Source organism: Camellia sinensis, chromosome 6 (assembly GCF_055761805.1).
Source record: "Camellia sinensis isolate YWXY chromosome 6, ASM5576180v1, whole genome shotgun sequence".
In the NCBI taxonomy this organism is placed as follows: domain Eukaryota; kingdom Viridiplantae; phylum Streptophyta; class Magnoliopsida; order Ericales; family Theaceae; genus Camellia; species Camellia sinensis.
Window position 1 is genome coordinate 179,886,715 of NC_138966.1, and position 72,089 is coordinate 179,958,803.

At 35.8% G+C, this 72,089-nt stretch overlaps 5 protein-coding genes and 1 long non-coding RNA gene across 6 annotated transcripts; all 6 read left to right on the plus strand.

Annotated features, from left to right (window-relative positions):
- The first annotated feature begins 2,150 nt into the window (after positions 1–2,150).
- Positions 2,151–2,771, plus strand: LOC114310292 (probably inactive leucine-rich repeat receptor-like protein kinase At5g48380). Its single transcript, XM_028256237.2, has 2 exons — positions 2,151–2,381; positions 2,532–2,771. Exons 1-2 carry the CDS (start codon positions 2,151–2,153, stop codon positions 2,769–2,771), a joined length of 471 nt encoding a protein of 156 aa, XP_028112038.2.
- Positions 2,772–10,058: 7,287 nt separating this feature from the next.
- LOC145792478 (uncharacterized) lies at positions 10,059–16,711 on the plus strand. The gene is made up of 2 exons (XM_082873160.1): positions 10,059–10,728; positions 15,512–16,711. Exon 2 carries the CDS (start codon positions 15,522–15,524, stop codon positions 16,563–16,565), a length of 1,044 nt encoding a protein of 347 aa, XP_082729286.1. The 5' UTR covers positions 10,059–10,728; positions 15,512–15,521; the 3' UTR covers positions 16,566–16,711.
- On the plus strand, positions 11,769–14,174 carry LOC145793868 (protein FAR1-RELATED SEQUENCE 5-like). The gene is made up of 2 exons (XM_082876755.1): positions 11,769–13,930; positions 14,018–14,174. Exons 1-2 carry the CDS (start codon positions 11,769–11,771, stop codon positions 14,172–14,174), a joined length of 2,319 nt encoding a protein of 772 aa, XP_082732881.1.
- Positions 16,712–34,420: 17,709 nt separating the features above from the next.
- On the plus strand, positions 34,421–36,866 carry LOC114310345 (probably inactive leucine-rich repeat receptor-like protein kinase At5g48380). Its single transcript, XM_028256311.2, is given in 3 exon segments — positions 34,421–35,370; positions 35,792–35,987; positions 35,990–36,866. Coding segments are annotated over 3 exon segments (1,662 nt in total). The 5' UTR covers positions 34,421–34,545; the 3' UTR covers positions 36,631–36,866.
- Positions 36,867–43,447: 6,581 nt separating this feature from the next.
- On the plus strand, positions 43,448–49,952 carry LOC145793083 (uncharacterized). The gene is made up of 3 exons (XR_014333585.1): positions 43,448–43,661; positions 49,224–49,770; positions 49,905–49,952. It is a non-coding gene; the product is annotated as an uncharacterized LOC145793083 (long non-coding RNA).
- An 8,652-nt stretch (positions 49,953–58,604) lies between these two features.
- LOC114310293 (AT-hook motif nuclear-localized protein 20) lies at positions 58,605–60,655 on the plus strand. The gene has a single exon (XM_028256238.2). It carries the CDS (start codon positions 59,585–59,587, stop codon positions 60,380–60,382), a length of 798 nt encoding a protein of 265 aa, XP_028112039.2. The 5' UTR covers positions 58,605–59,584; the 3' UTR covers positions 60,383–60,655.
- The last annotated feature ends 11,434 nt before the right edge of the window (positions 60,656–72,089 follow it).

Here is a 72,089-nt window from a genome sequence, read left to right on the forward strand (position 1 = left end):
TTCATTATATATATCAAAGCCTCTAATGTAAACAAGTTACAAAAAATCAGAAAATATTCTTTGATCTATAATCACTCACATCTATTCTCTGAAAAATTCTCTGAGAAGTGTTCTTCAATTTTTGTTACATCCTCTTTCAGAAATTATACACTGAGCCTTATAGCATTAAGCTCATTTTTCCTGTGTGAGATTTATAGAAAAATCAAAGCTTCATTTTATATATCTATCTTTGATAGATAATTCTTGTAGCTTTCTGTGAAAGCAAAAACACCTTCTTTTCAATCTTGTAAAAGTGTAGTACACTCAGTCTTATTGACTTAAAAAGTCTGTGTAAAATTCATGGAGGATTACTCCATTTGTAAAGAGGTTGCTAGCACCCCCGTGAAGCTAGAGCATAGTGGAAAATCTCAAGTGAAGCTTGAAGAGTGGACATAGGCCGAGTTGAAACCGAACCAGTATAAATTTGTTTGCCTCTCTCTCACTTATCTCTTTATTTTATTTAAATTGCTGTAGCTATATTTCACATTTTCACTGTGCTAAAATCATTAACTGACATAGTTGTTAGAACACTTGTTTTAATTATTTTTATTTCATTAACTATATTTATTTATTGTGCTAATCATAATTTTTATTAGGGTATTATTAATTTTTAATTGTAAAAACATAATTCACCCCCCTCTTAGGTTGTCTTTTGGGTAATAGTGTCTTTATCCTCTACCATTAATTTATCATTTGTTTTACGTGTTCCAAATTTTGCATATAATCTCTTATCTATTAGTCGTCTTGCCAAATAATTTAATTGTGTTGTCATCTTCTTACCCTCCTCTTGCCTTTTATAGGACCTAAGTAGAGGATTTTTCGCAAGGGCTATGAGCGTGATGGGCTGTACTACTTTGGGAATCCACCGAATGAGCCTTTATCTTCTTCCTTAGATAGTTTTCAGGTCTCTATTTTGCCTGCTTCCATGTCTTGTGTTTTTAATATTCAAACTTTAGAATTATGGCACACTTGTATGGGTCATGTTAATTTTCAGTATTTATGTCAACTTTTTCCTTCATTTAATAAAGCTTATAAAGATTCTAAATTTCATTGTGTGGTTTGTGAGTTGTCTAAGTTTCATTTAATCGGCTCACTGGACAAATCCCACATGAGCTTGGCCTGCTGGATCGTATCAAGTCTTTTAGTGTCGCTAACAATCTCTTGTTGGGGCCAGTGCCAGATTTTGGTAGCACCTCTGTTACAGCTGAGAGCTATGCAAATAATAAAGGACTTTGTGGGGGTCCTTTGAAGCACTACAAGGCTCCTGATGCTTACGATCATGTTTTTTACTTAAATGGCTTCGCGGTTGGTTGTTCGGTTTCTATTGTTGTAGTTTTTGCTCTGACTATATTTTATTTGCCCATTGATCCACTATTAAAGAAGATTATGAGTAGCAAGAAGAAGAAAAGAAACCAAGAGGTGGTTCAACGAAGACAATGGCGCCCAACTGCAATGAATAGAGTTGAGGATACCAAGGTTGAACATCTCTCTCTCTCTCTCTCTCCCCATACATTTTGCATCTTTTCCTCCCTCCATGTTCAGTTGTTTCTTGTTTGTTGTCAGTCATCCCTCCTATTAGAATTTTTGCTATTTCTCAATTTTCAAGTGGTGTAAGAAAAGCTAATGTAATTACAACATACCAAAGTTGCTATATCTTATGTTCTTAATTATAATTTGAATAGGTATAATATATAACCTCTTATTATGGTAACAAACAGCGTTCGTCTATAACATAACACATTGATAACATCTTCTTCTAGACTCAATTTCAAACACTTGGATTAACATGTTGTTATTGTTTTCATATCCAAATTAGAGTCTCTGTTCTTTCTTTCTAGACTCATTTTCAGACTATTCAGCCAATTACTTTTTGTTTTCCCTTGTAGTTGATACTATAATTTGGTTCACAGATTTCTAAATTAGAGAAGCTGGTTACTAGAATAAGCTTCACAAAACTTGTGAATGCTACCGACAATTTTAGAGAAGACAATATCGTTGGGTTAGGAAAGACAAGGACAATGTACAAGGCAGGTTTCCCAAATGGTTCGTTCCTTGCCATCAAGCGGTTCTGCAGCTCACAACGCTCTAAATGACTCTTTATGTCTGAGGTAATGACTCTGGGTAGATTGAGACACACTAATTTAGTGCCTATGATTGGTTTTCGTTATGAAACAATGGAAAAACTATTGGTTTACAAATATATGCCAAATGGTAACCTCTATTATTGGCTACATCCTCCGGCAAGCAAGCTCAAGATCATGAAATGGCCTGTCGGGGTTAAAATTGCTGTTGGGTTAGCAAGAGGGTTGGCATGGCTTCACCACTACAACAAAAAACTCCAGGTATTCCATCAGAACATAAGCTCAAAATGTGTACTACTAGATAAGAATTTTGAGCCCAAGATTTCTAATTTTGGGAAGGCAAAGTTCATGAACCCAAACGATACTGGTCTGGGTGGGATTTCTATCATGATAGATCAATTGTTGGAGTAGGATTCTAAAAAGAAGGATGTATATAGCTTTGGAGTTGTGCTTCTTGATTTGGTTACAGGGAAGGAAACCATTAACGCTTCTGCAAATTCTAATAGTACATCTTTTAATTTGCATGATGCAATTGACAATGCTCTGATCGAGCTAGGATTTGATGATGAGATCTTTGAGTTCCTTAATATTGCGTATAAATGCGTTCAGTCAATGCTAGAGCAGAGGCCAACAATACTGGAAGTGTACTAGACAATGAGGGTCACTGGGGTGAAACATGGGCTTGTGGACGATTCTGAGATGTGGAATGAAACAAAAATTGCTATTGCTAGTGAGGGAGATAATAGGGTACACAAAATAGGCCGAACAAGCCTAATTCGATGTTAAACCTTGTGTTGATTTACTTAATTTTTAATGCAACATTATCATTATTAGGAGCACAACTCATAATAATTTGCTGGAGTTCTATATAAATTTGATTACGTGTGAAGGAATCATTGGTTGGCCATAAAACTTCACATCAGCTCTATTATTCTTCTCCGAAATATATGTTTTGTTGCCCTTCAGTTTTGATTTTTTTTTTTTTCTTTTGTTAATTTGGTTTCCAAATTACAGAATATGAATTTAAATGGTCCTAGTAACACTCGTACTATCCAAGGTCGTGTTTGGGAATTGACTTTTTAGAGGTTTTTAATTTTTAATTTTTTTATGAGGTAAAAAATTAATGTGCTTGACTTTTTTAGTTGTATAAAAAATCGTGAATTACTAAGATGTTTAACTTTTTTTTAATAATTTTTTGACTTTTTAATTCTTTTCTATTTGTTTATGCTTTTTAACTATTTTTAGTTAAAAAAATCAAGTTGCCAAATGGGCCCTAAATTGATTATGGGAGCTTAGGTATTTTTTAGAACTTCACAAAAAAAATAAATAAATAGGGGAGCTGTTAAGATGTGCACCTCAATAAGATGTGCACATCATATACACATCTATTTTAAACCATTAGATTTTTATAAATTAATCTCAGCCACTGAATTATTTAATTAGGAATATTCACAACCTCTTCAACCGGTGACCTTTTTTTCAAATTTCTTCAGTTTTTTTTTCCCCCAAAGCCCCTGTTACGCAGACGTTCTTCTTCCCTCGAAGACCATCCCTCGAAGACCATCCCTGCGAACAAGACCTAACCCTCGACTTCGCCTGAAGGTATGTCTCTCTCTCTCTCTCTCTCTCTCTGCAACTTTTTTCTCTCCCCCTTTCTCCATATCCATTCTATGAAACCCTAGACCACAATCCCTTTCTTTGAACTGCCCCTTTCACGTTTGTGAACTGGGTTGGTTTATAAAAATAGGACAATACCTAGACCGCAATCCCTGGGTTGGTCTATGAAAACCTAGACCGCAATCCCTTTCTCACATTTTAAATTTTCATGATTCATTATCAGTGTTCTGTTGCTCTTTCTCGTATTTCTATTTCTTAGAATACTATATTGCAGCTTCCATCTTTTTTCATTTTCTCATGGGTAATGTGGAAGATTTTAACATTATATGAACCTTTATCTAACTATATTAATATAGACAGACAGTTTATCATACTTGAAGAGAAAACATACAGAGAATTTTTCTGTTGTGGTGTGGGAATTGGGCACATGAGTTTAAAAAACTAATTTTGTAATGATTTCATTACTTGGTTCTTATGGGTACTTAAGGTAGCCTCACTACTGTCACTTTTTCCCCCCCATTACCACTAGTAAGTATTAAGCAAGTTCAAAAACACATTACTAACACCTCACACAAGAAGTAATATATTACTAAATAAATAAAACATTACAAAAATGAAATGAAAGCATGCATATGCATCAATTTGGTGAGGCCAGATAGCTTCAACCCTATGCAACAAACATAAACATTTAGTTGGCAAAAGACCAATGAATAATAACAAAACTCCCAATACAGACTAAACTCTTACACTTAAAACTCATACCGTATTTAGATTCTCCAAAAATGCTTTCACTTTGAGAGCCTTGGTCTTTCATTTTCCTCCATCTCTTCAAACTTTCAGTTTTTGTAGAAAAATTATGTGTAATTAATATTGTTTAAAAGATTTAGAGAATTAAGAATATTAAAAAAGAAGAAAAAGAAATTTTAGAATGGAGATAACAATATGCATATCTCGTTAATGCCTTTTTGAAAAATTCAAGGAAATGCCTATTTGAATATAAGTAAAAAATGATGAGAAAATTTTAGATTATGAAGAGCATTATTCAAATAGTCAACCTCTAAGATAGACTAAGCCTCGTTTGGCAAGTGGCTTTTTTAGGCACCGTTTGGGAAGATGGTTTGGGAGCTTTTTTGGCTATTTTATTCACAAAAGACAAAATAGGCTATTTTAGCCACAACAAACAAAACATCTCATCCAACTCATAAACATTACACTCTTTTCTCATAAAAAAAGCCAAAAAAGTCAAAAAGTCCTTCCCAAACCAAGCTTTTTAACCCAGGCTAAAAAAACCAAAAAAACCAAAAAGCCAACCCACTTTCCAAACGAAAATCAAAAAATTAAAAAGTTATTAAAAAAGTCAAAAAGCCAACAACCTATACCAAAAAGTCAAAAGTTCCCTTTTCTCTCTACTTTTTACACATCTTCTCGTAGAAAATTAAAAAATCATTCCAAACATACTAGTTTTTTTTACATCATAAAAAGACAAAAAGTTGCTAAAAAAACATGTTCCCAAATGAGGCTTAAGTTTCGTATTAAATACTCTTACATTGGCTTAAAGAACAACATGGCATTTCAACAAATTAACTCTTAACCCTAACCCAACAAATGAGCTAATATAAAGAGACCATGAATTATTCCTCCTTAATTTATGTATATCAAGCAATCCTCAAAATTTTCTTTCCTATTTTTAGTTTTTATAATAAATTGCCTTACTCTACCTGAAAATTTAAAGATAATTTTTGAAGCCCATGATAAAAAGTACCTGACTAGGAATGGTGGTGAGTTGGGTTTGGTATAGGGTGTCGCTTCCCTATCGCTACTTATTAGAAATAAACCCCCCTCAGAACTTGCTACAAACCAGAGCAATTGCAAGGCAACGTCAATAATTAACCATAGCAAACCGATTCAATATGCCTAGTTCAATTCAGTAAAAGTCAAAACTTTAAGCTAGTCATCCAATTGGGACAACTTTGTTGTTACAATTGCCAACCATTCATAATTTAAAATTTAAACCATATTTGGCTTGCACTTTGTTGAAGCCAACCAACATAGCAAGTGCTTGGCCATAATGGTTGTCCTAACAGAGCCTTGACACCTCACTCCTTTAATAAAGTTTTAGCTTTAACAATGTTTTAACGTGAGACTCACATAGACCCATTGGCATCAGATATATGAGAGAAATTGTGTTGTCTAAAAGTAAGATGTAGCTATTTGGCATTTTTCCTATCTAATACTAGTGAAACTTATTGTTCTTGCTCTTCTTATAAACAAAATATCTTCCACCTTGGTCTACGCTTAGTTCTATAAACACCCTAAATTTGTTGGGTTTGCCTAATCCTATCCCATCTACAGCTAGCTCCATGTTATCCTTTCAAATCCCATTCCTAGGGTTCGATTTGAGCCATAATAAGGAAGACCTATTTGGGACGGGTAAGGGTCGATCTTAAGGGTTTCCCGCACCCTTGTCCAATTTGCTTTTCTTATATTTATATATTTATACCTCTAATACTTCCAATACTTATCAATATTACAAAAATCCTATTTTATACAAAACTAGGTTATATATCTGTAAGCAGTTAGCCTCTTCCTCCTCTTCTTCACCTTTCACCACAATCCAATCTAGGTTTTCCACCCTAGTTGAACAAGTAGACTCTCACTCTCTTTATATAGATTTCTCCCTCCTCTCTCTTTATATATAACTTGACTATTCCAAGCTCGGTGGGGGTTTAGATCATGAGAATGTTCTGGGGTTTTAGATGAGCCACAAAGACGGGAAGAAGTAGTGAAAGGGTTATGGTGGTGCCAAAAGGATGTGGTGGTGGTGGTGGTGTGGTGGTGAAGGGTTGTGGTGGTGTGGTGGAGTTGGCCCATATAGAGGAAGAGTAGAAGGGTTGTTGTGGTGTCAAAGGATTGTGGTGGTGTGGTGGCGAAGCTAGAGGAGTGTGGTGAAAGGGGGGTGATGGTGTCAAATTGTAACAGATTTGAGATTTGGGGCTATAGGGGTTTGGTGGTGTGGTGTCACTTGCTCGCACTCTCTCTATATTCCTCTCTAAATATGTAGTCATAGATTTAGGGAGAGGGGGAGGAGGGAGAGTTATGGTGGTGTGGTGGGGTTTTGAGAAGTCGTCAAGGGGCTATGGTGAACTAGTAGTGAGCGAGTGAAGCCATGACGATGAAAGGAGTGAAGCGTGTGTGGTGGCGGGTGGATGTCGAAGGCCGTGGGATGAAAACTGTAGGAGTTAGGAAAGTCATCCCCTATAAGGGCAGGGATGGGGTACAAAATCAAATCCAGGATGGAGCAAGGTCGAGGACGCCTACCTTGTTATGAGGTTGGGAACAAGGTGTGCAAAATCCTCTCCCAATCTTCCTTGTTGCCATCCCTATCCCTACACATGACCTTGAGCATACATTTGAGATGATCCAAAAATTTCTCCTTAGTGGGATGAAGTAAATTTAGTGGGAACACTACTTAAAAATAAAATTCATTCCTTTGCACTCATTATTTCCAAAAAAACAACTATAATTATAATGAAAGTAACAACATATGTTTCTATCCTTAAGAAATCACGGAACTCCTAGACTTGTATGTTGAACATAATCTTGGTGTAATATATTCGATCGTAGCACTCGTAGACGTGTGGAACATAATCTCAGTGTGAAGCATTCTAGTGTTGAACATAAGCAAGGAAAGATTTGTGAAAACCAAGAAACCAAAGGTGACGGGAGATGTAGAAAATATGACTACATCTAAGAACAAATATAACCAAATAACTCACACCTATGATATACAAATGTCTATAGCAAAACATATACATGTATTCATATGTTTGACGTACTTACATGCTAGACTGCACTTCAAAAAATCCAAATTTCTCCGTGTTCAATAAGTCTAAAGAACAAAATTAAACTTTCAAGTTGTATCTAAGCATGGACAGTAACAATAAACCTGCTAGCACCGTTACTTAGAAACCCACAAAGCACTAACACCCCAAACTTATAGAGGTACACTAATTCAATTACTGATATCCTATTCAGAGAGTAACCAAAATTAAGACCATGTACAGTTGGGCATGATAGACACGTTTGCTCCAAGTTGAATGTTAAGAAAATATCTCAGCCTTATTTATATTTGTTGTAGCCTAGCCTTGTGAAGTATAATTTTTGGGCAATACCTTTATTTACTTATCCTGCTCAAATAAACTACATAGTATCATATGTTATAGAGTGTGGGTGAATAAGTGGGTGTAAGAGAGAGGCAGAGACAGAGACAGAGAGAGAATGCATACATACACTAGTTATTAGAGTAGAGAAGAGAAGTGATAAAATTTGTTCATTCTGTGCTTACATTTTCTTTAATAGTCCAAGCTTCTCCTTGTTCCTTTTCTTCACTTTACATCCAATCCCATGATTAAATGTTGAAATGCTTGAGTGATGTTTCTTAGGTTAGGAATGCTAGAATTCAATCTTTAAGGGATGATAAATCCATCTTTCCAAGATTTTCCCATAATTCATGACAGTTTCCAGAGTTTTATTACTCCAAATTTTTTTTGATCAAAATTTTCCATATCTACAAGTGCACAGATTATAAAGGCACTCTGGAATAAATGTCATTCCAGAAAATGGTTATAACCTACTTTTGTTGATAATTAGAATACAATATTGGGATAGATGTCATCGCCAATAGGTCATAAGCACAAATTGGATAAAATTACCTACAACAAACCTTTTATTATTTTGTTTATAAAGAGACAAAAATGAAAATAGAAAAAATAAAATTAAAAAAAATGCAAAAACTATACTGAACAGGTGTGGAATAAAAAGAAAACTTATTTTGCCTGGATAGTTAAGAAATGCTCCTCCATGAATGCAGCCTAGCTAACTATATCTCAATGTTCATTCTAGCCATTAAACCTTGTTGTTATCACTGGTGATTTTAATTTTATTTTGAATTTGATTTTGATTTTGATGTTGATTTATTTGTTATTTTTTTGTGAAGGGTGATTTTCTTGAATGCTCTTTCTTACTTAGCTTTGTTTGGTTCATTTCCTCTTTGATTTGCTTTTTGGGGTGTAAATTTTGTTAAAGCCATGTTTGCCTAGATAGAAATAAGAACATGGTGGACCCATAATAACCATGTCTTTATAGAATTTAATGATGGTTTTCCTTAAGGATTAATGTTAACATTAACATGTTCTCTTAGTTAATAAAGCTATCAGGACAGTTTGTGCTTTTTCTTTTTATTTTTGGTAAATTAATTTTCATTGAACAAAAACAACACAACAATAGTCAGAAACAAAAGGGAGGGCTAATATTAGTAGGGACAACATGATTGGATTAGGAAAGACAAAAAATATCAAACAAATTTCATTTACGATATTTTATTGGTCGGATGGTATCACCGTTGTAATTAATTTTTGTTCCAAGTAGGGTTGTATTGAATCTATCATGTACAATAAACTTCTAACTACTCGTAGTCATCCATAAATTATGTCTATCAATTAAGACCAGACACAACACTAAAAAAAGTTAAAGACATTTGAACTCAAATGCATGTGGGTTTCACTCTTAGCTGTGATAAATATTGCGTTTTTCATATGGCTCTCCAGCTATGCCAATATCTTTGTTGGTATTGAGTGCAAAACCACCAAAGGGTTTGTGCACTTGGTAGCTCTTTTTGGTGAAACCATACGTGTATCCTATATGCATCCCAAAATCATTTCTTGTTCATGAAATATCCTCCCTCATCAACCACATTGGATCCCATCAATGTTATATTCAGAAAGGGGAAAAAAAAATTTAAAATATACGGATTAAATTTATTGAGTATGATTCAAATTATATAAAGTTTAAATCTGTATAACAAGTGAGAAAATAAAAAAAAAATATATAGTTCTGTGTTATATCCCATGCAGCTTATTTAACCATTTTTAAGGTATTTGATGGTCCATTTTTTCAGCAGTAAGATTTAGACAACGCAATTGAAAGGCAGGGCCACATTTGACCCACCCTTATGGAGTGAACTTTTGATACCTGCAATCATTGGTAAACCACAGGTATGGGTTAAGCCCGAAAGACACTAATGAGAGTCAAACTAAGATGTCTAGGTTTACAATTCATCACAGGGTCTAACCCTATACCGCTAAACTACTGGTGTCGGCTTTTATAGTTCATCTTGGGTAGAAAAGCAAGCTTGTAATTGTGGGGGTGAAGATTGTATATTAAAATTCAAATTCGAATTCAATTTTTGTTATATTCGTTCACCTTGTTCTTTGACAAAGACTTCCAACTTATCTTCTATCATGCAAAATCTCCAAGATGTACAAAGCTTATCCTTTCTTTGTTTGTGAATATTAGATGGTGAAAGTTGTGAGAATAAATATTCACGCCAAACAGTGAATATGAACTTCAACACCATTAAGGTTCTATCAAGATTAGAAAATCCAATAACAATAATCCAAATCCAGTAGTCCATTAGTTCTATAGGCCGGATACGAAGTTTTCAGAAAAACAATCCAATAGTCCATTGATTTAGAAGCTACTCAGCTTCACCTGTGACATAGGAAATACTAGGAAATTAACCAAAAAATGATCTACCAAATAATCCAATAGTTCATCCAATCAAATAATCCTTTTTTGTGGATATTTTTATTTAATTTTTGTTTGAAGTGGTCAAACGGTTGGTTGTGGTACATTTGTGTAAATGTTTATTTGTGTAATGGTTATTCATACTTTGAACAAAGGTAGTAGACTTTTATCTCTGTTATTGCTTATGCAGGTTGTTAAGGTAAAAAGATGTGCAAAATAATATTTTTCGTAGATAGATTCTATCTTTTCTCGCCATAATCATTACTTTCCTTAAGTATTGTCTTCTTTACTAACTCTATTTCGATGTTCTGTTTTTGTTTGTCATAGATCCTCCATTTCTCCATCTTAACGTAGAAGTAAACCTATACCTCCTCCATCCCTTCCTCCGTAGCGGTTGCATTAGCAGGTCTGGTTTTTAATTTATTTGCTTTTAATTAATAGCAGGGCACTGGCGGGTGTGCTATTTTATTTATTTGTTTCATTTTAATTGATATTAGGGTACTTGCTTCTGTGTTTTTGAAATTTTTTGCTTTGAATTGGTAGCAGAGCACTGGCTGGTGTGCTTATTTATTTGTTTGTTTTAATGAATAGCAGGGCACTGGCAGGTGTGCTATTATATTTATTTGTTTCATTTTAATTGATTGTAGGGTACTTGCTTCTGTGTTTTTGAATTTATAGCAGGGCACTGGCTGGTGTGCTTATTTACTTCTTTTATTTTAATGAATAGCAGGGCACTGGCGGGTGTGCTATTTTATTTATTTGTTTCATTTTAATTGACATTAGGGTACTTGCTTCTGTGTTTTTGAAATTTTTTGCTTTGAATTGGTAGCAGAGCACTGGCTGGTGTGCTTATTTATTTGTTTGTTTTAATGAATAGCAGGGCACTGGCAGGTGTGCTATTATATTTATTTGTTTCATTTTAATTGATTGTAGGGTACTTGCTTCTGTGTTTTTGAATTTATAGCAGGGCACTGGCTGGTGTGCTTATTTACTTCTTTTATTTTAATGAATAGCAGGGCACTGGCGGGTGTGCTATTTTATTTATTTGTTTCATTTATAACAGAACACTGGCAGGTGTGTTTTTAATTAATTAATTTTATTTTAATTAATAGTAGGGTACTTACAGGTGCTTCTTTATTATTGGCGTATAATTGATAGCATAGCACGGGCTGGTGTGCTTATTTGTTCATTTTCTATAAAGAAGTAATAATTTAGTTGCACAATATTGGCGGGTGTGCTTTTTTTGATTTTTTGTTTGGTTTTAGTTGATAGTAGGGTGCTTGTAGACATGTTCGAATTTTTTTTTTAATTGATTGCAAGGCACTGGCAGGTGTGCTAATTTATTTGTTCTGAAGATGTAAATTATAGTAGCGCAATGCCATGTGTGTTTTTTAGTTGATTTGTTTCGTTTTAATTGCTAATAGGGTACTTACAAGTGTATATACGATGGATGAACCTGAAAGTAGTAGGCCTGAAGAGGTCAATACTGAAATTGATGATCAATTTGCTCCAGATGGCAAGGATGATGTTGTTGATGTGAAAGGAGGGTTAGCTTCCCAAACCTATGATAGTTTACGAATGCTTCCTAAGGAAGATGTTTTGCAAATGAAATTCAATTCAGAGGATGATGCTTATACTTTCTACAATGCATACGCTAAGGTCATCGGTTTTAGCGTACGAAGAAGTAGAAAAAGAATTACTGGAGACAACAAATTTGTAGAGAGTAGGAAATGGGTTTGTTCAAGGGAAGGTGTAAGAGAAAAGAAATACTTGCAACGTGTGGAACGGGTAAGAACTCCTAGGGCAGAAACTAGACTTTTTTGTAATGCCACATTTCGTGTGCGTTATGACAAGACAACTAGGAAATATGTTGTGACCCACTTTGTAGGGGAACACAACCATCCGTTGGCAGCACCACACTGCGTCCCTTTTCTTTGGTCGCATAGGTTTGTAACAAGTGCAGACCAAGCTCAAGCAAAGGCCATGCGCAATGTGGGTATGAAAACGAGTCAGATCATGGATTTTATGGTCCATCAGTCAGGGGGTTATGAGAAGGTGGGCTTCATTCACAGAGATTTGCACAATCAATTCCAAGCTGAGCGCAAAGTACAAATCGCAGAAGGGGATGCAGAGGGTGCGTTAGGATACTTGTCAGCTAAATTAGATGCAGATCCATTATTTTTTTTCAAATACAACATCGATAAGGACAACCGGTTGGACAAGATTTTTTGGGCAGATTGTAGGTCTCGAATGGATTATGCTGCATTTGGTGATGTATTGGTATTTGATACTACTTATCGTACAAATGCATATAAGAAGCCATTTGTAATTCTAGCTGGCGTGAGTAACCATTTCATGACAACTATATTTGGATGTGCTTTGTTACCTGATGAGACAATGGAGACATACACGTGGGTGCTGGAAATGTTAATGGAGGCCATGGATGGTAAAAGACCCATCTCCGTTGTAACAGATGGTGATAGGGCAATGCGTCAGGCAATCAAAAGAGTTATTCCAAACTGCAGACATCGTTTATGTTCTTGGCATCTGGAGAAAAATGCCTCAACAAATGTCCACATACCAGAATTTACAACTGATTTTGCGCAGTTGATGTTAAAAAAATGTAAAATTGATGAGTTTGACAATGCCTGGGCTGCTATGGTGAAACAGTACAAGTTGGAGAACAATAACTGGGTGTTGGATATTCATCTGAAGCGTGATAATTGGGCTGAGGCATATCTCCGTGGTCACATGTTTGCTGGAATGAGGAGCACTCAACGTGTCGAGGGTATGAATGCATATTTCAATATATTCCTAAACCAAAAGGTTAGGCTGTATGAATTTGTAGCGCAATATGATAGGGCTCTTGCTAGAATGTGTGTTAATGAGGCAGAAACAGAATCTAAAATAGAGAATAGTTTTCCGGTTTTGACTACGCCATTGAGGAGTTTGGAGAAACATGCAGCTGAACTCTTTACTCGGAAGATTTTCTCATTGTTTCAACATGAAATCAGGAAAGAGGGTAAATTGTTTGTGATGGAAAGAGTTCAGCTTGAGGATCATCGCACCTACCATTTTGGTGAGTACAAGGCACCAACATGCACGTGGACGGTTGAGTATTTTCCAGCTAATATCACAATGAAATATTGTTGCTTGAAGTTTGAGTCGTTTGGCATCCCTTGTTACCACATGATTGCTGTTATGAAATCTGAACAATTAATGTGTATTCCACCGAGTTGTGTCTTGCAAAGATGGACAAGACGTGGTAGGTCAAAGTGTCAACAACCAAGTCTTACCCAAATTTGTAGCACCCTAACACAGACAGCTCGGTTTGGTATACTCAGCTCCTGTTTTAGTGAAATGTCATATTATGCCTCACACGCGGACAAAGATTTTGAAGAGGCAAGGGAAATAGCTTTCCATCTGACATCGCAGATGAAAAAACGTTGGGCAATGAGAAAAGAAGGTAACGCTGAGGCTGGGGACAAAAAAATTGCACCCAAACTATATGCCGTTGGTGATCCGAATGTAGTGAAGACCAAAGGGAACCCCGGAGGGACATCTTCTATGGGTAAACCTCCAAAACCAAGGCGGTGTGGGTATTGTAGGTATGGTACTTTCATTGTATGACCTTTTTATATCCTGTTGCATGCATATGATTATTAAAATCGTTTATGCATTATTTGTTACTGTAGGAGCATCGGACACACGAAGCGGACGTGTAAAAAATTGGCTTCAAGTAGCCAGAGAGAGGGTAGCAACTCAGACAGTGAACCATTCATGAACACAGAGTTGGATCCCCACACAGATGATATTGATGAATTGCCAATTTATCCAAATGATCCAGTGTAGTTGACTTTCATGATGAGGCTTACAGTGATCGAAACATTGTTTTTAGAATGAGACATTAGTGGCTAGTAGTTATGTTTTGTTAATGTCTTAGTTGTTTTAATCTTAGGCATTCTTAATAAATTTCGTAGTTTGGAGAATAATTTTAAAAATAAAGGTAAAAAAATTCCAAATTTGTTTGATTGCTGATAAAATAGGGACTTGCTCATGCCATTACTTGACAAACAATCACTGTTAATAATACCGCACTGTCTCTATTTTTGTTTTGTAGATTTTTTTAATTGTCTGTTTGCTTGGTAAGAAATGGTGGACATTGCTGTTAGGTGACACATAACTATGCTTATAGTGGAATGGTATGGTATCGATGTATAGGTATAATAAGAGATGATGGAGATGTGCATTGCCAAAATATAAACAACTTCATCACCCAACAAAAAAATTGGTAACATGAACCCAAGTTGTCATTCAAACAATAGTGTAGCATTAAACCAACTTTGCAAATGTACTTCCTTAAAACTAAAAGCATCTAAGAAAATTTTGGACTTGAGCCTGTTGATGCAGTCAAATTAGGACTTGAGCTTATTTGGCTATTTGCTCACACAAGAGATCTGAATCATGGAATAATCTTCATTTTGAAGCAGTCGAGAGTAAAAATTACAACTGCTTATAACAAGTGAGAGTACAGTAACTTGATTGTAATGATCCAAATCCATATGCAAGGCTACTTTCCTTCACCCAGGTCATAGAAGATGCAGAATCCTCATTATGGGTAAAATTCAAAGGTGTTGAGCGGACTAATGAATCATGACAAATGTTGGATATTCTCATGTCTACACGTGTTAGACACATTTGAAAAGAACACAATTAACTTTTAGGTGTTTCTTAAAAAGTGAATTGTGTTTGGAAGAATTTTCCTAAAACATTTTTTGAATTTAATTATAAATTCAAAAATTGCCTATGTTTTATTATTTTGACTAGAGTGTTTCCTCCATTGAAATATTTGACTTAATATTTTTTAATATTTTTGACTTAATAAATTTCGTAGTTTGGAGATTAATTTGAAAAATAAAGGTGAATAAACTCTAAATTTGTTTGATTGCTGATAAAATAAAGACTTGCTCATGCCATTACTTTACAAACAATCACGGTTAATAATACCGAACTGTCTCTATTTTTCTTTTGTAGATTTTTTTAATTGTCTGTTTGCTTGGTAAGAAATGGTGGACATTGATGACTGAAATCAATAAGGTTTTAATATATTTGCATTTGTCATTGTATGTTTAAAATTTGAATCTCTCCAATGACGTACATATGTTTTAATATGTTTGGATATTACGTAGGTAATTGAAGATGCCACGGAAAAAGACAACAAAAAAACCGAGTAAAGGAAAAGCGGAAGCTCCTCACGTTGACCTTGGTATTTTTGCTAAACGGGCTATTACAGTAGAGCGGGCTGTCAAGTTGAAGGAGTTAACTCATACTGATATTCCAGCAATTGTGGGCCACCTGCATATCCAAAACCTAATCGAACGGGAAGGGAAGGCTAATGTCAACCTGGTACGGGAGTTCTTTGGTAGCATACAAAAGCCAACTGATACAGAGAACTTGATTCTGAAAACAAAACTGAGGGGAAAAGATGTGGTGTTTTCCGCGGATTGCATATCAAAATTCTTAGACATTCAGCGACCAACACATGATGACAAAACACAATATCCATACCTTCCTGGTGTTGACCTTCCTAATGAAGCCCAAATTGTTGATGATTTGTACATCGAAGGAGTCATACCACAAGACAAGTATCATGTAAAGTTCCTGAAGCCTGACCTTGCCGTTCTTCATCTTATCTTGTGGTACAATCTTGACCCAAGGGGGGTGAAATCCACTTTTGACCATGAACGAGCACTCATGTTGTATGCTGTCCATAATTTCAGCCCTCTAGATGTTCCGAAGATAATTTGGCAAGTTGTGGATTCTGTCGCAAAAGCAAACAATCCACATGCAGCATTACCATTCGGCCTCCTCGTGACTGATATGCTACTTGAGCTTCGTGTACCGACTCGACCAGATGATGAATGGAAGGGGCAGATGAGCCACATAGGTCGTGGAACGTATGGGAAAACACAAGGGCAAAGTCGAAAGCACCGTGAAAGACAAGATCCTACTTCATTGGAGAGCATATCAACTCGTTTGTACGAGGCTGTGTCCATATTGAACCGGATGGAGTTGCAGCATAAGAAAGACATGAGGAAGGTCAAGTTAGAGCTAAAAAAAATGCGGAAAGCCTTTTGTGGTGAAGATGTTGAGAATTCAACTAGTTCTAATGATAGTGAGCAGGAATCTAATGGGTCCAACCATGATGACAGCCAACAAATGGACACAGACAATGATGGTTGAACAAAGTTTGCAAGGCCAATGATTTAGCTGACACTGTTACTTTTTTTTGCATACAGTGTTACTTTTTTGTGCAGAAAGTGTCAACTTTTGTTTACAAACAATGTTACTTTTTTGTGCAACCAGCGGTGGTACTTTGATCATCCCATACTTTTGCGAACAATGTTACTTTTTGTCCCATTTATTATGAAAAAGAAAATTGAAACAATGTTAGGATTCATGGATGGCTTATGTGATGGAAAACATTTGAATGGTTTATGTCAACAATATTATTTAGTATGATAGGCATGTCCAATTAAATTTTTTTTTTTTTTGTTCAATGCCAACGATGTATGTATAGCTTGCTGAAATTTATGGATACCAATTGACTACACAGTTGATACGTCGATTCCAAAACTTAGTATGATATTTATGCATGGAATGTGATTAACAACTAAAATTCCTTAGATTTCTTAGACGTTCTTTCTTTCCAAGTCGTTGAAGGATACATTAGGTGTTGCTTACTAGCAAGGAAATGCAGGTCCTCTGTTGCTTTTTTGTAGCAAATACTGTCATTGTTCTTGGTATTTTTAAAATTTGCAAAGAACTACCTTTGCGCGCCTTCTAAGTGGGGAGATGACATGAATTATCACTTTCTCTGTATTAACAATATATTTTTTATTTAATTTTTTTTTCTATTGTTCATTTTGTGTGTTTTCTTAAATGTAAAATTTAGAAAATTTATTAGTTATTTTGTTAATCTGCCAAGGACTAGTCCTGTTACACTCTTGTCATTTGAAATGTGTACATGATAGTATACACTAATAGCACAATTTTAGTTGGACATGAACTGATTATGCAACAAAAATTATTTTACACTATATATGTAGCAATGCATGGACTCGTACTCCAGTTTTTAAAGCAGTTTCTCCACTAACATTTGGTACATGTGTGTAATTTTTGATGGATTGTAAATGTAACAACCAAGATTAATGTGGTACAGTTAAATATCATAAATAGTTTCATCACCCCAATCTTGAGCAACAATATAAATTCCATACAAATTGAAACCCAAAAAATAATATGCTTTTTCAATCGTCCACAAAATACTACCAAACTGGGTTACTTTAGTCATCCATGTTTCTTCAACCATCTAATATGTTCATAATTGTGAATAAGCATAGTGGCAAAAGTACGGTAAGGCGAATCAATCTTTTTCAGACAGCCATGTTTACAATCAAACTTTTTTTTTCCTTGTAGCCTTCCGGAGCCTAGAGTACCTGTTACAAAAGAAATTGCATTCAGTAAGTAATCAGCTGAATTTATGAAGGGCATAAGTTGTTCATGGTTTGGGGACGCACCTCTCTTTGTATTGTTCGAGCCTGTTCATAACCTCAATGTAAATACGGTTGGACGAATCGTTCACTAGGTCAACTAGTAGCCTAAACCTTTCCAGTTTATCAAACTAAGGAAACAAAACAAAAAATATTCCATCAACAATACCATCATATGACATTGTAATTGCAATAGTGTAATTATGTGGTTAACATTGAACAGTCACCTTGTGTACGCCGGTCGGCATAACAACACCTTGCATATACTTCATGACAAACATACCACAGTCGTAGCTTCATGACAACATACATATGAATGTCAAACTTGTGTGTAATGTTAATAAGAAAGCCAAAATTGAATAGCGAATGAAGAAATTTTAGAATACCTATCGGTTTTATGTTGGAGACAAGCGTCTTTCAACCTCTCTAATTCGAACTCCTTCACATTTGCAACATAAAGGTCTCCAAAATATTGTTGCAATAACAAATGCATTGTTTGAACCTATGCATGAATGTTGTAAGATAGATTGTGCTGATTGTTTTTTTGTTTTAAAAAATAAAATAAAATAAACGACTTACCAATTTCCTTGCCATTAATTCACGACGTTTGTCATTTGTGAGGCTGGGACTCGAGTCAAATATATGAGCCATGCGATGTGCCATATCTATGTTCACACAAAACCAATGTTCTTCATGGTCGTTAACCGGAATATATATCTGAGTGACCATAATAAAAAAAGGGTCATGCAACGTTGCCCAACCAGTTTAGAAAATTTATAAAAAAAAAAATAGTGACGACGTTGATACCCTAAAAAACTTAATAAATAATAAAAATATTTGTAAAATGGAGGGGATATTTAAAATAATCCTGTAAAATGGAAGAATGCTTGACACATTACTTCTTGACAGGCATGAAGCTTCCCAGTGTATCGAGACTCCCCAAAATATTCGTCACATAGCTTTGCATGGTCCGCTCCATTGATAATATGTTGCTACAATTGATAATGCACAAGTATACATCAATAAGTATACATGAATAACCAAACATAAATATGACACACTAGACTACTCACTGATACATATGTGGGAAAGTACCACGTCCTATGACACTTATCGGGAAAGAGCCTCCTTTGTGCATTTGTCAATTGTGCTACAACTAAATTAATAATCTGAAATACATGCATCAAATAATAATTTGAAACCTATATCCTTAAAAATGACTTCACATAACAATATTGATGCATGAAATGAACACTTACGGAACCACAAATCCATGTTTTTGGTTGTAATGAGCACAAATCGAATCGGGTGGCAAATTCAACCGGCGTGTAAAATAACTCCATGACCACAATATCCTCACTGCATCATGTACAAATTGAAGAGTTGCACTTATTGGTGATAGAGAGGAACATACAAACGCAATAAAATTACCTGCTTTCCAAATCCTTATCGAAACAATAAGCCTTCAAAATTTGTTCCTCAGCAGATAAAGGACATGGCCTCACAATTTGTGTCGTCGATGACTTGTGAATTTAACCGAACACATAAACAATAAATTGTCATACTTCTTGCAGTGCATTAAAATAAGGGGATTGGAGATCAAGAACAATAATGAAATTAGTAATAACCTCAATGGCAGTAGCAGATGCTTCAAAATTGAGGCCAAGTAGTTTTCCAAGTAAGTTCAAACTCTAAAACAAATTACAACGAACAATAAATAATGAAAAATCCTAAAATATATTTATAGGAATAGCAACATTGTATAACACATATATTATGTACATGACTTACTTGATCAAACTTAGCCTCCTTTGTATCGAGAGATGAATCTGATTCATCTAAATGAAGCTTTGTCTTGGTTGGTACTTTCTGAGTGGCTTTCCTTTTCTTACCAGCAATGGCTGTAAAAGGTGATTGTATGTCCACCAGCGCATCCGAATGTTGAGTGCAAGGACCGCCATATGGACCAATGGATGAACTAGATTCATCAAAAAGTTTGAGTTTTGGGATTTTCTTTCTTCGATTGTTGTTCAATCTTACCTTGATTTTGTTCTTCGCTTGTTTGGTTTGCTCATGAAGATGGGCATCCAATTGCAAGATGGATGGTGTGAGCGGAATTCTATTTTCCTCCATGTTCTCTAATGCTACCACAACATTAGGTTTTGGCAGGAGTGTATTGTTCTCATGGTCAACTGTAGGTACAATCGTAGATTCAACCACAACATTAGGTTTTGGCACGAGTATAGGGCTGACATGTTCAACTATAGGTACAACTGTAGATTCTACCACAACTCCAGGTGCAACTATGCCAGGTTCACATTTACAATGGCCGTGCCCCGCTTCCTGTTGTTTTGACATTTGCAGTGGCTCACATTTTTCCATGACCTTCGGAATGGAAGAATTAGTTATTCCATTTTTAACAATAACAACTAGTTCTTCCAAAACACTTTTCATGTCACAAACAGTCGTCTCAATTTTTGAAATCCGAATATCATTCATATTTTTCATTTCCTCACTTTGTACAAATGGTTGCATTGGCTCGTCAACAACAAAATTAACATCAACCTATTTATAGACACATCGCAAACAATTTAGTTTTCCATTTCAACATGAAAAATAACAAACAAAAACCAAACATAAAAGAAGGGATACGCTAAGGATGACCTCCTCATCCTGGTAACCTCCTGATTTTTGGAATAGTTTCAGTGTCGCCTTTATTTCTGCATCACCCCAATAAGCCAAGGAGGGGATTGAATGAGCACGACCAGCATCACAACCACTAGGAGCAACACGATCAAAGTAAAACAACTGCATCACAAAAATGTATTAATTTAACATGTACTATGTAATGAAAAAGGCATTGAAGTCAAGTTTTTCTAACAAAACAATTTGTAATTGGTTAGAAGCATACCATTATAAGAAATAAGCATCCATTTGGTTGTGAGTGACTTTTCGAATTGTACTTGCATAAACCACGAACAAAGAATTGAAGAGTGAACTTTGACCAATTATAATCCTTCATGCCATCCACATTCTGAATGAGGTGAATGAATGATTGTTTAACAACATCCTTTGTGGTTGGGCATAAGAAGGCACCTAACATGTATAGGGCAAATATCCTCATAAATTCCTCTCCAGCTCCCTCTGTTTTGGTCAAATACTCTCTCAAAGCATTCAGTTTGATAGGTCCTTGGACAACTCCAAGTTCTTCAAATAGCTTGGGAAATGCTTGTGAAGATTTTTTTAGTTCTATTGTTTTGCCTTCGGCAGGAATGCCCAATAACTTGTGAACGTCTAGTTCAGTAAGGAGGAGTCGGCGCCCATGAACATTCAACGAACAAGTTTTGGGATCAAATTTCTGAACCAACCATTCGCAGAGGTCATGATCAAGCTTTGTACATCTGAGATTCAAGAGCCCCCCTAGCCCACTACTAGTAACTGCATCACGTTGTTCCATGCTCAATCTTCTTATTATTTTAACAATTGATCTCAAGGCAATTCGTGTTTGGAAATGCCACTGAGAAAGAATATAGTGGGTATTAGAATAATTTAAGAAAGACACTTTAAATAACTTCAGAATAGTGTGTGAACCAATTTCTGTGAGAAATATGAAAATACAAACATGTTATTACAATGTGTGAAATATGTCATAATAAAACAATAAATTGTTGTTCTCTTTGTATTTCACCTTTCTTGGTTTTGTGGGAAGAGAACCTTCCAACTTGGCTTGCTTATCAACAGTCCACATGTCCATCTCTTTGTACTCCTTGTCTTGCTTCTGCCGGGTTCTCCATTCATGTCCTATGTCCTTCTTCATCTACATTGCCTCAAAAGTAAATATAAGTTATGCAAGTAGAACATAAAAGACAAAGATAATATAAAATATGTAAACAGTATGTGGTAGGTAGGCAATGTGCAAACCGTGTCGGTAACTGTTTCTTGCATGCTTTTGTTTTCATCTTTGCTACAGGTTCAACCAAATGTATAATAAGGGCTAATATTTAAACTGAACATAAAACATGTATTTAAAATCATACATTGAATAGTGTGAAGAAATAATACTTGTAGAAGAAGAAAGCTGGTGTAAATCGTTTGTGTATGCAAGGTTTGTTGCTTCCTTCGCTCATTGTGTATTGTTATATATTATCTACATAAGCAAAGGTGAAATAATCATATGAGACAAAATGAAGTTAGTAAATGCAAGAAAAGTACACACACCAAAAGACAAATAATAATAAACACAACCCCATCCTTATTTGAGAGATATATACTATGAATACAATAAAAGCAATGTACTGATTAGTTGTATTTAGTTGACGCAATAATACAAGCACACACTAGTTGTAGCTGATGACTTGATGGGGACTGTTACTACCGTCTCATGTTTTCTCTAATTTCATGTATTGAAGAACATCTAGTCCTTAAAATGTAGCAGACTGATGACTTAATAACAGAAAATCCAAGCACAAGCACACTGAGAGTTAAAATGTTGCACGTCATGTTCTGTGGCACCAAATGCCAAAATTCTATTTTCTATTTCATCTCAAAAAGGGAAAGAGAAGGATGAGGAGGAAATAGAGAGAAAATAATAGGATTTAAAATTCCATTCTCCAAGTACAACCTTTTGGAATGCATCTTCAAAGTGATCTTTTCCATCCCTCTCCATTTTGTAAGGGAAAATTAGTGAAAATCCCATGGCATTAACTTGTTCCCATGACTTCTTTGTTAATCTGTAAAGTCCCATTTTACAAATTGTTTGGAAGCTTAAATAGGTCCCATTTTATAAATTTCTGGAAGTTGGAATCACTGTCTTTGTTTGTTAGGTATAACAAATTCATCATGGTACAATTGGACACCCAGAAAAAATAACAAAAAAAGAAAAAGTTGTTAAAGATTGGACTGTTTACATCATCACATGACGACCAACGAGAGACGCAGTGGATACCCTTTTTGCCTTGCTGACTTCGGTGAGTTGATTATGGTCAGAGTGGCATTTTCGATCAATGCTCATTTGAAGGGGTGTTCTTATTCAGTCCAGGATCTGCAACTTGAAGCAAATCAGGTCAAATAATGTTTAATGTACAGGTGGTGTTGCTGCTGGTTCAAGTTGCTGTGGCTAGATGCTGCTGTTGTTCTTCTCTATTTTGGGCCATTTTGCTGATGCTAGTTGATACCAATTATATGTAGCTTAGGGGATTATTGTGGGTAGCTTAGGGGACTACTACGGCTGAGTTGTTTTGAGTCTCGGATGGGTATATGTAGCTTATTGAAGTCCTCTGTTGCGCTCATTTTTTAACTCCAAATCATTCTCTTCCAATTCAAGGATTGTACAAATTAATGTCTATCATAAATGAAATTTTCAAAATAACTATTCCAGTGACAATGAGGTCTCAATTTCTGGTTTTGTTGTGCTATAAACTAGTCTCTCCCTTTGTAATTTTTTTTTGGTTTTTGTGGTTTCACTATTTCTTGAGTTGAGAGTTTGTAGTTATACTGTGATAGATTTGACAATATGGGGTAAGACTATAATCAATGACTATCCTAGCAGAAATTAGGCTTAGTTTGTTCCCTCTGTTTTCCCCTGTTTTTTTACTGCACAATCTGAAATTCCTTTCACTTGTCAATGACAGAGAAATTTAAAACTCTAACCTACCTATTATGGAGAAAAGTAAGAAAGGGATAGTAGAAGGTTTTGAAGTTCAGAATTTTCTTATTCGAATGGGTATTGTATATGCAATATGAACAAAAACATGAGTATTTCATCATATATAACTCATCAAAAACAACTAAGTCTCCAAAAAAAACAGCAAACCCTAGACTCAAACAATATCAACAATAAAAAAAAAAGAACATACCGTAGGTCTCCACAGCATGAAGGTGTTGGCTAATAGCTGTGGTGGCAGCAGCAACAGCTCTATTGTGGGATCAAACAGTGGCTGATACAGACACAATATCAGACTGGCGGGGCGAGGAATTTGAGACCAGCAACGTGAGAGAGAAGAATGACATGCCAAAACCCCAAAACATATGTTTCTGTGGGAGTTTTTGGGTGGCCAAATTAAGCATGTTTTGATTTTCTAGGAAGTTTGAATTTGTTTTTTTTGGAAATACGCACAGATTGTGTGGAGTTTTAAGAAGTCTTATATTATTTTTTTGGAAACAAAATATAACTATTTTAATGGAGGGGGAGTGTCTACAGTCCACAATCTGGACTGGACCGTATTGTTTGGACTTTTTGAGGCCCAATTGATCCCGTTTTCATAATCAGAAATAAAAAATTTAGGTTTTTTTTTATTTAAAAAAAAAATTAGGTCCCTAAAATGATCATAATCTTTTCAAATTATCGCATTTGTCATTACAAAAAGTGATGATTTAATTTTAAAAACACCAATTTTGTACATTTTTTGGTGACCACCACGGATTGCTCTATCTTTTTGTGATAATGAAATACACAACATTAATGGTTTGGATTCAAATTTAGAACCCGTGATGGGCCTCACAGGCCCAAACAGTACCCTCAGATCCAAATTATGAGGGGTTGAGGTAATCCACCTTTTAAAATTTGGTGAGGTCAAAAAATTATGCAAATTTATTAATATTTTTTTTATTTTCTATTTTCCACGGACTATTTTTTTTTAAAATTTTTTTTTTATTGAAATTTCACTTTTACAAAATATCATTTTTCTATCAAACTATAACTCAAATAAAATATTACTCCACCATCAATTACAGTCTATAATAAAATAAAAGTTGCTCATGTGGCACCCAAAATATCAATTAGTTCTCTGAATAAAATGAAGTTTGGAGGTCTAATTGATATGTTATAGATAGTTTGGACGGTAAAATGAAATTTCAAATGTTATTTCCATGTCAGTAACTTTCATTGGATTACAAACATAACCTAACAGCGGGGGTACAATTAATCCAAAATTAAATAAACTGTACAATTAATTTCACTAAAATAATACAGGTTAACTTAATTTTGAGTGATAGTATGAGAGGCAAAATGATATTCTTTTTTTACCTTTATTGAAATTAGTAAATATTCATATTAAATTATGTTAGCATATTTTGTAGTAATAAATATTAATTATTATGATATTAATTACATCAACAATTTCTTCACAAATTAAGGCATAGTTTACAATTTGTAAAATGGTAAATTACACCGTCACCTTGCTTACCTATGAATACTTTCTCACTTTGGACTTCAAACTATTATATTCTTATCACTCTGGTCCAAATTGTAAGAGATATTATACTTTTGTGACAGAAAATGCGGCATGGGTAAAGTTGACCTACATTTGTTTTTCAAATGACCAAACTATTATATTCTTTTCACTTTGGTCCAAATTGTAACACATGTTATACTTTGGTGACGGAAAATGCGGGATGGGTCAAGTTGACCTTCATTTGTACGAAGACCTCCGCTGTAGACCACCTGAACATGCAATCCTCCATCGTACAACACTTCCATTTACTGTTTGCCATGACCTATCTATTTTGAAGTGGGAAAACAAAGTTTTCTAAGTTCTAAGAATGCTTAAGAACATTACCGCGGTCATATCAATAATTAAGGTTACTCTATCATAGTCCAAGAGTAATGACTACTTAGAATTCATTCATACCATGAGAATAAGAACCAATGACTTTCTTCTACTTAAATTGAAAATTTGATGATTGGTTAATAAAGTTTATGAATGTTCCGAGTTTGAATTGTTCTTGTGACAATTGACCCGGGATCCTTGACGGGAATGCGAATATTGTATGTGTGTTTTGTCAAAGTGAGGTCGAAACAGTGGAACATATTCTTCTTTTTGGCCCTTTTGTTTGGAGGCTTTGGTCTAACATTGTAAAATGGTGGGCTCTTCAGTGGGTTATTCCTGGTTCCGTCAATGGAGTGCTACGGTGGTGGTCTGGGTGTAGAATGAAAACGTTGGAAAAGAAAATTTGGACAGTTATTCCTCTACCCATTCTCTGGTCCATCTGGACACACAGAAATGAGAGTGTGTTCCAGGGCATCCAACCGAATTCGGACGAGTTGTGTGATATTGTGAAGGTGAGAGTAGCAATGTGGATAAAGTCTTCTGAAATGGCTGTGGTGTTATCTGTTACTGATCTTGTGTATAATATGCAACAAATGCAGTACTGCATCAGGAATGGAGGCTAAATCTGCTACTTTCTATGCTCTGCTGTTGGACTGCAATGTTGTGCTACTGCTGGTCTGGTTTAGCTACTGCTGGTCTGGTTGTGCTACTGCAATGGTGATCTGTGTCAACTACTGGCTGCAAGTGGGCTGTCTAAGGTAGAATCTGGCTGCAACCACTGGGCTGGGCTGGTGGTTTGCTAAGGTGAGCTTGCTGGTAGGCTGCAAGTCAAGTCCTGTGTCTCATCTGATCCAATCTGCTGTGGTTCTGCCTGTGGGGTGTTTTGTGTGTTTGAATCTGTTGGTCTGATGGTGGATGGCTGGTGATCTGCTGGGTAGATGATCTGTTACAATGCCAAGCTAGAATCTGGCTGCAAGTTCTGGGCTGGACTGCTGGTATGCTAAGGTGAGGTTGTTGTTAGGCTGCAAGTCCAGTCCTGTGTGTGATCTGATCCAATCTGCTGGGGTTCTGCTGGTATGGTTGTGTTAAGACTGTGGGTGCAATTGGTGCTTTGATGTCTGTTATGCTGCTTGCAGTCATGCTTAGGCTAATCTGCTAGTCTCATGGTGGATGACTGCAAGTTATGGGATTGGGATGCTAGTATGCTAAAGTGAGCTTGCTACTAGGCTGTTACTCAAGTCCTGTGTGTGATTGAACCTGTTGGTCTGATGGTGAAGGGCTGGTGGACTGCTGGGTAGAATCTGGCTGCAAGTTTATGGGTTGGGCTGCCAGTTTTGCTAAGGTGAGGTTGCTGCTAGGCTGCCAGTATGGGTAGAATCTGTTAGTACTGCTTCTGGCTGAGACCCAGATGAAGCTGGTATGGCCGTGTATTGCTGATCTGCTCTGTCTTGCTGATCAAGGCCACAACTGATCTGTTCTGTCTTGCTGACCTGCTACCAAGGCCACAACTGATCTGTTCTGCTCTGTCCCTGAGTGGAATGATCTGTGTTGTTTGTTTTGTTTGTTTTGTTTCTTTTTTGTTTTTTGTTTTGCTCTGCATGTTGGTTACTCACCAACTTCGAGCTCAGTTAGTATTTATTTTTATTTTCAATAAGTATTCCGAGCTCAGATTGTTATTAGCACTTGTGTGGGTTCTCTCATCCACTAAAGTCGTAAAGTTATAGTTTAGTTGAATCTGTAAATATTTCTTTTAAACCAAAAATGGAAAATTTCTTCATGCACAATCACTTGATATAGATGGGACTACATCTGGTATTAAAGAAAATTGAATCAAGAAGGAAACTTATACCACTCTTGCATATACTGTACAAGAGGTGGCTAGGAGAATATTGAATTTCCATTGCAGCAGAATTGGACTTTGGTGGTACTTTATTATGAACTTCTGGAATCTACTTTCTTTTCTCACTAGTGGTTACTACTCACTCCCCTTTCCATCCCATTTAATATACCAACCCATAGACATGCAAACCTCATTAAATTAGATATTATTTCCTAATTTTACTAAATATTTTTTTTCTTTGCATCTAAGACCACTATAAAGAAGGAAGTGAAATGACCAAGGAAATGTGCAGTTGTAGCTGATTTCTATCATTGATGGATTAAGTGCATGTTGTATTGTCTACAATCTGCCCTGCTTAAATGTGCAAATACTTGTAGAAGCTTTTCTTTTTCCTTTTTTTTTAAATACAAAATAATAGCTAATTAATTTCACTATGTTATATGGCATATAGCATGCATAACTGTCCCCTTGTAATCGTTGATTCTATTTTTTCCAGGTGTATTCTTTGACACTTAAGGGGAGTATTATGAACATTTGAGAGAGTTCCACCAACATCTTCCTTCATTGTTGAAACCTGGTGGGATGTACTCATTTTTTAATGGCCTTCGTGGAGGTAATGCCTTTTTTCATGTTGTTTACTGTCAGTTGTTTTTTCTAGTTTTCCTTGATCTTCAACGTGTTTAATCAGTGGACAAGCCAATACGTTTTACTAATCATATTTCAAGTTTAGATGGTTAGGAAAGTTATGGGAAATTATCTTTGAGAGATCTTGTGCTCTCTTATGGCTGTTTTCTAGTGTATGACCTTGTGAGTGTATGCTCTGAAGGTAACTGAAACTTGGTTTCATTATATTCACTTTATTAGATCAAGACCAAAGAATGAGTTTAGCATGTAGTGTTTGTTTGTGTATCAATTCTTGTGCATTCTATATACATGCTCTGAAGTTTTCTAGCTTCTGAGCAGTGGAATCAAATTTAACAAAGTGTGTGCTTTGGTTTATTTGGATGCAATTCCATGGAAGAATAATGAGTTATAAATTTGACGTATTTCGTTTATTCATTTATTCTTAAACAGAGGATTTATTTACAACTTGACGTACTTTACCACTCATGATTCTGAGCTGTACCACTAAAATGTTATCCACTGTTTTTATACAAGATATTGGTGCATGTTTTGGTAAATTTGTCTGATAGATGCTAGATTGTTCGCATAAGCTTCTGGATCGCATTGTAGGCTATATAATATATGATGGTTTGAACTTGCAAGATTAAATTTTTCTGGGTTGTTGGTTGAGGCTAATTTTATTTCTTGAGAATGTAAGGGATGAAATTCTGATTAAATGACAATGGAATGGGCATTTGGGAAATTGCTTGATGCCATATAACTTGTGATGACATAAAGAAATGATGATATAAAGAAATTGGCATGGCATGGCATGAGAATCATGGAATCTGTAACATAATATTGATTAAAAAAAAAAACCATTTTTTGAAAGAGAATTGAACTGACGGAATGTAATTCGGACTTGTAGGCTTCGAGTTTGAGCCGAAAACGCCTTAAACTCGGTTTAAAAAAGGCGTTCCGGGGGCAAAAATTCAAACCAATCCCCAAACCACCTTGTGGCTCTCACAGACAGCTTCCCCATGACAAATAGGACTTCTGACAACTGACGGAATGTGTTTGGACCCATAGGTTGGGAGTTAGAGCCGAATACGCCCTAACCTTACTCGGAAAAGGGCATTTTGGAGGCGAAAAATCAAAACAGCCCCCGAACCACCATGTGACTCTCACGGGTAGCTTCCCCATGACAAATAGGACTTGTGACAACTGACGGAATATAATCCGGACCCATACGTTGAGAGTTAGAGCCGAATACGCCCAAAACTTAATCGAAAAAGGGCGGTTTGGAGGCGAACATTCAAAACAGACCCCGAACCACCGTGTGAATCCCACCGGCAGCTTCCCCATGACAAATACGACTTGTGTCAACTGACAGAATGTTATTCGGACTCGTAAGTTGGGATTTAGACCCGAATATGCCCAAAACTTACTCAAAAAAGGTCGTTTCGGGGCTGAAAATTCAAAATAGCCCCCGAACCGCCGTGTGGCTCTCACGGCAGCTTCCCCATGGAAAATAGGACTTCTGACAACTGACGGAATGTAATTCCGACCCGTAGGTTGGGATTTAGAGCCGAATACGCCCAAAACTTATTCGAAAAAAACGTTTCGGGGGCGAAAATTGAAAACAGCCCCCGAACCACCGTGTGACTCTCACGAGCAGCTTCCCCATGACAAGTAAGAATTGTCAAAGCTGAAGGAATGTAATTCGAACCCATAGATTGGGATTTACAGCTGAACACGCCCAAAACTTAGTCTAAGAAAGGCGTTTCAGGGCCGAAAATTCAAAATAGCCCCCGAACCGCCATGTGGCTCTCACGGGCAGCTTTCCCATGACAAATACGACTTGTGATAATTTACATAATGTAATTCGGATCCGTAGGTTGGGAGTTAGAGCCAAATACGCCCAAACCTTACTCGAAAAAGGGCGTTTCGGAGGCGAAAAATCAAAACAGCCCCCTAACTACCATGTGACTCTCACGGGCAGCTTTCCCATGACAAATAGGACTTGTCACAACTGACTAAATGTAATTCGGACCCGTAGGTTGGGAATTAGAACCGAATACGCCCAAAACTTACTCGAAAAAGGGCGTTTCGGAGGCGAAAAATCAAAACACCCCCCGAACTACCATGTGACTCTCACGGGCAGCTTTCCCATGACAAATAGGACTTGTGACAACTGACAAAATGTAATTCGGACCCGTAGGTTGGGATTTAGAGCCGAATACGCCCAAAAGTTACTCGAAAAAAGCATTTCGGGGCGAAAATTGAAAACAGCCCCCGAACCACCGTGTGACTCTCACGACCAGCTTCCCCATGACAAATAAGACTTGTCAAACCTGAAGGAATGTAATTCGAACCCATAGATTGGGATTTACAGCCGAACACGCCCAAAACTTAGTCTAAAAAGGGTGTTTCAGGGCCGAAAATTCAAAATAGCCCCCGAACCGTCATGTGGCTCTCACGGGCAGCTTCCCCATGACAAATAGGACTTGTGATAATTGACGGAATGTAATTCGGATCCGTAGGTTGGGAGTTAGAGCGGAATACGCCCAAAACTTACTCGAAAAAGGGCGTTTTGGAGGCGAAAAATCAAAACAGCCCCCGAACTACCATGTGACTCTCACGGGCAGCTTTCCCATGACAAATAGGACTTGTGACAACTGACAGAATATAATCCGGACCCGTAGGTTGGGAGTTAGAGCCGAATACGCCCAAAACTTACTCAAAAAATGGCAGTTTGGGGGCGAAAATTGAAAACAGCCCCCGAACCACCGTGTGACTCTCATGGGCAGCTTCCCCATGACAAATAGGACTTGTGACAACTAACGGAATGTAATTCGGATCCGTTGGTTGGGAGTTAGAGCCGAATATGCCCAAAACTGATAATTGATTCATCATGGAAGGTTGCTTTTGTGATTGAACATACATTTCTACATATTTCCTTTTGTGATTGAACTTTATTTTGGTTATTATTTTTCTCACATGTTCTAATATCTTCAATGAAATGGCACTGACAGACATTAATAAGTAGGGATAGTTTTATATCCAATCTAATGATTCAAGTGTTTTTTGCAAACAATTAATGAGGAAGTTGGTAAAAAGAATAGTTTCTATTCACATCGGGCTTTGATATTGGTTTAGCCATAGAATTTGGATACATGTTGCATACAAATAAAAGATTGTTACATTAGCTTTATGTTAGTAATGACAGATTTAGTAATGATTGTTCTGCATTTAACAATGTTCCTTATAACAAAAGACTTTAGAAAGACTGATAATTGATTCATCATGGAAGGTTGCTTCTTTGATATGTTATTTGTAACTTGTTCCCAAATTCATTCATGAAGTTGGGCATTTTTGGGTCCAATTCTAACGTTTTTTTGTTTTTTTTGTTTTTTGTAGATGACTTTGTTGCGTGGACTTTCAGAGTAATATTTTGGTGTATGGAGAAGAAATCTCACTTTTGTATAGAACTAATGTAATACTTTTGTTATCCCCGGCGTTTGTGCAGTTCACTATTACTGATACAAAAAACTTTTGGCAGCCAACAGATAATTACAGGCATGGTACATGGATCACCTTTTGTCGTCGTACATATATATGATTTTTTGTCGTGGTACATAGATGTACTTTTGTCTTGGTACATACATCACCTTTTGTCGTGGTACAGATTACGTGGTAATTTGTACCATGCCAAATAGTCATTTCACATGGTAGTAAATTTATTTTTTGTATATGGAAAGCTTTACTTTTTGTATGATTCTATATTTTGTATGAAATTATTATTTTAATTTGAACAATAGTTGGTTTGTGTGTACTTTGACAGTTAAAGTTATTTATTTTTTGTACACAAAAATTGACTTTTAGCGACTAAAAATTTAGTCGCCAAAAGTGAAAATTCTTGTAGTGTGTGTCAAAGTCATTTATACCCGACGTCATCATTTGGACATAATGACAACATGACACTAGTAGTGGCAACAATGCTATTACAATGGGCTACGTCGATGATGATGGTTGTGTTTCAGTGGATCAAAGGGCATGATTAATTGAAGTTGGTAACAATAACATTACTGTTTAATTCACTAATAATGACAACGAAAGAAAGAGTGAGAGTGAGAGAGAGAGAATTAAAAACGAGAAACGTAGTTGGAGTGTCATGCGTTTTTGTTAGTGATAATGTTTGAGGTAATGAAAACACAAGAACAAAATTACATATAAATGGCAACCGATAAACCGATCAATTACTATTCGAATATTGACTACATTGATATTAATGATTAGGCTTTTACTAATTCTTTGGGAACTATGAATAAGTTGGGAATTAATTGGTTTAGTGTGGCTTATGAAAACTGATTGATTACTGAATCAATTAGGTTTATTATATCAAGGATCCCTACAATCAATTGTAGAATCAATTGTCATATTTCAATCTCCCTTATATTCTAATGGATTGTACAATCGATTGTGAAAGTTCAAAACACTAGCCACTAATCGATTGTATAATCAATTGTGGTATTTCAACCCAATCGATTTTGCAATCAATTACGATTTTCCATTCACTCCAATATGCTATACCAATTGATTACACAATCAATTGGTTTATGAAAACTAATTGATTACGGAATCAATTAGGTTTATTATATCAAGGATCCCTACAATCAATTGTACAATCAATTGTCCAATCAATTGTCATATTTCAATCTCCCTTATATTCTAATGGATTGTACAATCAATTGTGAAAGTTCAAAACACTAGCCACTAATCGATGGTATAATCAATTGTGGTCTTTCAATCCAATCGATTTTGCAATCAATTACGTTTTTCCATTCACTCCAATATGCTATACCAATTGATTACACAATCAATTGTGTTTGAAAATTTAAAAGTTTTTGTTAATGTTGTTATGATTTTTGGGACAAAATTATAATCAACATGCCATGTTATGATTCATTGATAAAAGTTATGATAGTTTGTTAATGTGGTTATGATTGTGGGAAAAAAAGTTATACTCAATGTGTTATGGTTATGAATCGTCACTAAAAGTTATGATTTGTACCACCAAAAGTTACGATTCAAATGTTACGATTCAAATGTTATGATAATTAATTACAAATAACTATATTTGTTATGAGTTCTTATCATATTGTTATGATTTATAGTGTCTTTGTTATGACACTTTGGTGAATATTATGAAATTGTTATGATTCATTGTAATATTGTTATGATATTACAATGAATGTTATGATTCTTTCTGTAACCTGTTACATGACCGGTTTAGCAGGTCATTGTTTATTATGTGGCACGATATGGGCCATAGAATAAGTGCATATCATATGCCCTTTTATAAGGTGCACATTGTAGACTTTTCCAATAAATAATGGAACAAATTTAAAAGATTAGAGATTAAAATGTAACAAAGGCATATTTTGATGGTCAAAATACAACAAAGTGCATATTTTGAAAATCAATGTGTATTTGATCATTTGGATCTTGTAGGGATCACTGTTACACGTCATTTAAAAATTGACACGTCTCATTATCTTCTAGGATTTAAAAAATAAACAATAATAATTACAACAACACAGTGAACCATTGTTTTAGGAGAAATTATTCAATGCTCCTTAGCTTAAAAAAGTGAATTTGGGGAGTCCAAGACCAAGCCCATTCTTTGGGCTTAGCATCATTCGCCAGCTCGACCCAAGTAGAACTCGTAAACGTTAATAAATTCTCCCGTGCTTGACCCGCCCAAGTCTTCTTGGTCTCCCTTGTTGTCTCTTTCCCCTCAAAGACCCTGGTTTCCATGCATTGAAAGCTGAAAGAACTACCATTGATTGTCAATTCAATAGTACTACAAATGTTAATTATTATACCAATTAATGTATAAATACATGTTATAGCAATATAATTTTAAAATTATGATCCCATCTATTATACAGATTACAAATATTCAAAATTAATAAAATTATACCACATCATCCGTTAATATATCAATCGGTAAATATATGAATATCGAGTCTTGCCAAAAAGAAACAAAAGTGATGATATACGATACATAAATTTCATGAGCAAAGATACTATCCTTTTTTTTTTCTCTATTTTTTTTTTTTTTAAATACCCATTATTGTAAACTGCAATTTCACAAGTGTGCCGGTCACATTGGATGAATTTTTTTAAGAGAAATTACCAATAGGTCCTACTTTTGAGATTTATTATCTATTAAGTCCTATTGATAAATTTGTCAAGTGATAAATTTATCAATCTGTTACTTTTATGAATAAATTTATAGTGATAAATTTATTAGTCTTTTTGTTTTTATGAATAAATTTATCAGTCTCTTATTTTTATAGTGATAAATTTATCAATTAAGACTTGTAGATAAATAAGTCTAGTTAATAGGACGGATTGGTAAGTATCTCATTTTTTTATTGGTTTCAAACAATTTTGCACGGCACAGCAGACAACACGTTTTCTGTACATGTGTCCCACACAAGGTTTGTTGTTATAAGTCTCTGTCTCTGAAGCTTATCTTCCAAATCGTTAATTTTTCCAATGTATTTGGTGCTATGAGTTCCAATCCAGAGACCGTATCTTACAGTTCCACTTAACTCCTTCAAATATTCCATTTTTTTCCCCTACCTACCAATAAATACCAAGAGGCTTTCATGCAAATGGGTTTCAATGCAAGAGTCCTTAGTACTGTCCTCAAAACGGTTGTCTGGTTGTCACTTATGAGCAACTTTTTCACAGTATCCAATGGATTTGGGAATGATATTTCATGCTTGAAATCAATAAAGAAGTCCTTGGAAGACCCTTACAATTACTTGGGCACTTCATGGAATTTCCACAACAAGAGTGAAGGCTTCATCTGCAACTTTACTGGAATAGAATGCTGGAGGAATGAAGAGAACAGGGTCTTAAATATCCGACTCTCAGGCATGGGACTCAAGGGTGAGTTTCCTCGGGGTATCATAAACTGCTCCTCCTTAACGGGTTTAAATCTTTCAAACAACAATCTTTTTGGAACCATACCTTCAAATATGTCCAGGCTGATCGGTTTTGTTACATCGTTGGATCTTTCGGGCAACAGTTTCAGTGGTGAAATTCCAAAGGATATTGCAAATCTTAGTTATCTCAATTTGCTTAAACTCGATAACAATCGGCTCACTGGAAAAATTCCACATGAGCTTGGCCTGCTGCATCGCATCAAGTTTTTTAGTGTTGCTAACAATCTCTTGTCGGGGCCGGTGCCATTTTTTTTCGATGTTACAACTCAGAGATATGCAAATAATAAAGGACTTTGTGGGGGTCCGTTGGAAAGCTGCAAGGCTCGTAAGAATGATGGTGTTGCTATTTTCTTGGGTGGCTTCGTGGAAGGTTGGTCGGTTTCAACTGTTCTGGTTTTTGCTCTTTCTTTGTTTTGTTTGCCCATTAATAATCCACTATTAAAGGAGATTGTGAGCAGCGGGAAGAATAAAAGAACCCAAGAGGTAAGAGTAATTATTTATTTATTTGTTATTGTACGAATAGTTGATTATTGTAGTATGGTTGGTACTTCAAGTTGTTAATTATATTAGAAAATGACAAACCGATTAAGGGAATTTCTGACCCAAATATTCAATTAGTTCGAACTTGTTTAGTATTGAATTGAGACCATGAATTGTACTATAACAGACATGTGTAGTATGTTATTATAATCTGTCTAGGAAAAAAATCTTAAAAAGTAATAGAGCATTATATTTTACATGAGGTCAAAGAATAATAGTGAAAAATCATTCTTCTTCCTACATATGAATATCCAAAACTGAGTCATATGGTATCTCTTTCGGAACTCATTTTCATGCGTGTCGGTCAATTAATTTTTGTTTTCACTTGTAGTTGATACAAAGTTCTGACTAATTTGATTCACAGATTTCTAAATTGGAGAAGTTGGTTACTAGAATAAGTTTCACAGAACTCATGAATGTTACTGACAATTTTGGAGAAGACAGCATTATCGGGTTTGGAAAGACAGGGACAATGTATAAGGCAGTTCTCCCAAATGGTTGGTTCCTGGCCGTCAAGAGGTTCTACGATTCACACTACTCCGAGGGACAGTTTGTAGCCGAGGTGGTAGATTGAGGCACACTAATTTAGTACCTCTGATTGGATTCTGCTATGAAAGAGAGGATAGAGTTGACAGATTATTGATTTACAAATATATATCAAATGGTAACCTCTATGATTGGCTACACCATCCAGAATATGACCTCAACATCATGAAATGGCCTGTGAGGGTTAAAATTTCTGTTGGGTTAGCAAGAGGATTGGCATGGCTTCACCACCACAACAAAAGATTCCGGGTATTCCATCATAACATAAGCTCAAAATGTATACTACTAGATCGGAATTTTGAGCCGAAAATCTCTAATTTTGGGGATGCAATGTTTATGAACCTGATGAATGGTGAATTGTTGGAGCTGGGTTTTGATAAGAAGGATGTGTATAGCTTCGGAGTTGTGCTTATTGAGCTGGTTACAGGGAAGGAAACCATCAATGCTTCTGCAAATTCTGATAGAACCCCTTTTAGTCTGCGTGATGCAGTTGACAAGTCTCTGATCGGGCTAGGATTCGATGGTGAGATCTTTGAGTTCCTTAGTATTGCGTGTAAATGTGTTCAGTCATTGCCAGAGCAGAGGCCAACAATGCTTCAAGTGTACCAAACAATGAGGGCCACTGGGAAGAAACATGGCATTGTGGATGATCATTAGATGTCGAAGCAAACATAAATTGCTACTGCTAGTGTGTTGAACCAACTGGGCTAACTTAGGTGGTCAACTACTGTACACTATTTATTTTTTATAATCACTGTTTATAATCACTTTTCTGAAATAGAGACCTGCAATGTACTGCTTGCTTTCTTAGTGTTCTGGGTTCTCTAATTTTATTTTATCATCCATTTCAATGCATATATACAGAAGTATGGAACTTTCTGTTTAGTTTTTCATTTCCCCTTTTTGGTTTCAATGGAAAATTCCCAATTTTTGTTGTTTCTTTGTCTACTTCTCTGAAGTCGTTGTGCGGCCCTTCTGAATGCAGGGATTACCGTCCCTCTAAAGCAGCACTCTTTGATAGCATTGAAGAGGGTGGCATTCGAGTATCTTCCTCTTACTCTCAAGAGATTGATGAGTGTAGCAATGACAGTGCCATAAACAGCCTGCAAGATAGAGTCTTCTTTTTAAAGAGAGTGAGTTCCACAATATCTTCAATCGTCATTTTACCAGTCAAATTCTTATGTGCTGCTTGTCCTCAAGCAAGCAGGCACTGCTTAATCATTCAAAGTAGTTTTTCTTTTGGTTAGCTCTCACTCATGCTGAAATTTTGGTGAATCAATGTCATTATAGCTAGTGTTTGTAGTGTTTACTCTTTCTACGTCACCATGGGTACCACAGAAGCATGTATTTAACTGCTGTGAAGAAATGATAACCACAAAAATTAACAAGGTCGATGTTTTTGCATGGAATCATTTATAACCTAGCTATTGGTGCAAGGAACAGTCAAGAAGGGTGCTAACATACCTCAATGCTGGGACCAAAATACCACTCATGGGCAAGATTGCATTTTTATGTGCATATTTTAGCCAGATTGCATAAATTATGTTGTAAATGTTGTAGTGCCCAATTGAATAAGTGAAGTGTTTTTATTTTTTATTTTTATGCTCGGACTGAAACTTGTGACTATTTGAATCTAAGATATCTTGACAAAGAAACTGAAACAAATAAGAGAATGATATTGACAGAATAAGAAAACTCTTGTATTGATTGTTACTAACAATGCAAGAAGAGACTCCATTTATAGGAGCTGGTGTATACAACATTATGATGAAAGAAACACATAAAATATTAAAAGTAGCCGAAAGCAGCCGAAAGGAAGGCATGCTCTGGCATCCTATACCCTATTAATATATTAGTATGATTGTGTTGATATGTTTAATATATACGTTGTTATAATTAATATAATACAGTAGATATAATATACATTAACAGCCCCCCTCAAACTCAAGGAGGACAAACATCAACCAACTGGAGTTTGGAGACAAGTTCAACGAAGCGGCCAGGAGAATGAGCTTTGGTGAAGATATCAGCAGGTTGATCAACAGAAGAGATTGGATGGAGATGGACAGTACCACGAGCGACGTGTTGACGAATAAAATGGCAGTCAATCTCAATGTGCTTGGTGCGATCATGAAAAACATCATTGTGAGCAATTTGAAGAGCACTGTGATTGTCACAAAAGAGGTCAGTAGCACCAGAGGGGGTAACACTCATGTCAGCAAGGAGCCAACGAAGCCAGAGAAGTTCTTGAGTAGCATCAGCAAGAGCACGGTATTCGGCCTCGGTACTGGAACGAGCAGTAAGAGATTGTTTCTTGCTGCGCCAAGAAATAAGAGAATCACCCAGAAAAAAGCAGAACCCAGTAGTAGAGCGCCGGTCAGTAGGATCGCCAGCCCAATCAGCATCGGAGAAGGCACGAAGCTGAAGAGAGGAGCGGGCAGAATAATGAAGACCATGAAACAGGGTGCCTTTGAGATACCGAAGGATACGAAGCAAGGCAGCATAATGAGGGGTACGAGGAGCGGACATAAACTGGCTGACAATATGAACGGCATAGGCAATATCAGGACGAGTAACGGTGAGATAGACAAGACTGCCAACCAGCTGACGATATAGTGTAGCATCAGGGAGAAGAGTGCCATCAAGAGGTGTAAGACGACTCTGAGGGTCCAGGGGAGTAGGGGCAGTCTTGCAATCCGTAAGACCAGCACGTGTGAGAAGATCAGAGGTATACTTAGCCTGAGAGAGAAAAGAACCCGTAGAATCATGGAAGATTTCAAGACCCAAGAAATAGCTGAGAGGACCAAGATCTTTCATCTCGAAATGATGGCTAAGAAACTGTTTAAGGCGAAGAATACCATCGATATCATCACCGGTGATAATCATGTCATCGACATAAAGTAAAAGCAGGGTGGTTCCGTGAGCTGTTTTTCGGATAAAAAGAGCAGTATCATAAGAGCTGGAGGCAAAACCACATTTCTGAATAGTGGAGCTGAACTTGGCAAACCAAGCACGGGGAGCTTGTTTGAGACCATATAATGCACGCCGAAGTTTGCAGACTTGATGCGGGAGATAAGCAGACCCAGGGGGAGGGTGCATGTAGACCTCCTCGAGAAGAACACCATTAAGAAAAGCATTTTTCACGTCCATTTGATAAAGATCCCATTGTCGAGCGGTAGCAACAGCAATCAAGCTGCGAACAGAGGTGAGACGAGCAACAGGAGCAAAGGTCTCCTCATAATCAATACCATATTCTTGATTGAAGCCTTTGGCAACAAGGCGGGCTTTGTAGCGCTCAATAGATCCATCAGAACAAGTCTTGATTTTGTATACCCATTTGCAGCCAATGGCAGTCTTGCCAGGAGGAAGATCAACAATGTCCCAAGTATGAGTTTTGTCTAAAGCCTGCAATTCATCAGTCATAGCTTGCTGCCAAAGAGGATTAGAGCGAGCCTCACGATAGGAGGTCGGTTCATAAGTAGAAAAAGCAGTAGAACCAACAATAAAGTCACGAAGACGAGTAGGAGGTTGGGTTACCCGGTGTGGTCGTGCAGAGGGAGGAGGAGCCAGAGGAAGAGACTCAGCAGGAGGGGAGGATCCCGAAGGAGCAGGAGCAGGACCATCAGAGGGAGCAGGTGCATGGGACAAACCGGTAGGCAAGGCGATCTCGAGAGAGGTTGGCAGGGGTGGTGGAACAGACGGAGCAGAAAACTCGAGAGAGGCGGGCAAGGGTGGTGGAGGAAGGTCATCAGAAAATAGATCTGTGGAAGGGTCAGTAAAAAAAAGAGAGGGTGAGGGAACGGATAAACGGAAGGGAGAGAGAGAGGAAAACATTTTGTGTTCCCAAAAGACCACATGACGAGAGATACGAAGTCGTTGGGAGAGAGGATCCCAACAACGATACCCCTTATGTTCAATACCATACCCCAAGAAGCAACAAAGGCGGGAACGAGGTTCAAGTTTGGTACGTTCATGAGGTTGGAGAAGAACAAAACAGGCAGAGCCAAAGACTTTAAGGTTGGCGTAGGGGGGACGGGTGCCATACAGACGCTCATAAGGAGTGTGATTATGAATGACAGGTGTAGGGATACAATTGATAGTGTAAGCAGCAGTGAGAGCCGCTTCCCCCCAAAAATGTTCCGGACAAGAGGAAGACAAAAGAAGAGCGCGAGTAGTGTCGAGAAGATGCCGATGTTTCCGTTCAGCACGTCCATTTTGTTGAGACGTGCCGGGGCAGGATCGATGAGGTTGAGTACCATGACTCTGAAGGAAGGAAAGAAAGTCAAAATCTTTATATTCCATGGCATTGTCAGAACGAAAAAGTTTAATAGTTTTAGAAAATTGTGTTTTAACCATGGCAGCAAAATTGTAATAAAGTTGTTTGAGTTCAGATCGAGTTTTCATAAGAAATAACCATGTAAAACGAGAAAAATCATCTACAAAAATAACAAAATAGCGGGCTCCGCCCATAGTGGGAGTAGGAGAGGGGCCCCAAATATCAGAATGGATGAGATCAAATGGTGCAAGAGAAACAGAGTCACTTTTATTAAACGACAAGGCAGGTTGTTTAGCAAGTTGACAGGACACACAATCTAAAGCATCAGCACTTACAGGACCTAAATGACCACGAGAAATTAAAGATTTTAAACGACTAACAGAAAGATGGCCTAAACGACAGTGCCAAAGCTGAAAAGAAGATAAAGGGGGAGCAGGGGTAGCAGTGGTAGGAGCGGTGATCTGAGAGGAATCCGGAACATGAAGATGGATAAGTTCGTAGAGACGTCCATGCTTACGGCCGATCCCAAGAGTTTGCCCCGTCCGAGGGTCCTGCACCAAACAACCAGTAGGGGAAAAGGTAACAGTTAGACCATGCTCACATAATTGACTAATGGATATAAGATTTAAAGTGAGAGCGGGCATAAGATAGACATGAGATAAAGATAAGTGAGAGGTGGAAACAGAACCAACATGACTTACAGATAGAAGAGACCCATCAGCAGTATGGATAGAAGGAACAGGAGAAGTAGAAGAGAGAGGAGAAAAAATAGTAGGGTCAAAGGTCATGTGATTACAACAGGCGGAGTCAAAGTACCAGGAAGTGTTACCTGCGGTGACAGACAAAGCAGTAGATGGAGGAGTACTGGAGTTCTGCCAAAAATGGTGAAACATGGCTTCCACATCGGTGTGAGAGAAGACCGGAGTGGAAGGATCTATAGGGACAGAGGCAGGTAAATCCTCTGAGGCAGCAGCAGCAGTGCGTGGAGTAGGCAGTGGTTTAGACGGAGGCCCAGAACGATGAGAGTTGTTGCGGGAAAAATGTCCGGGGGAGGGACCAGTGCGAGAGGCACGGGCAGGGTTGCGGAAGCAATCATGCTGGAGATGACCAGGACCAGTCTTGTTGCAAAACCGACAAAGACGAACTGGACAATTGACCAGAAGATGAGTCGACGGAAGAGTGCGGTTGTGACAGTAGTTGCAGACAGGTGGTTTCTGTGGGGAAGGTGGTGAAGGAGAACTTCGAAGCTGGGGAGTAGCAAGAACAGAGTCCACAGGGTGGGGATGGAGAGTACCAAACCTGGTTTCCTCTGACAGGAGTTCAGAAATTGCTTGCTCAAGAGTAGGTAAAGGAGTGCGATGAAGGAGAGAGGCGCGGACTGGCTCAAAACGGGGAGTGAGAGCCATGAGAAAGTGAACCAAGCGTTGTTGGTCACGGTAAGTAGTGAACAAGGCAGCATCCTTAGTACAATCCCATGGAGGTTCAGAGAGAGCGAGTTGATCCCAAACAGAATACATTTGTGAGAGAAAATCATTAATGGTTTGAGTGTTTTCTTGGCGCATACGGTGAAGATGACTCAGAAGCTGATATTGGTGAGCAAGGCCAGTAGTCTGGTAGCGTTCTCGTAAAAAATCCCAGATGGCTTTGGCTGGAGAGGAAGCAGAGTCTAGTTGGAATCGACCAAACTGAAGGCTGATAGAAGTAATAGAAGTATTACGGAGCCAAGTGATGATCTGATAGTTTTTACTATCCCAATCCTCCAGACGGTCAACATATTTATCAGCGGAGTCGGTGGTGGCAGCGGATTCGGTGGTGGCTGGGATGGGTTTGCACACATCCCCAGTGATGATGCGCCAAAGTTTCTTTCCTTTGAGGAACCCAGACATAGCTTGTGCCCATAAGACATAGTTTGTTCCGTCAAGAACAACAGAAATAGGGTGGTTAGAGGAGTCCAGGCGATCCATGAGAAAAAAGCAGTATTATCGAAGCCGAATTTGAGAAATCTGAGGTTACCAGTGAATTCAGAGGGCCGAAATCAGTGGGAAATGAGTGAACGGACCAAAAAAAAAGATGACCAGAAGGCAGTAAATGGGCTGGTCAAAGTTGGTCAACAAAACTGGTCAAAGATGACGTCACCAGCTGGTCAAAGATGACGTCACTGCTGTGTCACAGGGCGGCGCACGGTAGCACAGAGAGGCGCGGCGTACGTTAGCAGAGGAGCCAGGCAGCGCACGGAAGCACCAGGGCTGACGTCAGCTGACGTCAGAAACACGCGGCTCACGTTAGCAGGTGAGGCCGCGGCGCACGATAGCACGGGGCAAGTGTGAGGCGCGTAGAGCGCGTCGGAGCAGCGAGGCAGCGCGTGGACTAACTTTCTGGCGGCGCGTGACGGCGCGTGGGGCGTCGGATGAGGATGAATGTGGTGGCGTTGGATTCGTCGTGAGGAGACGAAGGTTCTGGTGTGGTCCAATCTGTAATTTAGATAAGGACGAGATATGCAACCAATCTGCTCAAAATAAAAAAAATTTGATGCAGAAGAGACTAGGCAGTATACCTGTGCTCTGATACCATGAAACAAATAAGAGAATGATATTGACAGAATAAGAAAACTCTTGTATTGATTGTTACTAACAATGCAAGAAGAGACTCCATTTATAGGAGCTGGTGTATACAACATTATGATGAAAGAAACACATAAAATATTAAAAGTAGCCGAAAGCAGCCGAAAGGAAGGCATGCTCTGGCATCCTATACCCTATTAATATATTAGTATGATTGTGTTGATATGTTTAATATATACGTTGTTATAATTAATATAATACAGTAGATATAATATACATTAACAGAAACCATATAATCCCTTGACAATTAACAGGTGATATGCAGTGGAGAGCCATAACCGTATGCTGGACCGGATGGTAAGTTGGTTGAAATTGTGAAAACAGGATTAATTCTTTTAGAGAAGAAATTTTTCATTTTGGTTTTTGAATGGATTGTTCTTGTAAATCAGGGCAATGAGATGGATGCATCAAGGGGAATCATGTCTGGAACTATAGATCGGTTCAAGATAGTAAATAAACCTCATCTGCTGAGCTCTCTTATTTTCGTTTTTGTTTGTCTCTTGCATCTTTTGGCTAAAGGGTCAGTGTTATTAAATTTGATGTCCTTGTTAGTGTATTAGGTATTCGAGAAGAAATCAAGTCAGAGAATGTTTAAACTTGCATGTTTTGTAGTTTCTTTCTTTATCATATATTATTTGATTAGGTAAATGTACTATCTTCACTTTCTTTTATATGACGTGCTACTCGGATTTTTATTTTATTTTTGAATGCGTGCACCTGTGTTGCAACCAGGAATTAAAATTTTCCCCTTAGGGTGGCATGGAACCACTCAAGCTAACTGCTGGTGCTTGGTGTTGTTGGGAGAAAACAAAACAAAAAACCAATTCAAAATATCCGAATCCGGCACAAAAATAGCGGAAGTAGTTTATTCTCCCTCTTTGTGTGAACCTATTAGGAAGTAATTTAATAGAGCACAATATATTCTAAAAATAATCTGAAAGTGATGATCCAACAATCACACAACAAGACGACAGCAAATTTTTAACGTGGAAAACCTTCCCGACGTGGAAAGGAAAAATCACGGGACCGTAGTCCACCAAATATCTCCACTATAAACAAATAATGGGTATACAAGAGTTCTCTCTAGATAGAACTAGAGGCAAACAATCAAGAACAACTTACAAATAAGCTTCCTTGGCAACCAAAGATCAAACTACAAAGTTTAGGAAAAATCTCACCAAAAACTAGCAGTAGAAAACTCCAAATCTGATCTCCACCGTCCAGAATTTAGAGTCTTGAGTTGTGAACTCGCCTACCAAATTTCAGCTCAATCGGACCACAGATTCTTGTTGATCGGATAGCTTGATCACTGCTAGACAGAATTTCTCCTCTCCTCTCTGTTTTGGTGGCAGCTTCTATGTCTCTTTTTGTGTACAAAGAAAAGGTTTGTAACCCTAAACTTATGGGCCAGATCTTTTCAAAAAACATAACCTCTCCATGTGGGCTTTGGAATTCACATGGGCTTACTAAATGTTTTGGGCCTTCCTCCACATAGGATGGAAACCCAACCCAACAAATCTCCCCCTTTCCAACTAGGTGGAGGGATTCTCCATCCCGGCAATTGAGCAACATGTCTCAAGCTTCTCCCTTACCAAAGCTGAATCCCGGCAATTGAGCAACATGTCTCAAGCTTCTCCCTTACCAAAGCTTTTGTCAACATGTCAGCACCATTATCATCAGTATGAATTTTTCCAAGTTCCAACAACTTATGATTAAGAATTTCTCTTATCCAATGGTACCTCACGTCAATGTGCTTCGACCTCGAATGGAATGTAGAGTTCTTAGCCAAGTGAATAGCACTTTGGTTATCACAAAACAACACATATTGTTGTTGTTTGAAACCAAGCTCCGTCAAGAACTTTTTCATCCATAGCAACTCTTTACAAGCTTCTGTTGCCGCAATAAACTCTGCCTCTGTTGTAGAGAATGCAACACATTTTTGCAACCTTGCCTGCCAAGAAACAGCTCCACCTGAGAAAGTGATCAAATAACCCGAAGTAGACTTACGGGTATCCACATCTCCTACCATATCTGCATCAGTGTAGCCAACTAAAATTTGTTGTCCATTTCCAAAACTGAGTGTCAACCTGGAAGTGCCTCTAAGATATCTCATTATCCACTTTACTGCATTCCAATGTTCTCTTCCTGGATTTGAAAGAAATCGGCTAACCACACCAACTGAATGAGTTATATCTGGCCTTGTGCAGACCATTGCATACATTAAGCTTCCCACAGCTGAGGCATATGGAACTCTTTTCATATCTTCCTTCTCTTTATTTGTAGAAGGGCTTTGATTAGTGCTTAACTTAAAATGAGTAGCAAGAGGTGAGCTAACCACTTTAGCATTGTTCATATTGAATCTTTCAAGCACTTTTTCAATGTACTGCTCTTGTAACATGTACAATTTCTTCTCTTTTCTGTTCCGATAGATTCGAATACCAAGAATTTGCTTTGTTGGCCCCAAGTCTTTCATGGCAAAGAACTTGCTTAGTTGTTTTTTCAATTTGTCAATTCTTGAAGGATTCCTGCCAACAATCAACATGTCATCAACATAGAGCAGTAAAATAATAAAATCATCATCAGAGAATTTCTGCACAAATACACAATGGTCAGAAGTAGTTTTCATGTAGCCTTGCTCCTCCATAACTGACTCAAACTTCTCATACCACTGCCTGGGTGCTTGCTTCAGACCATAAAGACTTTTCTTTAGCTGACACACATAATCCTCTTTTCCTTTCACCCTGAAACCCTCTGGTTGTTCCATGTAAATCTCTTCCTCCAAGTCACCATGAAGGAAAGCAGTTTTCACATCCATTTGCTCAATCTCTAAGTCTAGACTAGCGGCTAAGCCAAGAACCACACGAATAGAAGACATTTTTACAACTGGTGAGAAGATCTCATCAAAATCAATGCCTTTTCTCTGACTGAACCCTTTAACAACTAGTCTAGCTTTGTATCGTGGTTGTGAAATGAGTTCATCATGTTCACCCTGTACACCCACTTGTTCTTTAAAGCTCTCTTGCCCTTAGGTAGTTTCACCAACTCAAAAGTGTGATTGTCATACAATGATTGCATCTCATCTTGCATCGCATCAGCCCATTCCAGCTTATGATCATCTTCCATGGCTTCTGCATAACCCTTAGGCTCTCCCCCATCAGTCATTAACACATAGTCATCTGTAGAATACCAAGTGGAAGGATGTCGGTCTCTAGCTGACCTCCTGGTTGGAACATCTGGTGGTATCTCTGGTGTTGCCAACTACTCAAGACTCTCATCACCTGTCTCGATCTGTAAAGGGTCATCAGCATCACCTAGACCTTGTTGGTCATTCTGAACATCATGTTCAACCTGTGCCGGCAAATCTGTCAGAGGAACAGGATCCAAGTCAACTAAACCATCACTATGCCAGGACATTGTGTTATCTGCTTTTTCAATATCTTGTATAGTTTGATCTTCAATAAATACAACATCTCGGCTTCTCACTAGTTTCTTGTCAACTGGATCATATAACCTGTAGCCAAACTCATCTAGGCCATAGCCTAGAAAAATACACTGTCGGGTCTTCATATCAAGCTTAGGCCTCTCATCTTCGGGAATATGAACAAATGCTTTACATCCAAAGACACGCAGGTGATCATAGGAAACATCCTTGCCAGTCCAAACTCTGTCTGGTACATTGAAATGAAGAGGAACACATGGTGTGAGATTAAGAACATGTACAACTGTACTCAAAGCCTCACCCCAAAAGGATCTTGGCAACCGTGCCTGTGAAAGTAAGCATCTAACTCTTTCAACTAGTGTCCTGTTCATCCTTTTAGCTAAACCATTCAACTAAGGAGTCTTCGGGGGTGTCTTTTGATGTCGAATACCCTGTTGTCTGCAATAATCATCAAAAGGACCGCAATACTCTCCCCCATTATCTGTTTTGATGCACCTGAGCTTCTTCCCATTCTGTCTCTCAACTAAGGCTTGGAACTGTTTAAAAGTCTCCAACACTTGATCTTTGCTTTTTAAAGTGTAGACCCACAACTTTCTTGAATAATCATCTATGAAGGTCACAAAGTAACGGGAGCCACCAAGTGTTCTTGTCTTCATAGGACCATAGACATCTGAATATACCAAATCAAGTATATTTGGCTTTCTTGAAGGAGGGGAACTCTTGAAGGAAACTCTATTTTGCTTTCCTGCCAAACAGTGAGTACACCTTTTCAAAAGTGCATTCTTTATTCCAGACAAAAGATTCTTTTTAGCCAATGTTGCCAGGCCTTTCCCACTCATGTGAGCAAGCCTTTTATGCCACAATTCCACTGTAGACTCATCATCCATTGCATTAATAGCTTCTTTGGGGAGCCTTGCTTGCATTACGTACAAAGTATAATGCTTCTTGCCTCGAGCCACAACCATAGCACCCCTAGTGAGCTTCCACTGACCATTACTGAAAGTGTTGCAATACCCTTCATCATCAAGTTTACCTGCAGAAATCAAATTCATACGGATATCAGGAATATGCTTTACATCTCTAAGAACCAACCTCGTGCCATTATTCGTCTCCAAGTGCACGTCTCCAACACCAATAATTTTGGCCAAGCCATCATTACCCATCTTTACTGAACCAAAGTCACCAAGTATGTAGGATGTGAAGAAATCTTTTCGAGATGTAGCATGAATAGAGGCACCACTATCAATCACCCAGTTGGTCTCATGGCATGCTATGTTAATAACATCTTCATCATAAACAATGAGAAAGTCTTCGGAAGTAGCGGTGGCAACTTGATCATTATCCTTTCCATCATGCTCAATCCCTTTCTCCTTGTTCTCTCTCTTTAATTTTCTGCACTGTTTTTTGATGTGCCCTTTCATGCCACAATGATAACACTCAGCATTAGCAAACTTGTTGGACTTGCTTCTACCTCTATCTCTGTTCTTCGGACCTCTGCTCTTGCTTCTCCCCCTCCTTTCTGTAACCAAAACCTCTGACTGTGAAGAAGATCCCTGTGATTTCCTCCTCATCTCTTCATTTAAAATACTGCTCTTAGCCAGATCCATATTGATTACACCATCTGGAGCCGAGTTAGATAATGACATTCTAAATGTCTCCCAAGAGTCCGGCAATGTACCAAGCAAGCACAACCCCTGTACCTCATCGTCGAACTTGATACCCATTCCAGCCAACTGATTAATTACTCCTTGAAAAGTGTTCAAGTGATCTGTCAATGGGGTTCCATCTTGGTATCTCAAGGTCATCAATTGCTTTATTAGAAACATTTTATTGTTTCCAGTCTTCCGAGCATACAATTGTTCAAGTTTGTTCCAGAGTGTACGGGCATGTGTCTCTCCACTAATATGATTCAAAACATTATCATCCACCTATTGCCTAATGTACCCACACACTTGTCGATGTAGTAATGTCCATTCTTCATCAGATTTATTTTCTGATTTTTCAGTAGCAAACACCGGTAGATGAAATTGTTTCACATAAAGGAGGTCTTCCATTTTTCCTTTCCATGTGTGATAATTAGAACCATTCAAGGTAACCATTCTACTCAAATTTGCTTCCATTATTCAACACAAGATGCACAAAAATATGAACCAAACTCTGATACCACTATGTTGGGAGAAAACAAAACAAAAAACCAATTCGAAATATCCGAATCCGGCACAAAAAATAGCGGAAGTAGTTTATTCTCCCTCTTTGTGTGAACCTATTAGGAAGTTATTTAATAGAGCACAATATATTATGAAAATAATCTGAAAGTGATGATCCAACAATCACACAATAAGACGACAGCAAATTTTTAACGTGGAAAACCTTCCCGATGTGGAAAGGAAAAACCACGGGACCGTAGTCCACCAAATATCTCCACTATAAACAAATAATGGGTATACAAGAGTTCTCTCTAGATAGAACTAGAGGCAAACAATCAAGAACAACTTACAAATAAGCTTCCTTGGCAACCAAAGATCAAACTACAAAGTTTAGGAAAAATCTCACCAAAAATGGTACTGTTCACGGGCCAAAAACCAGCAGTAGAAAACTCCAAATCTGATCTCCACCGTCCAGAATTTAGAGTCTTGAGTTGTGAACTCGCCTACCAAATTTCAGCTCAATCGGACCACAGATTCTTGTTGATCAGATAGCTTGATCACTACTGGACAGAATTTCTCCTCTCCTCTCTGTTTTGGTGGCAGCTTCTATGTCTCTTTTTGTGTACAAAGAAAAGGTTTGTAACCCTAAACTTATGGGTCAGATCTTTTCAAAAAACATAACCTCTCTATGTGGGCTTTGGAATGCACATGGACTTACTAAATGTTTTGGGCCTTCCTCCACATAGGATGGAAACCCAACCCAACAGGTGTTTAGTGGGATAGACTATTTTGGTTTCAGAAAAAAGTTAGTTTATTAGAAATATTTGGAAGATTGGGATGAATCAATATTTGTGTTCATTTATTTAACTCATGTAGCAAGGGAGTATAAATTATGACACACAACTGAGTCATATGTCTTGTTTCATTGGGTTTCTCTTGATGAGGCATAGACGAGTAGAGTTCAGTCGTTGTTTTTGGTTGAATCTCTTGCATGTTAATGAAAGTATTCCACTTATGCTTGGCTTGAACAAATCCATTTGCACATCAGATGTCCAGACACACGATTCTAGCAAAAAGCACACAGGGGAGAGCGAATCTTTGTGTGTGTACGTGTGTAGTGAGCTAGCAAATACATGCTGTTGATTCTAATTGATCTTTTATTTGCAGGTTTCTGGGATATTTCGTGTATGGCTAAAGTTGAATTTTGAAGCCAGTCTGATGAACTCCAATTAAACAATAGAATTTTAATGCTGAACAGGATTGCCATTGACTGCTGGCGTTGGCATGAGTTTGGTTAGGTGGACCTCAATAGTGGTATAATTTCTACACAACTGTTGTTGTCTATACTGTTTTTTTTCCCTTTTGTTTCGTTTTTTGAGGAATTGTTGGCTATACTGTTATGTTAGAAGATATTTACAATTATTTATATGGGTTGTTTGGCTGTATAGACTATGGAAGGACTGCAAATATATAGGAATTGGTCTACTCTTTTATTCCGCTGATTTGTTTGTGGTCTCACTTGTGAGGTTAGACCATAGTTACTGAAAAAACTCTTTGATGTGGAAAACTTTGCTTTCCCGGAAACTTGTTTTCAAAATGGGAAGTTGCCAAGAAATCTCTTGGAGAAAGGAAAACTTGTTTTCAAAACAGGTAGTTACCAAGAAACTCTGCTTGATAGGGGAAAGTGGCTTTGGCTTCAAAACAGAGATGAAACTCTAATGAAATTTTAAGGAAACTCTTAAGAAATGTTTGGGTGATGTTTTTGAAACTCATGCACAATATAAATATAAAGAAAGAAACTATTGAGAAGCTTGTTTTTCATAATTTCCACTATTTTTTAAAAGTGTTATTTTAACCAATGATATGTTTTTTTAGTAAGTTCCTAAAATATTCTATTAGTATTTTAATTGATGAAGAAAAATATTGTTATTCTTTACATTTCAATTTTAAGGTTCTTATTATTATTATTATTATTATTATTATTATTATTATTATTATTATTATTTATATGAATACTTTATGCCACCTAGTATCACATAGAGTTTACCATCGCTTGTAATATTTTTGGATCATGTTTTTTTCTTACTCGAATGATAATTTTTCTTTTTCAATCGGAACAAAACCTCACCTAGAACAAAGTACGAAGTTTATATGCTAGTTTAAATCCTAAATTATGTAAATCAATTTACTAAATGACAGGACAGCTATGCAAATATTCAACACTATATAAATCGATTCAATGAAAAATGTTTCGTTGTCAATGGTAAATAAGCTTAATTAGATGAAAAATGTTTATCGTCTTTGAAAGTTAAAAGAAATATTTTTTAATTTAAAATCTTAACTGATGCAATGTGCTATGCACCGTGCACACAAGGTGGGATGGATCTTACTTTTTTTTTTTTTTGGAACATGGGTGGGATGGATCTTACTCTCTTTGTATTTGATCTGTAATTAATTCTATAGAATAATTTTGTACACTTAATTTTTTATTTTATTTTTATTTTATTTTTTGAGAAATTATAAAGAAATTTTTTTAAATTTGACTCTTATAACATCTTAACCTTTACAATTTTAAATTTTTTCAATTAAAACTTTAAACTTCTGAATTAATCTCAATAACTACACCAAATTAGAGCTCTACCATTCATCAAATATCCTAACCATTCATTTTATTTGTTGCATGCATGCGCACACCTTCTTTCTTTTTTTTTCTTTTTTTTTTTCTTTTTCTGATATTTGTAGCATGCACTTGACCACATTAACCTTATTTCTTTACCGCCGGGATGGCCTGGTGGTGAAAGTAGCTTATTCTATATAGGAGTGAGTCAGGTTTGATTTATAAAAGATGGCCTAGTAGTGAAGGCAGCTTATTCTATAGGGGTGAGTCAGGTTTGATTTATAAAGGGTGTGAATCGGCTAGGTTATTCAACTGGCTTTCTACGGAGACTTCGCACTGTACTTTGATTGACACATGACTGTTAGGTGTGAATTTGCTGAGTTATCTAAATGACTCTCTACGGAGACCACGTACTGTACTTCGATCAACACTTGACCTCTTCTAGAGCATGTATCTAAGCACCATTAGTGCCTTGGTGGTGGGTTCCTTTCTTTGGGTTAAATTAAATCAGGCCTATAATCGATTACTTTGGAGCCTGGGTCTACGGATGCAATGATGACGTAATCCTTATTTCGGCCTCATTTGAAAAGTTGACTATTTTAGTAGACTATTTTAGTTTTTAGTTATTTTAGGAGGTTAAAAATTTTGTGTTTGGGAAGATAGTTGGATTTTTTTATAGTTGAACGTAGGGGTGGGCGCGGGTCGGTTGCGGCTACGGAACCTTCAATCCTCCATCCGTCTGCCAGATTGGTGGATTAGAGAAAATCAATCAGTATCCGTCCACCAATCCGGCGAATGCGGATTGAGCAAATTGACGGATAGATGCGAATCGGTTTGGCGATTCAAGATTTTATAAATTTTAAACATAATTAAACTTGTGCACTTCCTCAAAAAAAAAGAAAAAAAAGAAGAGTATTACAGTCAATGACTTAAAAAAGTATCACAAGCGCTGCATATCCCATTAAAGAAAGAAAGTTTGAAACTTTGGAATATTACAATCACTGCGTGCCTCATCCACATATGAGAATTACAACATTTCTCATCCACATAAAGTATTACAATATGTGATTCTTAAAATATAAAAACAATTCAAACCACCAAAACCATGAACAGAGCAATAGTAGAGATTGTATGCCTCTATATTGTTACATCTATATCTATTTTTGAAAACAAAAACCAACCAGCATATATCATCTTTTTTATTTATTATTTTTAGAGTTAGATTTAAAAGCCAAAAAATATAGATAAATAATACATTTATTTTTTTCAATTCAAAAAATATATTCAAATTGAAAACTCTTTTTCAACAAAACATATTCAACAGAATATTTGAACTCTTTTTCAATTGAAAACATAAACAGAATATCTAAACAAATTAAAAATACAAAATCTTACAAATTACTTGGGTGCTTGCGGTTTGGCGGATCGGTTGCGATCAAAGGAATCTCAAATCCGCCATCCGTCCAAAATTAGGCAGATTGGAAAAAGTCAATCTGCAACCGTCCGCTTGTCATTACGCATTCGTCTAAAATACGGCGGATTAGTTCGATTCGGTCAATTTGGGCAGATCAGTATATACGCTGCTCACCCCTAGTTGAATGTAATGTTTGTGAAAGAAAAAATAAAATAATTATGAGTTTGATATGATAATTTGTTTTATTAACTATTTTAGTTTATTTTATCTTTTTGTAGATTCTATCAAAAAACTCACTTACCAAATTCAAAAAAAAAAAAAAAAATCTTACTTCATTCCCCTTCCACCATTGTTGAGACCTCAAAGCTTCACCAGATTATTGTTCATTTTTCCCTTGTTACTACTGCCTTCCATTTCCCCTATTACAGTCTCCAACCTTTCACCCACCATTGTTTGAGAAAAACAACCACTACGAAGCCTTTGGAAACCTACTGTAAGCTCTTCAATCGGTTGTCGTTTCCGTTGTCCTACGATTGTGTTCGTTTTCATTTGATTTTTGTTGTGGTGTATTTGTTTGATGTTGCCATTTGTTTATTGCAAATTTTTTCTTTTTTTTTGGGGGGGGGGGAGGGGAGGAAAGGACTTCTTCACGGTAATAAAAAAAACATAATGATGCATGCAAAGTGTTTGACAAAAAGCCTCACCCAGATACATTCTTGTTTCTTTCTCTTTAATCATCATCATCATTAGAAGTTTGTCACGACTCATTGCTAATGCGAGTTCCACTCCAAACACCTTGTAAGCGCATAAGTGTGTGAGCAGTAAGACATGCATGGTAGATCCTATCGTATCACCTAGTTTGAATCATTAGGCTTAATGCACAAGGGTACGTAATACCACTCGTGTAGCCAGCTTCTCAGGAGGATGATAAGCGCCTAATACATGACAAATGATATCAGAGCCAGCCTAGGGGCACTGTGATGGGGACAATACGTGAGACTTACACCAAGTACCTTCATTATGGGGTCCACACCAACGATACTATTCGCATAAGACGAGTTCCCATAGGTAGGGGAATGGACAAGTATACGCGCAGGACGAGTTTCCATAGGTAGGGGAATGGACAAGTATAAAGGCAACCAGGGTAATGTCCCTTGACGAGGATGTCAAGGATTGGCCTACCAACTCATTGGTAATGCGAGTTTTACACCAAGCACCTTGAAATGCATAAATGTGTGAATAGTAAGGCAAGAATGGTAGATCCCTATCGTATCACCTCAGTTGGATCTTAGGGCTTAATGCACTAGAGTACGTAGGACCACTTTTTGAGTCGACTGCTCAAGAGAATGACAAAAGCTTAGTACGTAACAAGGAGTTCGAATCCTCTATCGCGTTCTCCTGCGACGGTCCATGCGGTGCCCCAAGACAACGTTGTTTTAGGGAAAATTTTCAAAAAAAAAAACAAAAACAAAACACACATATACACAGAACCAAAGAAGAGAAAGAGATGAAGAAGATTCAAGCACAGAGGAAGAAAAAAAGGAGAAGAAAAAAGAATGGCATCCCACATACGACAACCTCTAGCCTCCCTTCACCCACAGCGTCACTGGCTACTCGACATCGCCGCCGCAACCCACCATTGCCACCTCCATAGCCGTGAGCCTCTCTCTCTCTCTCTCTCTCGTGATCTCGATGGCTAACAACCATCTCGATCTTTTCTCTCTTTTTCTTTGTCGCTAGTGTACCAGAGGGAGTTCATCGGTCATCCTCGTCGCAGTTCGTCGATTTCCCCCCAGTTTCAACCTAGATTTGAAATGTAAAAAGATGTATTTATGAAGAAAAAGAAAAGTTTCAAAATATCTATAAAAGATTTGAGATCCAAAATCAAATAGGAGGAAGGGAAATTTTTTTAACTGTTGTTCTTTGCTTTTGTTTTTATTGATCTAATTTTTAGTCAATTTTGATTTATCATTTGGGATGTTCAAAGTGTTAATATGTATGTGTGTATATATATATATTAGATTAAAAAATCTCCAACTTTTGTTTGAATGGTTGTTAATGTTGGTGTTCTTCTAGGTGTTCTTCTAGGAAGCATTCAGTCATCAAGCTTTGTACATTTGAAAAATCCTAGATAACAATAAAAACATAGATCATAAACTCACTGCCATTTGAGTGGTTGTTAATATTAGTGTTCTTCTAGGTGTTTGAATAGTTATTAATTTTGAATGGTTGTTTGAATGTTTGAATGGATATTTGAATGACGTTCTTCTGGGTGTTCTTCTTCCCCTCTTTTTCTTCTTTGGTTCTCTGTGGGTGTGTGGGTGTGTGTGTATTTTTTCTTTTGTGAATGTGTGTTCTCTTTGTGTGTGGGTGTAAAAAAAAAAAAAAAAGAGTATTACAATCAATGACTTAAAAAAGTATTACAAGCACTGCATATCTCATTAAAGAAAGAAAGTTTGAAACTTTGGAATATTACAATTACTGCGTGCCTCATCCACATATGAGAATTACAACATTTCTCATCCACATAAAGTATTACAATATGTGATTCTTAAAATATAAAAACAATTCAAACTACCAAAACCATAAACAGAGCAGTAGTAGAGATTGTATGCCTCTATATTGTTACATCTATATCTATTTTTGAAAACAAAAACCAACCAACATATATCATCTTTTTTATTTATTATTTTTAGAGTTAGATTTAAAAGCCAAAAAATATAGATAAATAATACATTTATTTTTTTCAATTCAAAAAGTATATTTAAATTGAAAACTCTTTTTCAACAGAACATATTCAACAGAATATTTGAACTCTTTTTTAATTGAAAACATAAACAGAATATCTAAACAAATTGAAAATACAAAGTCTTACAAATTACTTGGGTGCTTGCGGTTTGGCGAATCAGTTGCGACCAAAGGAATCTCAAATCCACCATCCGTCCAAAATTAGGCGGATTGGAAAAAGTCAATCTGCAACCGTCCGCTTGTCATTACGCATTCGTCTAAAATACGGCGAATTAGTTCGATTCGGTCAATTTGGACGGATTGGTATATACGCTGCTCATCCTTAGTTGAATGTAATGTTTGTAAAAGAAAAAATAAAATAATTATGTGTTTGATATGATAATTTGTTTTATTAACTATTTTAGTTTATTTTATCTTTTTGTAGATTCTATCAAAAAACTCACTTACCAAATTCAAAAAAAAAAAAAAAAAATCTTACTTCATTCCCCTTCCACCATTGTTGAGACCTCAAAGCTTCACTAGAATATTGTTCATTTTTCCCTTGCTACTACTGCCTTCCCTTTCCCCTATTACAGTCTCCAACCTTTCACCCACCATTGTTTGAGAAAAACAACTACTACGAAGCCTTTGGAAACCCACTGTAAACTCTTCCATCGATTGTCGTTTCCGTTGTCCTACGATTGTATTCGTTTTCATTTGATTTTTGTTGTGGTGTATTTGTTTGATGTTGCCATTTGTTTATTGCAAATTTTTTTGTTTTGTTTGGTTTTTTTTTTTTTTTTTTTTTGGAGGGGGGAAAGGACTTCTTCACGGTAATAGAAAAACTTAATGATGCATGCAAAGTGTTTGACAAAAAGCCTCACCCAGATACATTCTTGTTTCTTTCTCTTTAATCATCATCATCGGTAGAAGTTTGTCACGACTCATTAGTAATGCGAGTTCCATTCCAAATACCTTGCAAGCGCATAAGTGTGCGAGCAGTAAGACATGCATGGTAGATCCTATCGTATCACCTAGTTTGAATCATTAGGCTTAATGCACAAGGGTACGTAGTACCACTCGTGTAGCCAGCTTCTCAGGAGGATGATAAGCACCTAATACATGACAAATGATATCAAAGCCAGCTTAGGGGCACTATGATGGGGACAATACGTGAAACTTACACCAAGTACCTTCATTTTGGGGTCCGCACCAATGATACTATTCGCGTAAGACGAGTTCCCATAAGTAGGGGAATGGACAAGTATACGCGCAGGACGAGTTTCCATAGGTAGGGGAATGGACAAGTATAAAGGCAACCAGGGTAATGTCCCTTGGCGAGGATGTCAAGGATTGGCCTACCAGCTCATTGGTAATGCGAGTTTTACACCAAGCATCTTGAAATGCATAAATGTGTGACTAGTAAGGTAGGAAGGGTAGATCCCTATCGTATCACCTCGGTTGGATCCTAGGGCTTAATGCACTAGAGTATGTAGTACCACTTTTTGAGCCGACTTCTCAAGAAAATGACAAAAGCTTACTATGTAACAAGGAGTCCGAATCCTCTATCGCGTTCTCCTACGACGGTCCATGTGGTGCCCCAAGACGACGTCGTTTTAGAGAAAATTTTCAAAAAAAAAAACAAAACAAAACACACATACACACAAAACCAAAGAAAAGAAAGAGAGGTAGAAGATTCAAGCATAGAGGAAGAAAAAGAGGAGAAGAAGAAAGAATGGCATCCCACAGGCGACAACCTCTAGCCTCCCTTCACCCACAGCGTCACCAGGTACTCGCCATCGCCGCCGCAACCCACCATTGCCACCTCCATAACCGTGAGCCTCTCTCTCTCTCTCTCTCTCTCGTGATCTCGATGGCCAACAACCATCTCGATCTTTTCTCTCTTTTTCTTTGTCGCTAGTGTACTAGAGGGAATTCATCAGTCATCCTCGTCGCAGTTCGTCAATTTTCCCCCCAGTTTCAACTTAGATTTGAAATGCAAAAAGATGTATTTATGAAGAAAAAGCCAAGTTTCAAAATATCTATAAAAGATTTGAGATCCAAAATCAAATAGGAGGAAGGGAAATTTTTTTGACTGTTGTTCTTTGCTTTTGTTTTTATTGATCTAATTTTTAGTCAATTTTGATTTATCATTTGGGATGTTCAAAGTGTTAATATGTATGTGTGTGTATATATATATATATTAGATTAAAAAATCTCCAACTTTTGTTTGAATGGTTGTTAATATTGGTGTTCTTCTGGGAAACATTCAGTCATCAAGCTTTGTACATTTGAAAAATCCTAAATAACAATAAAAACATAGATCATAAACTCACTGCCATTTGAGTGGTTGTTAATATTAGTGTTCTTCTGGGTGTTTGAATAGTTATTAATCTTGAATGGTTGTTTGAATGTTTGAATGGGTGTTTGAATGGCGTTCTTCTGGGTGTTCTTCTACCCCTCTTTTTCTTCTTTGGTTCTGTGTGTGTGTGTGTGTGTTTTCTTTTTGAATGTGTGTTCTCTCTGTGTGTGGGTGTTTGAATGTTTTTTTTTTTTTTTTTTGGTGGTTAATTTTCACTTGTTTTCTTAAGTGATTGAATGGGTTTATGAGGGATTTGAGGAAAGCCTAGATGAGAAAATGGGGTAAATCACAAAACCTAGATGGGGATTTCATAGAGTAAGAAACTAAAGCACAGACTTTCCGTCTCTTTCCCTCCTGTTTTCTCGCAAGAAAGTGGAGTTTTAAGAACAACCCAAAGCAGGGGTCTCTAGTGAGTTGGCCGGAATGTTCAATGGAGGTTGAGAACAATACCCACAAAAGAAATTGCAGGCTAGTTTGCAAAGAGAGAAAAGGAGATGTTGGAGAGAAGGAGATGTGTGGAGAGAGCGGGCATAAGTTAAATTTTGGGGAAAATAATAGTAACACTAAACAAAACGACCTCGTTTTTGCGAGGACAACAGGAAAAGCCGCAGGGAAGTGTGGTCAATGATCCAGACTCTGTAACAAGCTGGTATACATATATAATGCATGTATATGTATGTTTGTGTATGTATAATTATGGTGGGTAAATTCAATTTACCCCTCTCCAGTTGTGATTTTAAATGGAATTAGATGGATGATTTACAATGAGTTCAATTCAGAAATTTAGAGTGTTAATTAAAGAAATTAAAAAATTAAGATTTAATTCACTATAAAAATTAAATCGTAAGTTTTTTATTTATTTTTTTTCAAATTGTCTAAAAAAATTTCCCATTTGAGTCAGCTCTCTGTTTAATTTGTGGGGCCATGAGACAGCGATGTGCTTCCCACCTCCTCCAGCGCACGCGACCCACCAAACAAACAAAACCCTAAAATATAATTCCCAACGAACCCCCTCCACCAATTGTTTAGAAACTTTCAAAGAGACAAAAGTAAATTAAAAGAAAGAAAACGAAGGAAAAAACACAGCCTCAGCTCCCCAAATCACAACACTAAACCCCATCCACCAAAAGAAAGATAAAAAAAAAATTCCAAGAGGATTGTGGCTTCCAGATTGTTGCCTTTCTTTTATTGGATTCTTTTTTTTTATATAGCACATATACTATATATATAACTACAATTAGTTTTTCATGTTTTGAGTGCTTTATTCTTTTTTTTTTTTTTTTCCTCTCTTTTGTACTTGATTAAGGGTTTTTGCATCTGTTCTTTTTTCTTTTCTTTTTTTTTTTAACTCTTTTGCATCTGTTCTTTGTTGGGTAAATTATCCATAGATCCTAATAGTTAAATTTAATTTTCATCAAATCTTATTAAAAATAAGTCTTGGTAAAATTATCGCTAAAAATAATTTTTTTCGTGACAATTTTTTACATACGTCGCTAAAAATTGACAATTAATGATTTTTTTTTAATGATTTTTATAAATTGTCGCTAAAACTTACGATTAATGACTTTTTTTATGACAAATTTTTTTATAAGACGTATTAAATAATAAATCCATTTATTAAAATGTCCACGTAAGTACCCCTCTTTGTTCTCCCCCACTTTGATCACTTGTGGGTATGTATTTGTATTTCTTTTTTATTCATATCATTCACCACTCTTCTTCTCTTTCTTCCTCTCTCTTTACTTGATTCCATGAACTAACTGCTACAGTTCTACTCCATCGAATTCTCCTCTTCTCTCCCAACCCCAATCCTCTTTTTTCAGTAAACGTTCCTTATTTCTGAGTTTTGATCTCACTCCCTCAAAGATAGCTTCAACTGTGACAATTGCCCTCTCTTCTCTCTCCATTTCTAGCTGTGTTCATTGAATTTGCAAGTCTGGCTAATCGGTGGTGGACCGGAGTACAGTTGGGCCTGCCGGGTATTGAACCTGCCGCTACTACTTCACCTATGCTGAACAAACACGATCTAGACATATCTATGAGTCAAAGAAGTGCAATAAGTACTGGCAAAGGCGATGAAGACAATGACAGAGACAACGAAGATGAGCCTAAAGAAGGTGCAGTCGAGGTTGGTAATCGTAGACCTAGAGGCCGGCCTCCCGGGTCCAAAAACAAGCCCAAACCGCCTATCTTTGTTACCCAGGACAGCCCTAACGCGCTTCGCAGCCATGTCATGGAGGTGGCTGGAGGGTCGGACGTGGCAGAGAGCATAGCCCAATACGCGCGGAGGCGTCAGAGAGGGGTTTCTGTGCTGAGTGGAAGTGGCACGGTGGCCAATGTGACTCTGAGGCAGCCGGCTGCGCCTGGTGCTGTCGTGGCACTTCAGGGAAGATTTGAGATTCTGTCACTGACTGGGACTTTCCTGCCCGGCCCCGCCCCACCTGGTTCCACCGGCTTGACGGTATACCTGGCGGGCGGACAAGGGCAGGTGGTTGGGGGAAGTGTGGTTGGTTCACTTGTTGCGGCAGGGCCAGTCATGGTCATTGCTGCGACTTTTTCAAACGCAACCTATGAGAGATTGCCTCTAGAAGATGATGATGAGGTTGGTAGTGTTGGGCAGGTTAGTCTGCCCGGCGCCACCGGAAGTTCGTCGCCCACTATCGGAATTAGTGGAGGCCAACAACCGCATGATTTATCTAATCCCTCTTCTCTGCCCATTTACAATTTGACACCAAATTTACTGCCTAATGGTGGGCAACTTACTCATGATGCCTACACTTGGACTCATGCCCGGCCTCCTTATTGAGAGAGAGAAAGAGAGAAATCTCATCAATCTTCAATAACAGGAATAAAGGATTAATTCTCATCAATCTCACCTATCTGTAATTCTATTGTATTGATAGGTATATAGGAAAAGTGTAGAAGAGAAAGCATAGTACTCTCATATTAGGCTTCTTTGTGTTTGCAAGATGGATTTCTTCTTTTGATTCTCTAACCTAGAAATTGCCTATGTATATTAAGCTTCTTTTGTTTTGTTTCCTTTGTGTTTGAAATAAAAAAATGGTTTGAGATCTTTTAATTGTTTTCTAAACTATATATATATATATATACATATTGTTTTCTTTATTCATGTATTGTACAATCTGTTCTTTCCCTTGATCTAGTTCTTGTTTTCGTCGCTTGGTGATATTGAAGTGCTCAAGCTAGGGTTACTCAGATTTGCAGTGCACAATCACAAAATCAATAAATGGGCACAAATGGATATCCATTGAGGAAATTATCCATTAACAACTTATTTAATGCTATTGAAGCAAGTTCAGGTGTGCTTTAAATTATTAAGGCCTAACTTCTCTCCAACCTCAGATCGGACTGGAGAGTACTATTGGGTCCGTGGGAGTCTTCGTCTCGATAATCTGAACCGTTCAATACATAGAGCTCCTCGAGTACTATATGCTTGTAAAAAATTACGTTAATCGGATATCGATAGTTATTTTATTAGATCAGTTTTCTGTCAACCTTATATTTTTTCCCTGTCCATTTTTTTATTATACAAAACTAATTTGATCACGTAACTATCGATATCCGATCAACATGATTTTATATAAACATATAGTACTTGACGACGAGACTCGTAATGAGCTCCACAAACCTAACAGCATCCTCCGTCCGATCTGGGCTGGGGGAAAGCCAGTGCCAGTTATTAACTGTTGTTCCAAATTACAAGGCTCATCACTTTTGTGTTAAAGTGTTTGAAGACAATATAAATATATCAATTAGTAAATTATTATTTATTCATGTAAAATTTTGTATCAAATCCATATTTGTATTGTCATCATTAAGAAGGGAGAGATTATTAATTATGTGATTTAATTTGTTAATAAATGGGAAGAAAATACAATACAAATAAATACATGTATTATGATTGTTAAATATTTTTTTTGCATTTATTCATATAAAATTTTGTGTCAAATCCATACTTATATTGCCATCATTAAAAAGAGAGAGATTGTTAATCATGTGATTTAATTTTGATGATGTCTAAAATATTATGTGATAAATTATGATTTTTTAATATACATATTTTATATTCTTTGACACAAAATATTATATGTTTAAAATATATGTTGTATGATGTATTTGTTAGAAATATTATTTAAATCAAAATTACTGTGCTAGATCTGATTTTACAAAAATATTTTATAAAATTTACTATTCACGTTTTGAAAAATACGGTTGGTCACTGTATATCTTTTGACAAATTTGATATTGATTGGTTATATTTTATTTTTATTTTTTTGGAGAAATGTGAGTTTTTTCTTTTAACAAAATTTGATATACTCACATAAGGTGATAGATTGTTTTTATTAGAGTATCTAAAATCTCTACAATAATTATAAAAATTTTAAAAGAAATATATATTTTCATATGTGATATAAATATTATTTAAAGAGATTATACTATACATATAAATATTTTAATAGAAATGTTACTATACAATCACTGTTTACTGTGAGAAATTTGAAAATTTACTATCACTAAGTCATCTAAAGCAACCTAACCTATATTTTCAAACACAAATGTTGAAAAAAAAAGGGTTGCCTGGTGTGTATTTTGCACAAGCTGCCTAGTCAAGAAGAGGAGGGTGGAGTCTTGTCTCCACCTGATTTGTGCAAGTCAGAGGAGTGTGTCTTCCTAACGGATATATTTTTGGATATCAGCAATGATAGAGACCCCCTTTGTGGAGGACCCCCACAACCCCCTTACTGATTTACACCATTCATGATGTGTGGGGCCTCCACAAAGAGGATCTGACTCATTTTTCTTTTGGATATATATAGTAGTATTTTGGTTGAAGAAAAATAAGAACAGAAGAAAAGAAAAAATTTGTGATATTTATTTGTTCTCAAAATATTATTGTGCTTCATTGAGTTGTATTTTCTGTGAAAAAATTTGTTAGGAATTTGAACAAAATTACAAAAAGGTTTTCTATCCCTTATTCTTATTATTGTTGTAAAAAACAGAGAGTTTTTGTGAGTGATTTTTCAGGATGAAATCACTTAGATTAGGTGAGACCAGACACCAGATTCAAAAATAGTCGGTTATTTTTTTGAGTGATTTTCAAGATAAAATTACTTGGTTAGGTGTAACTAGACACCGGATTCTAAATTAGTCTGTAAAGGCTCACTAGTACCCGTGAAACTAGTAGTGTAATTACTATTTGAAAAATAGTGGAGAAATTTTCAAGGAGAATACTTGGGGAGTGAACGTAGGCCCAACGTGCCGAACCACTATAAATGTCAGTGTTTGATTTTCTCTTCCTATCTCTTTTACTTTTTAATAATTATTGTTCTGTTTTTTATTTGTTAAAATTTGAATATCATATTTATTATTTTTAATAACCTAATTCACCCCTCTTAAGTTGACTACCTAGGATAACATGGTATTTCTGACCAATGAAAAATGATAACATAAACTAACTAAGTAGTTTTATATCTTCTAATTATTTAACAAAGGTAAGTTAAGCACATCTCATTTATAAAAAAAATTCACCGTGATTAATTATATAGACAGTATCTCCTAATATTTTAAAATTAATAAATAAATACTTGAATGGAATAGAACATTGAGCAATAAATAATATATTTTATTGATTTTTGTCTCTCTTTGAGAGTTATTTTAATGTCACTGTTGTCATAAATTGCATTATGTATTTTCTTTCTTTCCTCAAGAAAGTCTTTGACATGTAATTATTCAATAATCTCAAAATATAAACGGCAGTGTTACGTAACTGTCTTTTTCCTGTATTTTTGTTCAATCAGAAACAAAGAGGGGAGAAGAAGAAGAGCGAAGGAGAAGAAGAAGAAGAAGAAGAAGAAGAAGGGAAGGGAGAAGGGAGAAGGGAGAACTGGACAGGAGGGGGCCTCAACCAGTGGCGGAGGAGCGGCGGAGGCGGTGGTGCTGCGACGAGCTGTGATCGGCGAGGCAGTAGTGCTGCGACTGTGACGATCGGCGAGGAGGTGGTGCTGCGACGATCGGCAGCAGTGGTGCTGCCTCCTCCTCTTTCTCTTCTCCTCTCTTCTTCCTCTCTTCTCTCCCTCTTTCTCCTCTCCTCTTCCCTCTGTTTGTGCAGAGCTCCTTTGCTTGAAAAGGAAAAAAAAATTCGAGCCTCTCAATTTCGAGCTCTGAGTCATTTTCCAAATATAAATACGTGATATTTCATAATATTATGATTAGTGAAAAAAGTGAGTAGATGGGGTATTGTATTGAATGATTGAAAAACATGAGAAGACATATTAAATGATGATTGATTAGGGAGTATAGACACGTGGTACTCCAAGAATATTGAATAATTTCCCTAGTCTGACCCAGTTGTAGGAAGCAGGAGGCAGGTTTAAAGACAATGTGTTGAAAAATTGCTTAAGATATTATTCAGAATTTATATTATATCAATCAGATTTATAAAATACATTTTAAATGTAATTCATAATATATCAAGTTTGAATTCACATTTTTTGGATAAATTCTGAGATAAAATTTTTGGGTATTTATTTTTTCTGTTTAAAGAATAAGCCTCCTTGGCTGTTTGTTCGAAAGATTATCTATTGTTAAATTTTTTGAAGTATTTTTAAATGAAGCATATGTTGTTATGGTTTTGGTGGAAATCCAAAGATACTGACAGAAGTGGCTTGGCATGTGTAGAGGGACCTCTATTCATGGTTTTTTCTTTTTTTTAAATAACTTGATATCCGGTCTACTATATTGATTAATCTGAGAGATTAATTCCATTATTGACTAGCAGGAGACCCAATTAAAATTGAGACAAAATCCTATATGGATTGATTCTAAAAATCTGAGAGATTAATTCCATTATTCACTAGCAGGAGACCCAATTAAAATTGAGACAATTAAAATTGAGACAAATTCCTATATGGATTGATTCTAAAAAAATATTTGAACTTGGGAGATTTTGAATCTGAAGCTTTGGAACAATCTCTATGCGTGTTAATGATAATAATACAAACAGATCAGAAAAGACTGACTGGCATTTGAAACTGATTTGTGTATCAATCAAGTAACAATGTGGTATTTAGTCAAGCCTTCTTATCTTGTTTCTTTGAAAGACAAAGCAACAAGTCTTTCCTTTTTTTCTCTTTTTTTTCTTTCTTTCTTTTTTTCTTTCCTACCTATGGGTTCTTTTGGGAAGATAGCTTAAAAGCCATTTTAATCTATTTTGGATCACATCATTTCTCTATTTTTTTTTATATATTTTTTAAATTAAAAGAAAAAAAACAAAAAAATCAAAAAATCAATTTTTAACCAACTTTCTAGAACAACCCTATATATACACATTTATTAGGAGATTAAGAGTTGGAATACGTAACATATTATAGACAAATAAGTAGTAATTCAAGGTCTTAATTTTTGTCATATTTGAGCAAAAGATTTTCCAAAGGGAGGGTTGTTCTTGTTGACTCGTGCTGTGAGGGTTTTTATTTGTAAATATGTTTGGACACAAACATGCACAAAAATAAATAAAGGAACAGTAAAATAAATAAACACATTAATGAAATAAGTTTCTCCAATTTTTTTTTGAAGACAATCTATAATTGGTAAGTCATCTTAACTTGGCTTTAAATATTGGTTGTCGAATAAAGCTTGGGACCCCAGTGGGGTGCTGGTGGGGTCCTTTGTGATTGGTTGAAAAAAATTTTTTTTTTTTTTTTTTTCTTTGTTTTTGGCCATTGGCAGCCCCCCATGTGGCACTAGGGGGTGCCAAAATGCTGGGGTCTCTAGCATTTCCGTTGGTTGTTAGAGCTATTAGATATGTTAATCTAACGATTAGTTCTTAGTTGAACAATTTCTAGTTGTTAATAATAGCGAATAAGGGAGGATCATTTGGAATTAATTTTAAAAAGCTTGAACAATAACATTTAAAACAGTATAATCGCATATACACATGTTATTGCTACTACAACCTAGCGTTGGAAATAGTAATCCACAATTTTTTAGAAGATAATTATGGAGATGAAATGAAATTATTTAATATTTGCATAGAAATATGTAATGCCTAAAAACTTTTATGGAGTCTTATATAAATGATATGGTGGGGTGATTATTGCAAACGAAGCAAAACTAAAAAATAAAAAATAAAAAAATAAAATTGATTGAATTCTAAGTTGGTATCGAAAGTGTCGTGTATGACGTCTACAGCCGTACATATCCATACATTGAAGTGAAATATTATCATCTAGATTGGATCATTTGTTTATGGAAATGATTTCTAACCGCATTTTCAATGGAATTCTCAAAACACTTGTCAAAATTATAATTTAGCAATAGTGATAAAAAGTGAGTCTTTAATGGCTTGCTATTTTATTTACCAAAGATGGCATATGCCATATCTGTTATCAAATTTAGCAAGTAAAATAGCAATTGTCAAACATGTCACATCAACATATATGAACATATTTGTGGCTTCAAATTCAGTTGAAAAAACAGAAGTGAAACAGTAGAAAACCAAGTAATTTTTCTAATTTAATTTTTCAAATTGAATTATATTAATTTTTTTTCTAATTTTTCAATTTTTTTTCATTTTTTATATTTGTCTAATCGGGAATAATATAAATATATAATTTCTTTTACAAATCGTTAAAAAATGTCATAAAAGACAAAAAATAAACAAAAATAAAATCAAAAAAAAATCTATATCCAAACAACACCTACAAACTTAAAGGGAAAGTTGGTTGAGAATTGCCAAAATAACAAGTGACCATTGGAGTACCATTGCTATGATTTGACAAAATAACACTATTCATTGCCAAATTATAGCAATAGCAATCAGCTTGTTTGGTTTCGTTTTTCTGAAAATAATTTTCAGAAAATTCTATCTTCTTATTTTTCGTGTTTTTTTATTTTTAATAAATTTTTTTAATATTTTAATAATTTTTTTAATTTTTAGATATACATAACATAAATATACCTAGAAAGTAAAAAAATTATGAAAAAAATCTTTTAAAAATTCACTAAATACCAAAAATACAAAAAAAAAATATGAGAATTCAGTACATTTTTTGTATTTTTATGTATTTAATAATTTTTAAAAATATTTTTTCACAAATTTTTTACTTTTTAGATAAATCTAAGTAAGGTACATTTAAAAAACTAAAAAAAATGTTTAGAATTTTAAAAATATTCACTAAAAACAAAAAAAAAAACGAAAAACAAAAAACTCAATTTTCAAAAAACTTAATCCAGAAAACTCAAACCAAACACACTGAATGGTATTATAGCAACAACCATTGGAAATGTTCTAAACTTGCATGGTTTAAGATTAATTCATAGTTAATTACCTGCAACAAAAGGAGATCATTTATCATTAATAAAATATTGCTTTGTATACTGAAAAAATAGGGTGGGAATAATATACTTATGAAACATTAAAGCTTTTGTTTCATGATGAGATGAGATGCATCAATTTTTGTTTCCCCTTTTATATGATCATTTTAAATCTTCATATGTTTTCTGATCAATATGGCCACCACATAAATTAATGAAAGACAACATTTCACATAAGTATAAAGTATGACGACGACAAAATAATAATAATAATAATAATAATAATACAACAATACTTGTTAATCTGAATTTTCATGATTTGAATGTCCCGAGGCGACGTCGCTTTGATACATTTAAACTTGGTAATCTGAATTTTCATGACTCGAATGTCTCGAGATGACGTCGTTTTGATACATTTGAGCTATTCAAGCCACATAAATTTGAGTTACTAAGTATCTTTCATAATAATAATAATGATGATGAAGAAGAAGAAGAGAGAAAGAGAGAAGAAAAAGAAAAGAAGAAAAAAAAAATGATGTTCCTTTCCTTACCCTTTACCATATTCTACTAATTTTAATGGTAGTGTTCAAGGTCATGATGATCTCCTTAGTATTAATTAATTCAACAATGATTCATCCCATTAATTTGGGAGTACTAATGGACCACTAATGAGGTAAAAATTGAAAAAAAAAAAAAAAAAACACACACACACACAAAAACAAAACATCTCATCATGTGAGACCCACACCACTTTAGAGCTATTAGAGCTCATCTTTTTAGTGGTCTCACTCATTTTTGTAATTAATTATATAACCTAATTAAATGCTAAATTGGAGACTTAGAAATAGGAAGTCAATCATGGAGGTCAGTAGTTGCCAAACCGACTCTTTTTTTTTTCTTTTTTCTTTTTTTAATTCTTTGGGCAAATTATACAAATAGTCTTTACATTGTGGTCCTTATATTTTCAATTTGTTCAATTTTAATCCTTAATTTTCAATTTTGTGTCATTTTGGTCCAATTAATAACGTCATTCATGTTTTTGATAGAAAATTATTAATGAATTAGTTTAAGTTAAATCACCGAGTTCAACAATTTTATAATTTCTTTTTGAAAAACATGAAATATATCGCTTATGTGCGTTTTTTTATTAAAAAATGCTAATAATTGTAAGTAATTGGATTAAATTGAGATAAAGTTATAAATTCAAGATTAAAATCGAGCCAATTAAAATTATAGGAATTAAAATAATACAAAGACCAAAATATATGGACTATTAGCATAATTTGCCCATAATTCTTTCGAGTACACATGTGAGTATTTTGCAATTTGACAAAGGATCTTAACTATCTTCATTCGTTTTATTTTTTGCGGGGCAAAATGCAATGAAAATCTTCAAATGTCTCAAAAATTCAAGCGAATTGCAAAAACCCTGTTGAAAATAGTTGAAGGTGCTTCATCATCTGATTTCCAAATGCTAGCAAAGAGTAATTAATGCATAGTAAAAGCTAATCAACAGTTTATTATCCTAATGAATATTTAGTAAAGATAATCAAAAGGATGTTCTACAAACACTCAAAGTATATATTCTAGAGGTATATATTCTAGAGAGAGGGTATAGTATAGCAACATTGAGGACCCTCTTCACATGGATTCACGTGTCAATGCCAATGAAACTTTAATCTATATTATAATTAGCAACTTGGTTACAACATTCCAATGAAAAACTAAAAGTCGCAATATGATGGGTCTTCTTTGCTTCAATAATTACCACCCCTCTATTATAATAATCTTCATCCAAGACCATTTAAACAAATGATTCTTATTTTTTGTTTCATTTTTCTTTTCATATGTCGACGCATCACCACTTGCTGTCGAAATCAAGATTTTAAATAACAATATCAAAAAATGTATCAATATTGACTATAAATAGATCCATATATTAAACATGAACCTATGAAGAATAAGACTTTTAATACGTATTTAACCCTAATATGTATCAATTTTTATTCTCACTGTTATACTTCTTTCTTTCTTTTTTTCTTTAGAAAGTGAAAGCTTTATATGTATCAACCAATATTTAATAGTAATGTCACACTAATAATTTTTTATCACATTTTATTTATTATCTGATATGAAATATTTACTTAGTACAAGGAATTTCACATGAACGCTATTAATATTTAACCATCACATCATATAGTAAACAATATACAATGAAAAAATATAATAAATGTAACATTATTAAAACTATGGTCACAACAACTATTACTTAACTATCTTTGAGAGATTATATAAGAAGCCAATTAATAACGTGTCACTTTAAAAGAGAATCCACTAATGAAATCTAGACCACCACTTAAAGAAGTCGATTTATATTAATTATTTGATTGTGAGAATTTTAATATGGCATTGGTAGAAAGGGCGCATTAAGCAGCGGAAGATATTTTGGAGTGTTTTAAAAAGTTAATTAAAAATTATTTTTTATTTTTTTATTTTTTATATATAAAAAATATGAAAAATAATTAATGTGTGTGGTTTGAATTTTTTAGATTAAGTTTTTTGAAAATTGACTTTTTTAGTTTTTGTATTTTTTATTTTTAGTGAATATTTTTAAAATTTTAAACATTTTTTTTACTTTTTTAGATGCACCTTACTTAGATGTATCTAAAAAGTAAAAAATTGATGAAAAAATATTTGAAAAAATTAATAAATACATAAAAATATAAAAAATGTACTGAATTCTTATTTTTTTTTTTATTTTTGATATTTAGTGAATTTTTAAAAGATTTTTTTTATAATTTTTTTACTTTTTAAATGTATTTATGTTAAGTGTGTTTAAAAAATAAAAAAACTACTTAAAATATTAAAAAAATTCAATAAAAATATGAAAAATAAAAAAATATAATTTTTTAAAAAATATTTTTTAAAAAGTGAAAAGAAGCAAAGTGAATCTAATCTAAAATAAATTAAAAAGCTAAAAACAACATTCTAACTAGTTTGCCCAATTGCCCCTTTAGCAATGCAAACGCCACTTTACTTTCATGTTGTTGATGTTGACATTCAATTGTGTCATGCGCCCTTGTCGCGTAGTACCACATCATCAGCTTCATTCATTGAATCAAGTTTATTTAACCGGGCGTGGACGGTCTCCGGTTCAGACCTCAGACTGGTCTAATTCGATTTAGGCCAAGTTTGGGAAGACTAAAAAAGTACACTTTTTGTCTTTTTGAACTAAAAAATTGAGGTTGAAAATATGGATGTTTGGGTTAACCTTTTTACTTTTTATTGAAAAATGTGTAATAAAAAATTGTAAAAATTGATTTGTAGGGAAAAATTTGAATTGGGAGTTGTGCAGCCGTAATTGTTGACTTTTGGTGAATAGTGTTAACTTTTTAGCTTTTTGAGTAACTTTTTGGCTTTTTTAGATCTTCCCAAACTTGCCCTTATTAAGTTTAGTTTTGAGTTTTTTTTTAATAATTTAAACTATTTATATTTTAGAGTTTCTTAATTACATTATTTTTTATTAAACTATTTATATTTTAGAGTTTCTTAATTACACTATTTTTATAAAAAAAAATTACGTCGATCGGATAATAAATATTATATATTCGAATTACTTTTGTTTGAAAAAAATAGACAATTAAAAAATTAACGATTCATAAAAAAGTGATTCAAATATATAATATCCGTTATTTGATCAAAGTATTTTTTACAGAAATAATATACTCAACAAATCTTAAATATGAACGGTTCAAATTATCGAAAAGTGATTCAAAATGGGCCCAATGGGCCGAACTAGACCCTCCGATCCTGATGGTGGACTCAAGGCAAGCACTGCCTATTTAACCTACCACTTTTTTTTATTTATTTTTGTTTTTATTTTTTTATGTTTTTCTAAACCTACCAACATAATTAGGTATTTCCCACGAGAATGAAAAGTTACCCTTACGGCAAGGATGGGTTAATTAGTTGGAAAAATAGGGTGTTTGCTTGTTAGAAAGAGTCAATAAACGGTGCCCTAGAATGAGAATTATTTACCTAAATAGTAAGGATTTAGGGGTGATTTGGAATGTCCTAAATAAGTGTATTTTTTAATTTTTTTGTAAAAAGATGTGTAGAATACTAGAGAAGAGATGTTGATTAATGCAACCCAAAAAAGATAAAAAGATAAAATGATGGACTTATTTAGTATATGCCAAACAAGGCCTTAGTATTAAAAAAATTTGTAAAAATTTATTCAAAATGATAGATCCATGGTATATATTTGAAATTATTGTGGGTTCACTCCTTGAGTAAATCTTGGCCATGGATTTGAAATTTTAGTTTTTGTTTGGTTTTCCCCCAATGTACCTTAGAAATGTGAGAAAATACTTAGTAGATTAGACCTATAACATAAAAGGTATATTCTTCCAATAATAAGGGGAAATTATAACACAGTTTTGGATAGAATTCAATGTCGTAAGCTAGCTATTAAGTTTATGATGTGCTTACGTTTAAGCGATGTGAAATTTCGCTTCATAGGTACATGATCACTTTGTCTCTTATTTTTCAGACAAGATAATTATATGCCTTATTATTGGATGGGCACGTGATCACATGATAAGTCAAACTTACTAAATAACTTCACCTAGAATGTTTGCTTCATGTTTTCTTGAAAGTTTAGACATATCAGGTTTTGATTAAGAGAAAATAGTCTCAATAGAACTGTTAAAACATTTTAACATATATTTAAGGAATAGTTTAACAATGATTACATTTGCATGTATATCCATCTATATAAATCAAGGAATTGAAAAAGGAAATGGTTCCATAAAAACACATTTTAGTTGACATAATTTTTAATTGGAATGGTCTTCATTCAAATTGATATCAAAAAGTAAAAATAATACTCCAGTAGTGACACAATGGTTCCTATTGTATTTATCAACCTCAAAATGCTCACTTTTGTGCAATAAGTATTCACAGTCCAAAGTTAGTAGTTTTACCAAACATTTTACCCCACAGGTAAGATGTCCCTTCAGGGAATTGAATTCTCATCTACAAAGGAACCTAAAAACCTAAATGATTACCCAATGAAAACAATAGTATTAAACAAAAGTGACAAAATTTCTCATTTTGCATCATTCTAAAATTGTTCCTTTGATGGCATAACACTGAAATAATTGGGCCTGTTTGGT

Coding starts and splice junctions, on each gene's coding strand:
- LOC114310292 (XM_028256237.2), top strand. CDS start 2,151: ATGACTCTGGGTAGATTGAGACACACTAATTTAGTGCCTATGATTGGT. Junction 2,382..2,531: donor ACTACAACAAAAAACTCCAG/GTATTCCATCAG, acceptor TTGTTGGAGTAG/GATTCTAAAAAGAAGGATGT.
- LOC145793868 (XM_082876755.1), top strand. CDS start 11,769: ATGGATGAACCTGAAAGTAGTAGGCCTGAAGAGGTCAATACTGAAATT. Junction 13,931..14,017: donor AGGCGGTGTGGGTATTGTAG/GTATGGTACTTT, acceptor TTGTTACTGTAG/GAGCATCGGACACACGAAGC.
- LOC145792478 (XM_082873160.1), top strand. CDS start 15,522: ATGCCACGGAAAAAGACAACAAAAAAACCGAGTAAAGGAAAAGCGGAA.
- LOC114310293 (XM_028256238.2), top strand. CDS start 59,585: ATGCTGAACAAACACGATCTAGACATATCTATGAGTCAAAGAAGTGCA.